At 41.0% G+C, this 72,089-nt stretch overlaps 1 long non-coding RNA gene across 1 annotated transcript; it reads left to right on the plus strand.

The window, feature by feature from the left end:
- Positions 1-28,496: 28,496 nt before the first annotated feature.
- Positions 28,497-53,293, plus strand: LOC119851499. Its single transcript, XR_005291269.1, has 3 exons — positions 28,497-28,551; positions 44,663-44,760; positions 51,261-53,293. It is a non-coding gene; the product is annotated as an uncharacterized LOC119851499 (long non-coding RNA).
- Positions 53,294-72,089: the final 18,796 nt, after the last annotated feature.

The following is a 72,089-nucleotide window of genomic DNA, read 5'->3' on the forward strand; positions in this document are numbered from 1 at the left end:
CACTAGCTCAGCCCCAGCCTCCCTTTGCCCTTTATATAAACTTGTGTAGCAGCAGCAAGACTGTGTAAAGAAACTGAGTTGGTGAAAGAATCTTGTTCTCCATCACATCAACTCCACGTCTATTTACCAATTTGATCTGAATACTTCTCCCTCTCCTTTTAACGGACCACTATTTTTTTCTCTCCCTCTGCTTTTTTTTTAAACTTCATTTTAATCTTTTAGGAGATGTAGATGCTATATCATAGTTTGGCTCTATCAGATGTAGACAACAGGGACTAGAGGTACAGCTGCCCATGTTATGAAGCAGCTGCATAGATTTGCTTTCAATTTTCATTCACTATATAATTAATTATTTGCAGTCAAGATTAGGAAAACTGTTGCTGTTTCTAATGCTCATTTGTCACTGTTCTCCTTAAGATGGCTGAAGCCTATCTGACTTTGCCAGTAAGAACTGAAAACTGAAGACTAACCTAGAGGACTGAAGTGTTTCCCAAGAGAAATGAACAAACTTCAGTAGATTGTGTATAACAAGTAGAGTTCATCCCTTTCAAAAAAATCTATTGAAATAGCTCCAGAGAGACAGTATTGCTTCATGGAAAAAGCAGGATTGTTGGAGACAGTTTTGTCCTGTGGAACTTGGGTAAGCCTGGTGAGGTCCATCTGCCTCAGTTTTCCAACTGCAAAATGGGTATTGTATATTAATACAGCTTGGTAGTGATGGGGATGTTAGAATGGGATAAGCCCTTACTCCTTCTTGCAGTTCTCTTTGGCGGGAGCAACCTCTATATTTATTTATATAGAAAGAAAGTAGGGTATGTTCCTTACAGGTTTACTTTTCTTACAGGAAAGACAGTATCATGTGAAGTCACTCACCCAAGCTACAACACGGTAATGCAGTAAGGGGCTACTTCAGTCATTCTACTGAAACATGAATCATAGAATATCAGTGTTGGAAGGGACCTCAGGAGGTCATCTAGTCCAACCCCCTGCTCAAAGCAGGACCAATTCCGATTTTTCCCCCAGATCCCTAAATAGCCCCCTCAAGGATTGAACTCACAACCCTAGGTTTAGCAGGCCAATGCTCAAACCACTGAGCTATCCCTCCCCCCCCATGACCATATGGAAAATTACTTAGGCTTTTTTCCAGTTCCTCCAATTTCCTTCCTTCATACTCTCAAACCGTTGATTTCCTTCTATTCCTCCTCCCTCATAAAAGTTCCCCACTACCACCAATTTCTCCTCACCGATCAGAGACTTCTATTATGGAATGGTCAGATAGTCTTACTTGCATTAAACTACTAATGTAAGGGTTTTTTCATCCTTTGATGAAAAGACATATTAAAGTATTATTACTATTTTTACTATTATTTAGGGCTGTCAAGCGATTAAAAAAATTAATTGCAATTAATCACACAATTAACCATGCATTAAGCAGTATTAGAATACCATTTATTTAATTTTTTTATGTTTTCTATATTTTCAAATATATTGATTTAAATTACAACACAGAATTCAAAGTGTACAGTGCTCACTTTATGCTTATTTTTATTACAAATATTTGCACTTTAAAAACAAAAGTAATAGTATTTTTCAATTCCCTCATTACAAGTACTGTAGTGCAATCTCTTTATCATAAAAGTTGAACTTACAGGAGATAATGCTGCCCGTTTCTTGTTTACAATGTCAACTGAAAGTCAGAAAAAGCATTTGCATGGCACTGTTGTAGCCAGCATAACAAGATATTTATGTGCCAGATGAGCTAAAGATTCATATGTCCCTTCATGCTTCAACCACCATTCCAGAGGACAAGCTTTCATGCTGATGATGGGTTCTGCTCAATAACAATCCAAAGCAATATGGACCGATGCATGCTGATTTTCATCATCTGAGTCAGATGCCACCAGCAAACAGTTGATTTTCTTTTTTGGTGGTTCAGGTTCTGTAGTTTCCACATCAGAATGTTGCTCTTTTCAGACTTCTGAAAGCATGCTTCACACCTCATCCCTCTCAGATTTTGGAAGGCACTTCAGATTCTTAAACCTTGGGTTGAGTGCTGTCTTTAGAAATCTCACATTGGTACCTTCTTTGCATTTTGTTAAATCTGCAGTGAATGTGTTCTTAAAAAGAACAACATGTGCTGAGTTATCATCCAAGACATATTTATCCAATATATGGCAGGATGTATGTAAAACACAGAGCAGGAGACATACAATTCCCCCCCAAGGAGTTCAGTCACAAATTTAATTAGCGCATCATTTTTTAACAAGCGTCATCAGCATGGAAGCATGTCTTCTGGAATGGTGGCTGAAGAAGCATACAATGAAGGTGCATACAAATGTTTAGCATATCTGGCACATGAATACCTTGCAATGCTGGCTACAAAAGTGCCATGTGAACACCTGTTCTCATTTTCAGGTAACATTGTAAATAAGAAGCAGGCAGCATTATCTCCCGAAAATATAAACAAACTTATTTGTCTTAGCGGTTGGCTGAACAAGAAGTCAGACTGAGTGGACTTGTATGCGCTAAAGTTTTACATTGTTTTGTTTTTGAGTGCACTTATGTAATCTACATTTGTAAGTTGCACATTCACGATAAAGAGATTGCACTATAGTACTTGTCTGAGGTAAACTGAAAAATACTATTTCTTTTATCATTTTTACAGTGCAAACCCTTGTAATAAAAATAATAATATAAAGTAAGCACTGAATACTTTGTATTCTATGTTATAATTGAAATCAATATATTTGAAAATATAGAAAAACATCCAAAAATATTTAATAAATTTCCATTGGTATTCTATTATTATTTAACAATGCAATTGTTTTTTTTAGTTAATCGCGTGTGTTAACTGAGATTAATTGGCGGCCCTACTATTATTACATTATGACATTTCTCACAAAGCAAGTTAGCCAAAAAAATGAAGAAAATAATATAATTTTTTTATATAAACTGCCTATTTGGACACTGCTGATTAAAAAATAAATTTGGGGCTAATAACTAATTATTATATTATAAGACTGCCTCTTATTGGAATAAGTTTAATCAAATGATATCTTTGTTGAAGTATAATACGTTGTGAGAGCTGGACCAAAATGACATCTCAAATAGGTCCTTGACCCCAAACAACGTCCATTATATTTTTAAAAACTTCTGCTATTTTCATTTTCTTATAGGTCTCTAGGTGAAAATCTTGACAGCAGCAAAAACAAACAAACAAACAAAAAAAAAACACCACAACATTCTGCCCTTAGATGAGGTGGCTGAAAATCATCTGGAGTTTCTTGAGGAAAGATTTTTTTTAAACAATATTCCTCTGACACACAGGTGTGTCAGCAATCTCCGTCTTATTCTCCCTCACACAACCTCTAGCCCCACAGGAGTGCACAGATTGATGGAGAAAGGCTCAACAAATTTCAATCTTGGTGAGAATTGTTCAGTTCCCTATCCAGAAATAGATAAAGCTACAAAGTAATGTTGCAACATTTGAAACTAACAGGACACATGTCTCCTCTTATTTACACCAGTTTTATACTGATCACAATGGGGTTACTCCTGATTTATACCAACATAAGTCAGAGGAGACCCATGTGCTGCTCACTGATCACTCAGTGCTTAAGGGGCTTGCAACAGCTCTGCTCTATTTTGTGTCTGGTTCCAAACGGTGAGCATAACAACAAAAATTTCACAGTGCCCCATGCTGGTTCACTGTCTGACAAGCTCAGCACTTAAAGGCACTGCCCCTAATACCACAAGCCGGGCCAAAGGGTTTAAGCTTTTGGGGTATATCCCAGATTCTCCAGTGTAGTACAGCCGCTTTGCATCGCACCACTGGAGTATTCTGGCTGTAAAGTTGCCATATCTGTACTTGGAAGGCTGATCACAATGCAAGGGTAGAAATTGATTCTGTGTTGGACCAGAAGCTTTTATGCTGTTCTGTGCCATCACCTTTCCCTGATGCCAGCATAGCTGGCATGGGTATGGCACCCCTATGGTACAGTGATCTCGAGTTGTACACTGTGGCCCCTGCTCACTTGTAGTCTACCTTTCCATCCCAGCTGTCTAATTTGCATGGTGTGCTGCCTGGACACACCTGAGGATCTGGTTCTATATATTTTGTAATATTATTTCCTTATAGAGAGCCCTTAATATTGTATCTTTTACTCTTTATGCAGCAATGACAATATGAAGAAACCACATGGGCAGAGTCAGGCTCCAAATAGCTGTGTTTACTAGCTATATACAATCAAACAAGGCCTAGGGCCACACATATCACTTCTCTGACTGGTTTCTGATGGCTTCTAAAACATACAACACAATTAGTGCCACTAGAGAGCTCACAAACTAATAAAGCATTACTACCCTATTCCTATACACTACACTTGATGAAAATGTTCTTCCCCAGCACCTCACATGATATTCTCAGTGATGTATAATCAGAGAGATTGGAAACAAAGATTATTTTAGCAGCTGGATTTCTGATGAAAGAGAAAGGGGTGAGATGGTTGTACTGGAGGCCAGAGAAGTGGAAGTTATAGCAATTAAGGTGGTAGATAATGAAAGCCTTGGGGAGCATTTTGGCTTTCTGGACAAAAAAAGAAAGATGGATCTTGGAGGGGGAGACCACAAGATGTGGACACAGCATAGATATCTGGAACAAACAAGAGGGAGGTGTCAAGAATGACTGCCAAATTACTATTTATATCATTCAGTGTCCAATCCTGCGATTTTAGTCAAGCAAAACTCTCCTGAATTCAACAGGAGATGGATTAGGTCCATAATTTCATAAGGAGAAATAACAAGGTAAGCTTTCATGCAGCTCTGCAGTGGATCTACCACATCTGAAACTATTCAAAGGGGTCATTAAAAATTAGTATTTTGGAAAAAGTGAACTAAGACATCCTCCATAGTAGGTTGGCTTGTTGATTTATATGTTCAATTGTTATTACATTTTGCCTCAAAGGAATAAGTCTATTGAGATAAATATATTTTTTAAGACATCCTGGGGCTAACAAGACACTAGGCCAGTGGTTCTCAAACTATTGTACTGGTGACCCCTTTCACATAGCAAGCCTCTGAGTGTGACCCCCCTTATAAATTAAAAACACTTGCATATATATTTAACACCATTATAAATGCTGGAGGCAAAGCGGGGTTTGGGGTGGAGGCTGATAGCTTGCGACCCCCCCATGTAATAACCTTACTATCCCCTGATGGGTCCTGGCCCCCAGTTTGAGAACCCCTGACAAGGCACACATTATTCTACCTGTGTATTCATCAGAATATTTTCTTAACAAAAGGAAAAGACATTTTTGGAAGCATTATGAACCTCCATGGCCAAGAGAAATCCTTGAAGAAGAATAACCAAAGATAAATTAGATATTATCAGATATCATGATCATTCTTCGTGCAATAAATGTAATGCCAAAACAATATTAGTTCTTCTTGATGTGTATTGTTAGACTTTTCAAAACAATCTGAAATAGATGGGGCTAGCAAATCAATGAAAGATCATTTATAAGTGACAATAGTATACATGTCTCCTAGTTTTTAATGAATCCCACCAGAATCTTTTGGAAAGTTCATAGCACTGAGTTATTCTGTCATTATTAATTACCAAGTTTGTTAAGGAAGACATGTCCTCTGATAACATTTGATTAAGAGACAAAATAGACACTACTTAACTTCAGGAGCACTCTTTAAAAGCATCATCTGTGTATGTCTCCTTTCTATATCTGTTTATACAATATTACGTTCAAATAGAAGATCAAAATTAAGAGTAAATGTTTTTAATCCAAAGGGTGCATTAGGGAGGTTCTAGGATGTGAGGGAGCGGGGAAGAGCAAATGTTGCCTTGGGCTGTATTAACTTCCATTGGTTTCCTCCAGGGGAGACTGTGGAGGAACTGAAGTGCTCTAGTTGGATGGAGTCAAAAGGAGCATTGTGGATCCCGAGTCCCCACCCTCAGCCTACCTCTACTCCCTACCTTGACACCATGAATGGAGAGAGGGACAGGCACAGGAACTGGCTCTACCACTTTCCCCTGTAGAGAGCTCTTTTGTGCTGAGGCAATTCTCCATTGGCCATTTCTAGCCAGCTTAAGTGGTGTAAATTGAACTGAATGGGCTGGAGAATCAGCCGTAATGGTTTAAGGACTAACTATCACATTCTGTTCTCAGTTACACTCTTGCAGCTTATTGTCCACAGTGCTATTCCACAGACATAAATGAGATGACAAATTGCTACAATGTACCTGAAACCCTTGTCCTACCAAAAGGACTTAAAGCCACCTTAGCACTTGCTGTAAGGATATTTTTTTTAATACAAAAAAATCACTGAGACATCCTATATGGACTGGGACCACACAATGACATTTTTAAATTGTCCCATTTCAGACCAGAATTGTAGGTCAAGGGCCAGAAGCTCAGCTGGTATAAATAGGTGTAGCCTCATTGACTTCAATGGAGCACGGCTGACTTACACTAGGGGGACATGGGTTCAGACTCTTTAAACAGATTCTCTGTAAGAAAGGATTGGTGCTATACTATTTTTAGATCTTCAAAAACAAAAGCAAAAAAAAAAAGAATCAGTAAAATAAATCACTAAAGAATCAGTAACTGGAAAAGTTAGCATTGACCTCTTGACCATGGAACTTTGTTTGGAAACAATCTTTTAAGCCAAATTTAGGTTTCAAAAATGCCTAATCTTTTTGCTCATGTATTTATCATTTTCATGAAAGAAATGAAAACAATCTTCAGACATAGGTTTTAAATGCAGTCTGGCATCTGTTCAAGCATCACTCATTCACTTATGCCTTACATTATTCTTATGTTAAGTTGTAAAATGCCTTGAATAAAATTTACATTCTAATAACAAATAACTTCAAGAAAATCACAAACATTCTGTGAAAAGAAAGAGGTAAAATGTGTTGAATAAATTATTTGCTTCACTCTTAAGTACATGCCTGGTCCAAAGCCCACTGAAGTCAATGGAAAGACTCCCATTGACTTGAGTGGATGTGGGGACAGTTGTGGATGTCCAATATGCACAACTGGAGAAAGACTGGCTGTAAGAACTCCCTCCTCAGTCCTACCAAGTAATACATGGAGAGAGAAACAGTGGAACTCACCCAAACTTGAGACCAAGAATCAAGCAGAGGATGAGACAGACAGTGGAGTCTTCTTTGGCCCTGACTCTTGAGCCAGGATTATTGCCAGAGAAGGAAAATTCAAGCAGCTTCATTTCCTAGGTTGACAATAATGATGGACATCAAAATATTAACCTTTGCCCTCCCTTGTGCCTGTTTTCTTTCTCTTTGGATTTAGCCTATCTGGGTCCTCTAATCAGTGTAAATAGAGCAGGAACAAGAGAAAAGTTTTGAAATGTGCTCCATTGTTATAATCACAGAAGAGAACTGCCTAGGAAAGAAGGAAAGTTTCAGCAGTTGGAGCGTGAGTGTCTTTGTCCTTTAAATCCAGCTGAAGACTTACTGGAATATGGGCACATTTTCCCTAAGATGCAGTGCTTAAGAGGTAGATGAGGTAAATGCTACAAAAGATATTGAGATGCAGATTCTAAACTGTTGTACATAGAGTAATGCATATATGGGGTGTAATTAAGGTGCAGCTGAGGTGCACTTCAAATATAAGCCACACACAAGGTGTGGTAGGGTAGTGCCCAGTTTGTGTGAGATGTTTTGCAAAAGCATATCAATTACTCCAAAAATTCCCAATTTTTGACAAAAAGGGTGATCTAAAAAAATCCCCAGTCACCTCTGGATGCCTCTTCCTGAGTGGCTCCACAGGGCACTGCTTCCTGACTTCTCCCCTTCTCTAATATGTGAGTCCCCACCCCTTTCTGCAGTGACTGTAGAAAGTGAATCTGCCTATCAGGCAAGCGCAGAGAATCATTCCATACTATGGAGTGCAGCCTTCTCCCTCTGCTGCCCCTGGCTCTTATTTTGAACAGAAAATGTCAACACTTTCCCTTTTAACAGTTTTCAGTTAAAAACTTGCATTTTGGGGTAAGCTTCAAAATTTCAAAACTTTAGTCCAATGATTTCATTTTTTTGTCTTCAAAATTGATAGTCTGTTTTTTGACCAGTTCTAGTCAGCAATGTAACAAAGGTGCTGGGAAAAAGAGAGCAGGGACATGGCTGGAAAAGAGAATAGCAGAAGATAATCTGGTAGACCATTGTTTTTCTAACCATGTTCTTTACACAGATAAATTATGGTGATGTTGAAAAAACAGAGGCTTTGTAAACTATATCATGCCTGGATTAGTTTAATTTTGAACTTAATTTTACTTTCTTTTCATGTACTTATCCATTTAAAATAGTCCACTTCTGATATTTAAAATTAAGGGCCTCCCATTATGGTACAGAAGCCCAGATTCTCCCCTGCATTCAGGCCATTTTACACCACACCACCAACACAAAGTGGCCCTAAAGCCAGCATTGCTGGGCACAGAAGGATCACCCCAGTGTACTAGCAACAACAAGTGTTGTACACCATGCCCCTCAAAACCAGTGTAGGGTGTGTAGTTGGGCTTCTTTGCATCCACCAGTCCCTATGGCTGTTAGCTGTTAGCTGCCAGTGTAGGGTGTGTAGTTGGGCTTCTTTGCATCCACCAGTCCCTATGGCTGTTAGCTGTTAGCTGCCAGTGTACATTAAATCAGCACTCAGGCTACTCCCTCTTATAAGGGCGTGTCACATTTTAGACCTGATTATATTCACTTGAAGAAATGTACTGGATTATTTTGCCAGATGTTAAATAATAGAATTGGGCTCTTTTGAGAATAACAACAGCTAATATAGTCTATGAAAACAATGACTTCCAGTGCCCAATCAGGAAGGTAACAGTTTAACATTAAACACACTAAAGAAAGTTGTATTTTAAACTCAAGAAGCTTTTAGAAAGTTTAAGAAATTTCAGTCAGTGTGTTTCCACTTTCAGATGAACCTGGTTTCAAGGCTTAGAACTGAAAAATTAGGGTCACAGGGTTAAATCTATCCTGAAGAAAGGAGGGATGTGAAATGGCTAATAGATTAAAAAATGAATACTTGAAGTGTGGTATGAACTACTGCATAAAGCCTACAGATAAAATAAAAGCTATGATTAAATATGAACTCATGTGCCTCTGTGTTACTGGGGAAATCAAGACTTCCATGGCTAAGTTTCTTGGGGTATTAAATGGCATGTAATTAGGGAAGAAGCAAATAGATAAGAAAATTGCATTTTAATGCCTTTCCATGTTAATAAATAATAGATATGATAGTCATAGTAGCTATAGGGCTCAGACACATGGGAAAAGGAAAAACAATGAAACTGTGTTATTCTCATTATTAGCAGTGTGATTGTGCACTTTGCCATGCCTGCACTTAAAAGAGACACACACTTTTTCTCATAAGTGCATTTTTTTAAAGTGAGTCTGATTAGTGACTTTCTTGTAAAGCCAAGAATAAAAAGCAAGACTGAAAGTTGATTTTCTATCCTGGTAGATAAAGCTTTATACATATATTTAATAAATCTCCAAAGGGTAGGGACAGAGAAGGGTGTAGGAGTTCATATACGAAGTCATCAGGCAACAGGATTTTAGGTGACAGGCTACACAATGCAGACCGGAGGCAAATATACCAAACAGTCCCCAAACACACGGAAGGGGAAGCATGCTGTCTTCTCCCCCCAGATACACAATAGCCACTCTGCTTTAACTGCGCACAGTTGGAGCTCTGCCCCTTTCAGAGTGTGATACTGGAGAAGATGCTTTCCTTGGGATCAGGTGAATTTCTAATCTAAAATCTGGTTCCTCTGGGCCTTCTTTCCTACTTGGAGAGAATAGGGCACAGGCTGGAAAGATTAGTCAATGGTCCCTCTGGGAATTGTGCTGCCAGAGAGATGGGGAGACTGGACTACTGTGCTGAACTGAGAATGCTCTGCAAGGATTTCCAGGGATCCTTTTGGGTGGCATCTGTTGTTCCTCTCATAGCATTGGGGTGTTGCCAATATTTGAAGGAGGGGGTCCCACAAAAATCTTCCCAATGGTAAGCTCCATTTCCCAGAGGTGCATCTACTGTCAGAGATAGAGGTTTCAGGGACTGGTGAATCTAATCATTTGTTTTCCCATTTCAACACAATCCGTTTCTCGTAACCAAGGAAATGCCGCTTGGCAAACAAACCTATACTAAGTACATTTGATGAAATTGTTCATTGTTTGTTCCTGAAAAATACACTATGTCAACTTGTGGGGCAGTACCATGGTCAACTTGTGTCATTTTAAGTGGAAATGAAACCATCATAGAGAGATCTGGAGATTTTCTTCCCTGGCATGTATTTGAAAATACCTGGCAATTGCTTCTGTCCCCATGACAAGAGATTTGCTCTTCACATGTATTTTTGTGAAACTCAGGGATAAACTAACTCTGGCAGAGATGATAGATCTGTGTCCAGAGAGATGGTGAAATTGAGAAATCTGTCCAACTCCTCCTTGCAATTTAGGGTCTGTCTACACACCAAAAGCTATGCACAGGCTAGTCTGCCTGAGCTAGCTTAAATCCAGCTAGCATGGGTAAAATAGCAGTGAAGGCGGTATAGCCCAGGCTTCAGAGCTGGTTAGCAAGCTGAATACATACCCAGGATCCGTGTCAGGTTTTCGCTACCCATGCTGTGCTGGCTCCACCGCTATTGTTATCCTCACTATCTAGCTCAGATAGGCTAGCCGAGGCACAGCTTTTGATGTGCAGATAACCCTTTAGTGATAAGAGTTTTAACAAGAAGCTTCTAAGAGCACCATACAGCCCAATCCTGTAGATCACTGCCTCCCAGGCTGCACCACCTGTCTCCTGACCATGGCGACTGACTACTCCCCCTGAAAGAGGACGTGGGAACAGTCTACATATCTTATACACTTACGTAATTTTTATCAAGATCAGAGGGGTAGCCATGTTAGTCTGTATCCTCAAAAACAATGAGGAATCCAGTGGCATCTTAAATACTAACAGGTTTATTTGGGCATAAGCTTTCGTGGGTAAAAAAAAAACCCCACTTCTTCAGATGCATAAAGTGAAAATTACAGAGGCAGGCATAAATATACTGATACATAAAGGGAAGGGAGTTGCCTCACAAGTGGAGAACCAGTGTTGGCAGGGCCAATTCAGTCAGGGTGGATGTGGTCCACTCCCAATAATTAAAAATAGCCATACATCAACAAAAACCCTTCAAAAACAGACTTCAAAAAGAAACTGCAGAGCTACAATTCATTTGCAAATTTAACACCATTAATTTGGGCTTGAATAGGGACTGGGAGTGGCTGGCTCACTACAAAAGCAGTTTTCCCCTCTCTTGGTATTGACACCTCCTCATCAGTTATTGGTAGTGGACCACATCCACACTGATTGAATCGGCCCTGTCAACACTGGTTCTCCACTTGTAAGGTAACTCCCTTCTCTTCATGTGTCAGTATATTTATGCCTGCACCTGTAATTTTCATTCCATGCACCTGAAGAAGTAGGGTTTTTACCCATGAAAGTTTATGCCCAAATAAATCTGTTAGTCTTTAAAGTGCCACCGGACTCCTCATTGTTTTTCTCAGGGTGTGACTATGTGCTAGGTGACTGTTTTATTTGTACGTTGCCTCTCTTTACCCTAACTTTCTGATCTTCTCTTTTTAGAATGTAAGCTCTTCATGGAAGAAATCTTGCCCTCATTTATGTTTGTACAGTACCTTGCACATTGTAGGTTCTACAAGGAAATAATAAAAACACTTTATATTATATTATATTATTTATTAATTAATATTATTATTAGCAAGTTGACATCCATGGAGAGTTGCATATACCTTATGCAGTTTTGCTATCCATCAGCACCTTATGTTAAATTTAGCTCAGCCTGATAGTCTGAACTCATGCTTCAGCTCTGTCATCACCATCAAGCTATTTTAAGACTTGTCCCTCCTTCTTTTACACATAGGAATAAATCCTGAGTGAAGTCAATGAGTTTACTTATCAGCTGCAAGTAATTTAAACAGAGGGTGTCCACAGAAATCCCACCTCCTCCCCACATCTGTTTGCAATAGCTACCGTTGCAACCCTGAGTCCAAAGGGTATATGCATGAGGGGGGAGGGAAATGGAGCTGTAGTAAAACTTAAATGATTTCTCATATCCAAGACTGTAGGAGGGGAGACAGCACTCCTGAGCAAAGAAACTGACTCCACTAGAAGCAAAATTTACAAGAAATGCTTATATATTGTTCCTGAAAGCTATGATGTATTCATAATTTAATCAATCGTTTTTATTACAGTAACACCTAGGGGCCTCAACTAAAATCAGCACCCTCTTGTGCTAGGTGCATCCAAACCATATTAAAAGACTGGCCATAGTTTAGCCCTGGTCTACACTACAGAGTTAGGTTGAATTTAGCCACATTAGTTTGATTTTAAAATGAATGCATCTACACAACCAACCCCCGTTCTGTCGACCTAAATGGCTCTTAAAAGCGACTTCTGTATTCCTCCCCGGCGAGGGGAGTAGTACTAAAATCGACCTTGCTGGGTCAAATTTGGGGTAGTGCAGATGCAATTTGACAGTATTGGCCTCTGGGAGCTATGCCAATGTGACTGCTCTGGACAGCGTTTTGAACTCCTATGCACTAGCCAGGTACACAGAAAAAGCCCCAGGAAATTTTGAATTTCATTTCCTGTTTGGTCAGCATGGCAAGTTCAGCAGCACAAATGACCATGCAGTCCCCCCAGAATCTCAAACGAGCTCCAGCATGGACCAACAGAGAGACACTGGATCTCATTGCTGTATGGGGAGAAGAATCTGTGCAGGCCAAACTCCGATCAAAAAGAAGAAATGCTAATATCTATGCCAAAATCGCACAGGGCATGGTGGAGAGAGGCTACAACAGGGTCACACAGCAGTGCCATGTGAAAGTTAAGGAGCTCAGGCAAGCCTACCAAAAGACAAAGGAGGCAAACGGTAGCTCTGGGTCGGAGCCCCAGACATGCCACTTCTATGATCAGCTGCATGGCATTCTAGGGGGGGACCCTACCACTACCCCACCACTGTCCATGGACACTTGCAAGGGGGGAGTCTCACGCAACAGGGAGGAGGATTTTGTGGATGAGGAAGAGGAGTAGAATGCGCAGCAGGCAAGTGGTGAATCCGTTCTCCCTGGCAGCTAGGACCTTTTCATCACCCTGAAGTCAATACCCTCCCAAGGCGGGATCCCTGACCCTGAAGGTGGAGAAGGCACTTCTGGTGAGTGCACATTTGTAACTACAGTACAGGGTTAAAAAGCAATAGTGTTTAATGTTTGATTTGCCCTGAAGAATTGGGATGCATTCGAGCACAGTACAGCTACTGGAAATGTCTGTTAACGTGTCTGGGGATGGAGCAGGAATCCTCCAGGGATATATCCATGAAGCTCTCCTGGAGGTACTCTGAAAGCCTTTGCAGAGTTTTCTGGGGAGGGCTGCCTTATTTCGTCCTCCACGATTGGACACTTTACCATGCCAAGTCAGTAGCAAGTATCATTGCCGCACAAAGCATGGCAGCGAATGGTCCTGGGTTTTGGTCGCATTCACGCAACATTCAGTCTTTTTCTTTCTGTGTTAGCCTCAGGAGAGTGATATCATTCATTGTCACCTGGTTGAAATAGAGGAATTTTTGTAAGGGAACAGTAAAAGGACCCCATTCATACTGGATTGTTTGCGCTTGGCTAAAAAGGATTATCCCGGAGAATAGCCACGTGGCGGGAAGAGGGGTGAAGGGATCATCCCAGAGAATAGCCATGTGATAGGATGGGGTGGAGGTGTGTGCTGCACATCCACCTGAAAACCACAGCCCCTCCTTTTAAGTGTGAAACCCAACCAGCATTGCTTGCTATGGGAAAGGAAGGTGCTGCAGTTTCAAACCATTCCCACATCTTATGAAGGTGGAAGACGCCAACCCCACGTACCAAAAGGTTTACCATGGCTGCCTGGAAACGGAATTCTGTTACCCAGCCATGTGTGATGTGTCATCATGCTGGCAGTCGCTCAATATAAAAGGCAAAATATGACCTTGTACCTAAAGCACATGTGTTGTCTGCTGTGAATTGCTTGATTCACTGTGAAAGAGTTTCCCTTTTATTCTCAGAAATGTATCATCTTAAATTTTACTCTCCCTTTTTATCTCCCCCCAGGTGTAAATGTTTCTATGCACACCCTTTCATCTCCGACCGTGAGGTTACTGCAGATTAGAAGGCAAAAAAAAAAGCACTTGCGGTGACATGTTTTCCGAGCTCATGCAGTCCTCCCCTACTGATAGGGCACAGCTTAATGCATGGAGGCATTCAGTGGCAGAGGCCAGGAAAGCATTAAGTGAGCACGAAGAGCAGAGGCAGGAGGCGATGCTGAGACTAATGGGGGAGCAAATGGACATGATGAAGTGACAATTGGAGCTGCAGGAAAGCCAACAAGAGCACAGACCCCTGCTGCATTCATTGTATAACTCCCCAAGTTCCATATCTTCCTCACCCAGACACCCAAGAATGCGGGGGGGAGCGGGAGGCAGCTTCAGGCACCCAGCCACTCCACTCCAGAGGATGGCCCAAGCCACAGAAGGCTGTCATTCAAACAGTTTTGATTTGTAGTGTGGCTACAATAAGCAATGTAGCCTTGTCCTTCCCTCCTCCCACACCCCACCCCACCCAGGCTACCTTGTCAGTTCTCACTTTTTTTTTCATTAATAAAGAAAGAATGCATGGTTTCAAAACAATAGTGACTTTATTTCCTTTGCCAGCTGTGATCGAAGGGGGGAGGGTGGCTGGCTTACAAGGAATTAAAATCAACAAAGGGGGTTGGTTTGCAGCAAGGAGAAACACACACAGCTGTCACACCATAGCCTGGCCAGTCATGAAACTGGTTTTCAAAGCCTCTCTGATGCACAGCGTGCCTAGCTGTGCTCATCTAATCGCTCTGGTGTCTGGCTTCTCAAAATTGGCCACCAGGCAAATTGCCTCAACCTCCCACCCTGCCATAAACATCTCCCCCTTACTGTCACAGATATTATGGAGGACAGAGCAAGCAGCAATAACAATGGGAATGTTGGTTGCACTTAGGACTAAACTAGTCAGAAAACAGTGCCAATGAGCTTTTAAATGTCCAAAGACTCATTCTACCACCCTTCTGCACTTGCTCACCCTATAGTTGAACTGCTCCTTACTACTGTCCAGGCTGCCTATGTATGGCTTCATGAACCACGGGAGCAAGGAGTAGGCTGGGTCCCCAAGGTTAACTACTGGCATTTCAACATCCCCAACCGTTATTTTCTGGTCTGGGAAATAAGTTCCTTCTTGCAACTGCTCGAACAGCCCTGAGTTCCTAAAGATGCGAGCGCCATGCACCTTTCCTGGCCATCCCACATTGATGTCAGTGAAATGTCCCTTGTGATCCACCAGTGCTTGCAGCACCATTGAGAAGTACCCTTTGTGGCTCATATACTGGTTGGCAAGGTGGTCCAGTGCCAAGCTACAGATATGTGTTCCATCTATCGCCGCACCACAGTTAGGGAACCCCATTGCAGCAAAGCCATCCAGTATGACCTGCACATTTCCCAGAGTCACTACCCTTGACAGCAGAATGTCAGTGATTGCATTGACTACATGGATCACTGCAGTCCCCACGGTAGACTTGCCCACTCAAAATTGATTCCCGAGTGACCAGTAGCAGTCAGGCATTGCAAACTTCTACAGGACTATCGCCACTCGTTTCTCAACTGTCAGGGCAGCTCTCATCTTGGTATTCCTGCACTTCAGGGCAGAGGAAAGCAACTCACAAAATTCAAGGAAAGTAGCGCATGCAAAAGTTTCTCAGCCACTGTGAATCATCCCATACCTGCAATACTATGTGGTCCCACCAGTCTGTGCTTGTTTGCTAGGCCCAGAATCAGTGTTCCGCTGTATCAACCAGCCCCACTGCCACAATGATGTCCCAATTGCCACAGCCTGTGCTTTCAGGAACATCTGTATCCATGTCCTCATCACAATCATCCTCGTGCTAGCGTCTCCTAGCCCGGTTCTGCATATACTCCAGGATAATGTGCAAGGTGTTTACAATACTCACAACAGCAGCAGTGAGCTGAGCGGCTCCATGCTTGCCATGGTATGGTGTCTGCACGGGTTACCCAGGAAAAAAGGTGCAAAATGATTGTCTGCCATTGCGTTCATGGAGGGAAGGAGGAAGGAGCGACTGACAACATGTACCCAAAAACACCCTTGATAATGTTTTTGCCCCATCACACATTGGGAGCTTAACCCAGAATTCCAATGGGCAGTGAAGACTGCGGGAAGTGTGGGATAGCTACCCACAGTGCACCACTCCATAAGTTGATGCTAGCCACGGTATTGAGGACACACTCCGCCGACTTAATGTGCTTAGTGGGGACATACACAATCGACTGTATAAAATCGATTTCTAAAGATCGACTTCTATAAAATTGACCTAATTTCATAGTGTAGACATACCGTTAGAGTGGGACTTAGAATCACTCAGTGTTGATCTAACTCTGCTCCCTTTGAATTACAATGGCAAATCTCCCACTGATGTCAGTGGGAGAACAGTTAGGCCACAGCTGAGCACTTTTGAAATCCCACCCAATACGTTCTATAACAAATAGACAAAGCATAGGGAGGGGAATAATGGGGAAATGAGCAAGCCAATTAAAGAACCCAGAATTAAAGGTCCCCTGACTTCCAGTCTAATGGCGTAGTCATTAGACCATGCTACTTCTTAGCATTTAACTTGTATAACTTGAGATGAGGACGATGGGGTGAATACCTGACAGGAAGTTCTCCCTGGAAACAATTTTTTTTTCTGAAAGAAAAAATCCTTTGCCATTTGATACAATCTTTTACTTTCCAAAGGCAAACACTTTGCTCTTCAGAAGCATTTTTATGAGTCCCAGTGATAATTAATCTCTGGAAAGGATAGTTTAACAATATCCAGGGGAAAGGAGGGAGGAATTATGTGAGTGTTAGAGAAATTATCCTAATCCTCTCTTCTGTGTGGTAGCTGAATTTTAACCAGGGACTTTTGGGAACCTCTGAGAGCATCACCACTTCTCATGTAAGTTAAAAACTGTTTACTTAAGGGGGGTGGTGGGGGAATGCAGCCAACTAATGTATTTGATGGCTGTAGACAGATGTACTGTCTACAACTGAACAGTAAGAAACAATATTTACAAATATAGTTAATGGCAAAACTTTAGTCAAATTCAAATGAATGTTTTCAGGATTGGGCCCTCATCTAGCAATGGCTTGAGTATGAGAATCTCCAAGTTTCCATTGCATTGGCTCACATCATTTATAAACACTAAGGTTGTGGCATCCTTGCACATATTGAGTAGTAATTTACTCTGTGAGCTGCCTTCAGGGAACAAACATCCTACAGACCAAACCTGATTACTTTTCTTTTCATACAGAGCTTTTACTGATTTCTTTGGCATCAGTCCTCAGCTGTGGCCAGTAAAGGGTGTTAACTGCAAAGAAGCTGTTTGCAACTCCCTGATCTTGAGGCCAGTCTTGTCCTTTTCAGCCATGATGTAATTTAAAGAAGTGATGAGCTGAGTATAGCCACAAGAAGCCTAGGCACCTGCCAGGGAATCTCTGGAGCTCAGTACAGTCTTGTCATCCTCTACCCTATCCCATCCCTGGCTCCTCTTCTATCCTGAGAGCCTGGAGGGGTTGCTGTAGTTGAGGGCTATGCTAGCTCTGCACCGCCAAGGGATTCCACATGCAAGGAGACTCCCCAGCTGTAATGATAACCAGGAATGGGGCAGGGATCAGGACTGAGCCTAATATTTGCAAACAGTATAACAGAAGCTTCTAACATTTTAAGGCCTCTTAATTTTAGCCAGAAGGAGAAAGGAATTAAAGGATCCTCCAGAGTCTCTCACTTCTGGCTTGTTTCCCTTTATGATTTTTTTTTAAATGAGCTGGCTTTTCCTGTCTGAAGTTTTGCTTGACATTTTAAGTGAAATTCTATTAGTAAAGGCCCAGAAAGCTTTTTTAAGGCAGGCCTATGTTTTTAAGCTTCTGTAGCCCTACATGAATTCAGATAAAACTAGGTTTCCTCTAGTCTCCAGCTGTAAACCATACCAATTAGACCTGGAAGGAAGAAGACAAGGAAGAGGCACCCTGCCCCTGCTTTTTCTTCAGAAAGCTATTTTTAAAGATCCTCAGTTCAGAGTTTAAGCAGATTTGGAGTCCATGGTGAATTAAGGTTTGCCACAAATGGGCCACAGCTAACTCCCACTCTCTTTCCCTTTCCACTATGGGTTTCATCTTTTCTTACATTAAAAAAAATTACAGAGATGAACCTATACAGCAACTTATGGCTACAAACTCCCTCAAAGTTTGAGGTGGATTAGGTTGGAGCTGTGTCTGGCACATACATGTATGTAAAATTGATATAGATATTCCTGACTTAAAGAGAAAAGGGAATCAAACTTTGATGGATGGGAGAAGTGTAGGTACTGCCTGGGGATTTCTCTCTTTCAGTTGAGGAAAATCCTATAGAATTTAATAGAAAAGTTTGATCTTTCTAAAGACTCTTTAAGCAAACTATAGAATGTTAGAGCAGGGATATAATTCTCTATGAAAGTACATGAGCTAGATTCTCAGCATAGGTTTCTTGACTTCAATAGAATTATGCCAATATACAGTCACTGAGAGCCTGGCCCTTTAAGTTGGCATAGATATTCTCTGGAAAGGACTTCATCCTCTATTATATTCTGTAGGTTTGGAGACTGGATAGAGGAGGATATCCTCATCAGAAATCCAATAACCAAACCAAATGTCTCCTCCTTCTCCCCAAACATATCTAATCACAAGTCACTGGAGCTTTCTGAAGCAAAGCTCTTCTGTGACAGCTGCAGAGTCAGTGCAATGAAAAGCAGCTGTAGAGGCACCTCTGAAATCGAGAGGCAGACATTATAGATTGGTTTACAATAAGAAAATGATTCTCAGTCATTGTGTCCAGGCTTGTGCGGATTGCTCGTAACCATACCTTTTCATTATCCATTGCATTTATCAGATAGTGGGTATCTAGTTCTTTTTACTATTCTAGGAACAAGTGGAAATGCAATGAAATGATAGACAAATGGCATACCAGAGCAGGATGGGTACTGTATACTAGAGTTTTGATCTAGTTATTCATCTCCTGTCTTTGGCAGATTACTTGAAAACAAGCCAGGTAACAGCACATTCCAGGCAGCACGGTATCATAGCAGCACCGGAGCAGAGAGTTCACTGCAGGTTGCAGATTGATGACTGGGGAAAGGGAGGAGAACAAATGTGTATCACACACATGATTGACAGAGCAGAAATACAGTCCTAAGGCAAAGCTTGCAGAAAAGACCAAGTAGGTCAGCTCAGTGTAAACTGAGCATAGCATATGCTGATGTCCTTTGGATATACACAGGTGACAGATGTCCTTTGTCCAGGTCAGGGAAATACCCCTAGTGCAAGAACAAGGGAGTCAGAGAGAAAATGAATGGAGAAATTTAATTAGGTCTAAAGCAGAGGCAATAACTTTTTTCAAGCTTTCTTTTGTGCCACAGCTACTGACCTAAAAATATGATTGGATAACTTCATATCTTCAGTATTACTTAATACTTCCCTTTGGTTACTGTAGGAATTACCTTGTATAGTGCAAATATTGTATTATTTAGCTGCACATTTTATTTTTAGCACAAAGTTACCTACTTATCCACCTTCAAATCCCTCCTTAAAACTCTCCTTTGTCATAATGCCTACAAAAAACTTGACAACAGTTAGGTTGTTGGTGTATTGAGTCTGACTGCCTGTCATGCTGACCAATACCGTCCCATTGGTTCCTTGTACTCCATTAGTCTTCTCTATCCTTCTATTGTCTCTTGTCCTATACTTACATTGTAAGCACCTCGAGGCAGGGATTGTCTTTTCGTTCTGTATTTGTACAGCTCCTAACATAACAGGAACCCCAGTCACTGACAAGGGCCCTAGGCACTATGGTAATACAAATAATAATAAATCACTGTACACAAAGATTGTTCAGAACAACAAATGTTAACTAGGAAGAGACCTGAGCCATAAATGTCAGATCCAAACTATCCAAAAGTGCAGGACTGTGTACACTGGAGGATTTGCTTCATGCCCATCCCTATTAAAAACCTAATATTTTATGAAAACAGAGGAAGTTTTCTAAAGCAGCCTCCCATCTCCTGACCCAAAGGAGAATGACCCAGACCCTCAAAGGTATTTAGGCACCTAATTCCCATTGAGGACCTGAGCCAAAGTGTTACAGCCTGATTTTCTTTATACCTGCACTAGTTTTATACCACTGATTTCACAGGAGTTACTCCATTTTTACACTGCTGTGAGAAGAAAAGCAGGCCACAGCTCTCACAAAACCCTGAGGCTTCTAGTGGCATGTAAACAAAAGGCAAAATAATGCATTAACTAAAACTGCCTAAATTCCAATATTTGTAATAAATAATAATGAAGTTTAAAGGTCTTTGGAGCTATATCATTTGTACCCTCTCTTAGAATTCCCTACACAGAATGCTCATTCATATGACACAGGGTTAAATTTTCATTTACACTAAGTCTTTTTCATGCTACTCTGTTAGTGTAAAGAAGCCTTAAAATTGATCTAAATTTAATTTTGGCCACTTGAAGACCCTCCTGCCCGGACAGAGTAATGTAAAGGTGACTTTGTATTAATGAGAATCAGGCCATACTGTGTATGATGACTACAAGAAGTACTTGTAAAGCTCATTTTTACCTCCTCAGGACAATGCTGCACATGATCACATGACATCTTCAGTCCCGCAATCAGATAATCTATGGTGTCTGATACAGCAAGTTACTATCCACAGCATATTAAACTATGACCTCTCATGAAACAGTACATTATCATGAAAGGTTCAGAAAACCTGACCTATGAGGAAAGGTTAAAAAACTGGGTATGTTTAGTCTTGAGAAAGGAAGACTGAGAGGGGACCTGATAACAGTCAAATATGTTGTTAAGGACTTCTTTCAGGGGCTGCAGCCCAGAAAACCTGGCTACATACGGGAGGAAAGGGGCTGCGGGTTGGGAGGGGAGGTTGTGAGCCAAGCAGTAGCGGGGAGAGGGACTGCAGACTGGATGCCAGAGCATCAGGGTACCGCTTCCTGTGTCCTGCTGGTGATCGCACGCAGGGGAGGAAAAGTTGAGATGTGCTGAGCCCCAACCCCAGAAAGCACTGGGATAGGTACACTCATGCAGCTCCATGGGCCCCAGTGCCCCCACTTCCCATAGAAAGAACCAGCATCTGGGCTGCAGTCCCTCCTCCCATCATCCTCCCTGCTGCTGCACTCCCTCTAGGCAGGTTTGCAGAGCTGCAGCCAGGGGAGGCACTTCCCATCCTTTCCTTCCCTGGTTGCAGCTTCACAAACCTGCCTTCATATACTAGCAACTACCCAATAATAGCAGCTTTTTGCTGGCAGCTGAAGGGATGCTAATAAGCGGAATCTACTGCATACTGATAGCTCATATACTAGTATGCTGGAGATTTGGGCTAGATTCACCAACTGACTTAAGCGCCTAACTACCACTTTAGGCACCAAAAAAATCACAGCATTAGGCCTCCCCTTGAAGCTCTCGCCTATTGAAGCTGTTCCACTGTGGCTAACTAATTTTAGTTTTAAAAGTTATTGGAACAGGGATACTGAACCCTGGGTGACCCACACGACTGCTCTAACCATGAGACTACAGAGTCCTTCTCTTGCTCAATGATTCTTTCATTATTTACCCACAACTTCAGCCAGAAAGATGAGGAAGCCCCACTTCAGAATATCTCATAGCTCAGTGATTGGGGCACTCATCTGAGAGGTAGCAGATCCCTGTTGAAACCCCTCCTCTGCCTCAAGTCAAGGGAGAACTTGAACTGGGGCATCTCTTACATCCCAGGTGAGTATTCTAACCATTGGGGTAAAAATTATGAAAGAGGTCCTCATTGTCCTCCTCACCCCACAGCCTCTTGCAATAATGCTGTAGGCACCTAACCCCAAGAGGGAGTTTGCAGCTGAGAATCCCCAGCAGAAGGAGGCATCTCCCTAGAGCCATGCCTTAGACACCAGATTCCTTGAGGAGGCTGGGCTTAGCACACAGAGTCATTTGCCATTGGCTATCTTAGGCAGGAAGCTGCCTAACATGTTGGTTTTTATGAGTCCAATTTTATAGCATCTGTCTTTCACTATTCATTGTATAGGGAGCCTGAGTGCTTAACTCTAGCTTTGTAAATCCCAGTATTTTTTTCTAGGCACCTAGAAATTAGGTGCAGTGATGCTCAGTGTCATCATGTCTAAGTTTCTTTGTGAAGTCCACATAAACATATAAGCATCTCTTCCTAAATGACCACAAAAAAGGGAAAAGTTAAAAGGCCATAAGACAGGGAACATGATCAAGCAAATGATGAAGTAAGCTGTACTCACGAAAGCTTATGCTCAAATAAATTTGTTAGTCTCTAAGGTGCCACAAGTACTCCTTTTCTTTTTCTGAATTCACAGTTCTTTTTCCTGAATAAGAACCGCAGGTCCTGGGCCAGTGTACCACACTCTGCCCTCAGATATTTACTCATCTCTTCCACTGACTTGAAAGATGGCTGTGCATGAAAAGATAAGGCCTGATTCCACACTACTTTGCAACCTGTGTCATCAAATTCAACCAATTAGAACTGTAGTGTTTTACACACATGTAGGGTGGGTTTAAATGATTGTTCAAGGCAGCATTGGAGAATCAGGTCCATGATATTTACTCTAATGGGTAAACATGGCAAATGCATTACAAGCTGTATAAGTAAGCTGGAATCCTTTTAAAAGGCGCGCAGAATTCTTTGACTGTTTTCAGTTCACTCCACTACCTCCATCATCATCATCACCACCACCTCGAATGTCATTATTTAGCTATTTAGTAGTGTTGCCGTTCTTTTTAAAGTACCCAAAAATATGCTAGAACCTATGTAAGAAAGGTAAAAAGGCATAGCCCTGTCCCTATGAGTTTATACCACTATTACAGGATGTGACACATGGGGGTAACAAAACACGATCACTGGGATGGGACAAGGGCAAGGTCAGACAAACCTGCCCAAACCATCACCTAAACCTGAGCAAACACTTTTTACAGAAATTAAGATAGGCCATGTACCCATGGCAGATTTTCCTCCTTCACCAAAGGACAGTGGTGGACCTCAGAGTGTCACAGACTTTGTTATACCAATAAAATAAAAACCAGCAGGATCTTATTAAAGGGGAAAAGGCAAAATGCCACATTAATTGTGAATATAGAAAGAATCATAGTAAGCAGTTAATTATAGCTATAACATTCCATTCAATCTCATATTTATTCACACATTTATTCATACACACACACACACACGCACACACAGGTTCTGCAAGGTTGTTATTACAGTTACCAGCCTTAGATTTGCTCATGCCAAGCCACTGGCCAGGCGGCCTGGACATGAGGAGGGAGCAGGGCCTTGTCAGATGCTCATCTGATGCTCCTGGAAGTTGGTTTGCAGAATCAGACCCCAAAGTTCTGTTTCTAGAGTTCATTTTTATAGGAATTTATTCCTATGCCAATCTATGGGAATTGCTTCATCATGCTGTTGCTGAATCAATCAGCAGATGGCACATTCCTGACAGCTCTGTGCTGCCAGATGTTATCTTGTTCTTCGGTTCTCCCATCCTTCAGACTGTTGGGTGGATTCCAGTCTGCCCTCTGGGGATCCTCTGGTTGTTTCCACTTGACGCCTTCTTTGGCTGATCGACATTGGATTCTTAGGCTGGCACCTCCCTGATCATTCATTTATTATCCACACCAAGCATCCATCCACATACATCCTCTATCTCTATTTTAATCACAATTGTTAACAAAGCGAGATAAATAAAACAAAAGGGAGGAGAGTCTCTATGTGCTGTTTCTGTTGTTACAAAATATCATTTTGAGTCTCTCTCTGTGTGAGTAGTTGTTGTTACAAAGTATCACTTTGAGAACAGACTCTGTCTTAGGATGTACTAACACAATTAGCAGCTTGCAAGTTTCACACAGAGAGGGAGAGAAACAGTAAAAATAAGAGACCAAAAACCAAGAGACCTCTTAATTAGTAATACCCTGGAATTTAAACTATGGGGAATCAAACTCATTTGTGATTTTAATACAGAACTTCTTTAATATGATCCACCATAACAACTTGGCACAGCACAGAAAACATTTTTGTTTTGCTTTCTTTAGTAGTGGAAGACAGCATCCTGTATCCAATTCTGCAGGTGACATTTTTTTTTAAACAGACTGGGCTCTGCAAAGAAAATCATTCTCTTTGTTAAAACTGAATCTCCAAATATCCTGAGTCTATTGCCTCTCTATTTATCTTATATAAGGGATGAATGAAGCACACAAGTACGCATGATTGGGTGGACTTGTTTGCAACAGCTGTATAAGGGATTGCCAAAACTGATTTTGTGTAAGATAGCCTAAGTGCCTGATGTGCATTAGAATTCATTCCCATTCTTTAATGCACATAAAAGTACACTAGTGTTTTAGGAAATATTATCAAATCCATAAACTGCAGTGTGCTTTTCTTGGTCAAGCAGTAGCAAGAGCTACAGTCACCTCTTATGTGGCTCACTTGACCTTAATGTCAGATATTTTCCATGAACTACTTCCAACATTTGTTTCCTTAATATGCTGTTAAAAATCCTTCAAAGGCACTCACTGAAAAATAGATCCTAATTTCTACAGTAGCAGAATAGCACTTTCTCTTAAAAGCAGGCTTCATGAGAAAGCCAACCCAAAATAAAAAACATACTTGATTAAAAGGAAAAGAGCTATTTAGCCATCACTTCCCTTTTTTATTTCTCTCTCCTTCCCTCCCTTGGATTACCTGTAAGGGACTAGGGATATGGGCAGTCTGGCCAGCAGTCACAGCTGGGCTGGGGTCCGTACATCAGGCCCAGTAATCACTAATCAGGAGTCATAGGAATGGCAAGACTCAGGGTCAGAGTCAGGCTGGGGTCAGAGACTGGAGGTCAAGGCAGTATCAGGCTGGAATCAGGATGCAAGAGTCAGGCTGGACTCTGAGACCAGAAGACAAGGCAATGTCTGGAGTCACAGAAGCCCAAACTCTGTGTCATTGCCAGACAACATCCTGGGCCTACCCAGGGTTCAATAGGGCACTTGATCAATCAGAGGGCTGCAGGGTATTGTCATGCTTTCTCCCTTGAGTGAGACTTCCTATGGCACCTACTCTCTGCAGTCCTTCCTGGGGGTCACTCTGCATGGCACTGTGGGAACACCAACCAGCCCAGGCTCTGTATACCTGGGTTCAAGTCTATGGACCTTTATACTGGCCCTTTTCTTATTCCAGAAAAATCTTTCCCATGCCATGAGGGTTATTACCCTCTTTGAACCTTAATGGCCAGACTACAGCACTTAGCACATTCAGGGGGAACTCTAGGAGGGATTGTCTTTCACAGGATACAAATCAACAGCTTCCCCACCTGGGCTACTCTGTGCAAAAGAGGAAAGTGCAGGCTGCATCACTCATGGTATAATATGGCCTGCTCTTTTCTTCATGCCAGTCCAGCTCCCCACCTCTGCCCCATCCTCTCCACTCCAGGGGCACACAGAGGGAGCAGTTCTATAGAAAGAAGGACATGAAGAGGTTGAAAGGTCCCTTGAGTCATCCCCTATTCTCTTCTCTTTTATATAGGTTCTTATATCACATCACAATAGTATCTTAGCACCTTTCAGTAGTGTGTAAGGGAACTGTTGCCCCCTTACTAACATTACTAACAGTGGGGGTGTTTTAGTTGCTGGCTCCCAGTACTAAAAGGGGGAAGGGTCGATGGGGAATCAGGACCCTGAGACTGACAGCCCCCAGGAACAATGGGGAGAGGCCAATGCTCCAGGTCAGCCTGAATGACGGGTGGGCAGGCTAATCAGAGAGTCAGGAGGCCAGGGAGGTCCCATCCTCTGTGTGAGCTGGAATTGCCTGGGTCAGACAGAGTGGGGCCGAGCTAAGGAGAAAGCAGGGCTCCAGAGAGAGCAGACTTGCCCTGGAAGCAGAGCTGCAGCAACCAGAGCCAGAGGGGTCAGAGAAGCAGCCCAGGGAGCTGGAGGCAGAGCAGCAGCAGCAGCAGTGCAGAGACAAAGTGGTGGAGCTGGGACTGGGGCAGTCTGGAGCTGGGTGCGGTGAGCAGCTGGGGAGACCGAGGGGGACCCTGGGCAGCAGGCCTAACACAGGGAGACGCCTCATCCAAGGGGCTCTGCAGGCCAGGCTTGGATGATAACCCTGGCAGGGCAGGAGCGATACTGGGAAGAAGGGTCCTACCACTTAGAGCCTGAGAGTGTGTGGTCACCACCAGAGCAAGTGTCCAACCCACAGCATCCCTACAGCACAGCCAGGGCCTGAGAAGAAGGCCTGGGACTTACAAGGAGCAGACTGTGAACTGCCCGGACGTTCCAGAGACACTGTTTGTGATGTTCCCTGCCACAGAGCAGGTTGATGTGTTTCCCTTAACCTTTCCCATTTTTCCTTATTTTTTTTTAAAATGAATTGTTGATTAAAGAACTTGCATTTGCTTTAACTTTTATGTAATGGTCAGTGGGTCAGAGAAGTGCCCAGTGCAGAGAGAGTACCCTGGAGTGGAGACACCCTAGCCCCTGTCCTAGGTGATCACAGCAGGGTTGGGGGTTGAGCACCCCAGGACTCCTGGGCCCAGCCTTGTTGGGGTTACGAGGACTCTGCCAGACAGGAGAGTGGAAGGGGAGGGCAGGGAGGCCACTGGGTAAAGGAAGTGGGAGCGAGGACTCTGATCCTTTCGCTAGCCCACTTCACTGGGGTAGTGCAGGACTATTCCCTCACTTACAAGTGCATTAAATGACTTGACTATGATATGTCACATGTTCGTTCTGTCATCCTCTCTCCATGGGCAGCAGTATGTGCAGGAGAGTGTTTTGTATAGACATACACACACATTGCTATATGTTTATATTAGAAAAGGCAGGTCAGAGAAATGTGCCTTGCACTTGGAGTGGAAATTGGCGAGATTAGTTCCTTTGACAGTTCATTCCATGGTCTTGGGCTGGCTCTGAGAAAGTTCTGTCTCCCACATGATGATCTTTACCCTTATTGTACAAAGTTCCATGGAGGAGTGAAGTTGTTAACTGAGGTCTTCATCTCAAAGCTTTAGGCAGTCTTTAAGATACCCCCGCCCCAGGCCATTGAACACCTTGTAGATAAGGACTGAGACCCTGAATTTGATTCCTTATGCTATGGGAAGCCGGTGTAGAGAAGGGAGACTGAGTTTGATGTGTCCATGATAGCCTGTGATGCTGAGAAGACGTGCTGCACCATTCTGGTGGCATTTTCTAAGCTCTGGTCTACATGAAAATTGGATCTCTACTGCAAAGGAGAGAATCTGTTTCTGCTGGTTATTCACCATTTGGAGTCATAATCTATTTCAAGGGGCAATTATTCTTACAGTGACTAGTCATGATGTCACAAGGAATGTGACTGCCAGTGACGAATAAGCAGAAGAGAAGCAAAACAAATAAAAACTGAAAAAGAAAAAGAATGCCATCTCTCCTTCTACCCCCCCCCAAATCATTAATAAAAAATCAGTGGAGAAATAAATACTACATAGAATTTTAAAAAAAAGTTAACAACTCTTTAAACTAAATCAATGCTTTATTCACATTTGAAAGCAATGACAAAACTAATTCACGTTTGGATGGGTAGAATCCTTCTATATAACAGATTATTTTTGGACTGATTTTCCAGTAGACACTCTCCCAAAGTGAATTTATGTTTTAATTCAAAATCTATTCAGTTTTCAAAGAGTTATTCATCATATACCCATAAAGGAATCTTACAGTCCAAATAGCATTTAAGAGTAGAAATGGAACCATTTTTTTAATGTCTGCATAGTATACTATGATTCCTTTTGGTTTATAACTATCAAGCAAAAAACCAGACAGTAAATGTAAATACTATTCATCCTTTACTTAGAAACCTATGGGCTAGCCCCTCCCCTCAATTTAATCAATAAACCTAGGAATCAGTAGTGGCAGGTTAGCAGAAAATGGAAGCAAATTCTGCTTCCCACAAACTACATTATTCATGATGTTATGGATACATCTAACAAGTTTAGCTATAGCTCTGTGTTCATATCTATATCTATCTATGATAGATTAGATAGATAGTGACAGACTCAGACCATAAGGATATAAGAAAGTAACAGAAGGCAGGTATATCAGCCTCAGAATGAGCAGGTCCCTGTTGCCTGGATAGCCAAACAAAGGCTACTCCAGGCCAATCAAGACACCTGATGCCAATTAACCAGTTAAGGCCCTTAGGCTAATGAAGACAGCTGGAACCAATCAAGGTCTCATGCATACTGCTTAAAAGCTCTCCTCCCCAGCCCCTTTGGGGGAACTTCAGGTGAAAGGAGCTGGAGGAGAGGAAGCATTGCTGTATCCTAAGGTAAGGGTGAAGCTAGGAAAAGGAGACCATGGGGAAGTGGCCCAGGGAATCCAAGCAGCTTCAGTGGTTAAGGGAAAACCACTAACAGCTGCTACAATTAGGTCCCTGGGCTGGAACCTGGAGTAGGGGGTGGACCTGGGTTCTCTTCCTCCTCCATGCTCTACAGAGATCCCCTTGAGAGGGGAAGCAGGCCTTGGTACAGTCAGGAGGCTGAACTGTGCCTACTGAGAACTATAAAGCAACAAAGACTGTGGGTATTTCCCCTTCCCATCTCCCATACTGGCCTGTGATGGAAGTATTTCAATAGGTTGTGACACTTCCTGCTACACTCTGAAAGGAAGGTCACATTGGGGCCTTAGTGAGTTTCTGAGGCCCCTGACTCTGCCCAGCAGACAGACACTTTTAAACAAAGTATCTGTTATTCCAAAACAGAGAAAACAATTTCAACATCCATGACCAGTTGCTGAGTGACAGTGATGTACTTTACCTATTATGATGTTTACAAAACACTATATGCTTAAATGAGTAGTTAAAAACTTTGTAAATCTGCATTCCTTGTGGGAATAAACAAGATACTCTTATCAAATATAAGGTATTTTTCATTTGCTTTCAGTGTAAATCTGGCAATTTTTAGGCCAAACAAATTATCCAAACCAAACTGTTTTTTTAGAATAGAAGCTTTTAGCAACCTCATGGTCAGATTCCACTCTCCTTATTCACATGAAATCATTGATTCCTCTGCATGTGTAAGGGTAGCAGAATCTGGAACTCAGGATGGAGTTGTTGCTACAGTACATAATCCATAGGGCAATGATTGCCTTAAGTAAAGGGGAAGGGTCCCCATGACACTACAAGGACATGGGTACATTTCTGGAGCAATCTGTTATTTCAGCACCCCAGATACTCCAAAGAAAGGCCATGTGTGCCAAGGACTTGGGTAACCCAAACATTTTGGGATACAAGATAGATATAGAGTTCTGCTTTAAAGTATATTGAAACCCTTTTACTGTAAGGGCAAATATTGTGCATATCTCTTTCCTCTCCAGATCACATTATGCTAGAGCTGACATTGAGATCTATTGGCTGCAGCAGCAATAGCTACACAAATGCATATTCTAATACTTTCTGCAGGTGCTCTTGTCTTGGCACATAACCTTAGTCAGTCAAGTGGGACAAGGGAAACCTGCACTTGGAGAATGCTCTAGACAGCTGCTTTACAACCAGGTTACAATACAGAGGCTGACACATTTGTGCAGCTGATGCAAGATGCCATGTATTATCATAAGCCATTTCACAGTAGGAGATATTCACTGAAAAGCTTTGTGTTCAGTGGGAACAATGCTAATAAAAATTGTTCACTGATTAATATATGCTACTACTTCCTCTCAATGTTAGCCCACATGGATAGAATAGAAGTGTAGTTGTAGCCATGTTGGCCCCTGGATATTAAAAAGACAAGGTGGGTAAGGTAATAAATCTTTTATTTGACCAATAAAAAGAGGGGGTTAGTGGGTTACAGATTGTTGTAATAAACAATAATTCCAGTGTATCTGATCAGTGCATGATTTTTAGTGTCAAGCAGAGTTATGAATTTAAGGTCCTAGGCTCATCTTTTGAATGCACTAATAACAAAGTAGGTAAAAACAGACAATCACTATGTTTTCAAATGAACTCGCACAGGAAGATGATAAAAGACAAAAACACCCTATTGCCGGTGGGTGAACACTTTTCACAGTGATCACTTTATACCTGACCTATCAGTCCTCATCCTCAAAGGAAACTTGCACAACACTTTCAAAAGATGAGCTTGGGAGCTTAAATTCATAACTCTGCTAGACATTAAAAACCATAAACTGGAGAGAGACACTGGATTTATGGCTTATTACAACAATCTGTAACCCACTAACACCCTCTTTTTGTCCTATGACTGCAGAGGTGTTAATGGACCACTCTACCTTGAATGGTCCCTTAGACTGTGTGTTAACTACTTATGCTAAACAATCTGTTCTACCTTGCATTTAGCTGCCATGCTTGAAGTACTTTTCCTAGACCTGAAGAAGAGCTCTGTGTGGCTCAAATGTTTGTCTGTCTTGCCAACAGAAGTGGTCCAATAAAAGATATTACCTCTCCCACCTTGTTTCTCTAATTGACAGGAGGAAGCACAATAAGTTATCTGCAGAAAATAATTTCTCTGTAGTTTGCCTGCACTTTGTCCTAGAACGCCAACTAGAGTGAGTACCATCTGGCTTGAATTAGATCAGCGTTTAAAGCCCCAAGGATATATGTGGAAGAGTTGAGCACACATTTGGTGAGAGTTGTGCGAGTTTCAGAGGGTAATGATTACAGTATTTCTTCAGATCTAGCAAATACATAGTTGAATGCAAAGAGAACATTGAATAACATTATTGGGACTCTGTGAATGCTGAGATGTTTCATCTAGTACCTACAGGCCTAGAAAGTGGTTCTAGAAAGTGTTTTATGCTGTGTCTGGATCATTTGCCATATAAGACTTCACTCTGACACAAGATTAACGAGCTCCAGCTTTATTGTGGCTATCTACAACAGGCTTCCTCAGCCTCATGGCTTCTCTGAGAGTTCCACAGGAGGTTTTCCTTCTGAAAAATTTCCCCCAGGAAACACTGCCTGAAAGAGTCTGCTAGGACTTTCATATTGTTATATCCCTTCTCTTAAAAACAAACAATCTTTTTAACACCCTAATACTAGTTGATGATGTAAGCTAACTTATTTCTTTCAAATGCTGACCATTCTCATAGTTGCTGTGTTCACCATCTTATGAATTTGTTCATCTATACACCTGTACAACTTGGAAATCATCACATAAAATCCCTCGGATGACCAGGTCAATTTACCAATCCACCCTACTCTAAACATTGATTGCCTCCCATCTGGTCAACTAGACTCTTTAAGCTTGGTGCCCCTGACAGTCTACTACTAATGACTTTTTAGCTCAGGAGTCTCCTGATGACATGTGGTGGTTGTACTGTCCTTAGAGATTTCTTTGGTTTTCCTGAGGTGCCTATGGTTTTGCCTCACTGTGTCCATTTCCATTTTATGTGATATTTGGTTTCTTGATTGCACCACTCTAACTTTGCATCAGAACTTATCCTCTTTTGTCAATGGTTATATACACTTTGTCACACTGCTCCAGACCTTGCAGATAAAGACCTTGTAATAAAACCCTTGTGTTTTTGTTGTGTTCTCTGTAGTTCACCAAGGGAAGCTTCTGAGAACCCAGGCTTTAACAACCTTCTACTTTTCAGCAAGAGGGTCTTCATTCTCCAGCTCATCAATCTTTGGACCAAAGTAGAATTTGGGGATTGCAAGGGAGTATTCCGGTGATAAAGTATTTCTAAGTGTGGGTCAGCATCTGCAGTTTTCACCTTTTTTCAACAGTTTCTTAGCAGTCTTTACTGCTGATTCCACTTTGCTGTTGTTTTGAGGTTATCTTTGTGAATATATGGGATCAGAATCCCAGACCTTACTGAGCTTCCAGAACTCTCCTGAAACTGTCCATTATCAGAAAGCTCAATATTTAGTATTCCATACTGTACAAAGTGTTTTATCTTCTCTCTGTCTGTATCCTGTGCCTGGAAAATAGTCTATCTCATAGAAATTGGAAAAATAGAACATGTATCCCTTGTCTCTAAAGGTAAACAAATCCAAGGCCACCTTTGCCCATGGTCTTTCTGAAACTTCATGTTGCCACAGTTTTGGTTGACAGTCTTCCCAGGACTTGCAGACATCATTCTGTTCCATGAATATCCATAATTGCTCATTCATTCTCTGGCTCACCTTAAGCAACCTTCAATTCCCAAATGTGTCAAATGGACTTTTTGTATAACTTCATTCCTAAGACCTGCTGAAATAACCATTCTTTTGCTCTAGAATATAATGTCATTCTGTACACACAACTCATGACTTGTCTGAAAGAATGGTATTATCTTTTTAGGTAGCTGGTGTTTTGTCACTGACCATCCTTGTAGGATCACGAGTTTCAATGTCTGCAACATTCTGTCTTTCTGTACCCTCTATCTTTCAGCCTTTCTTCTGAGAGAGGTAATTACTGTATCTTAACTATTTCCCCCCCCCCCCCCCCCACAGCCTCTGTGGATCCCTCTTTGCTGGATTCTGGCAGGCATGCACAGCTCAAGGTGTCCAGCAACAACAAATCTCTGCCTGAGCAATACTTGATCCTTACATTGTACCCCTTGCAATTCTGTCATCTCACACTGGAAGTGTTTTGATGCTCAGAGTAATGGTTTTCTCCAAATGCTGTTGAGAAGTTCATGGTCAGATTGTATGTCTACACTGAGATCAGTGTATTGATGAATGTTTCCATTCCAAAGAGTATTGCTAATAGTGCTTTTTCAATTTGAGTGTAGCCATTCTCAGTCACAGACTACACGCTGCTTACAAACACAACAGGTTGTCCTCTTGCATCAGAGTAGCCGCTAAACCAATTTATCCCAGTGAAGCATCAGGAATTCCTCTGGGTTGTAATATTTCAGCATGGGAGCTTTCCCAATGATCTTTTACTTTCTGGAATGCCAGCTTGTGTTGGTTTGTCCATGCCCATACGCTGTCCCAATGTGTCAGATGTCTTGGGATCTTGCAGCTCTCAGACAGATGGTTGGAAGCCTTTGTGAAATAACTGATCATTCTTAGGAATCATTAGACTCCTTTAACATCTCTGACTCTTGGCATTTCTCCAATTGCCCTCACTTTCTTGGGATCTACATTCAGAACTTTGGAGATGAACAAATATCCAATGTATGGTACCTCCACTACTCTCAGCCTGAGCTTGTCTAAATTCGATTCAATATTCTTTTCTCTGCATAGCTGTTAAATAAATAGAATAGTAATTTGTAGTCATGATCTTGTTGTGCTTGTTCTGGATTGTCATTTTCTCCCATTATCAGCACATTTTCCAGATTCCCATCAGGCCCTCCAATGCCTGGGACTACCAATCTGCTGTGGAATACCTCTGGTGCTGGATTGATTCCTATTGGCTTCCTTAAGCTTCAGTATCTCCCAAATGGATTTGTGAAGATAGCCAACTAACTGGATACATCATCCAGTTTGATGTCCCAGAATGCATTTTTCATATTGTATACTGTAAAAAGTCTCACTTTAGACAGATTTGGTAATAGGCTGAAATTGTGGAAAAGCAGCATCACTTGCCCCATAACCTCAGCCATGCAGAACACAATGCCATCCACAGCCTCAGAAACAACTCTGACATCATAATCAAAAAGGCTGACAAAGGAGGTGCTGTCGTCATCATGAATAGGTCACAATATGAACAAGAGGCTACTAGGCAGCTCTCCAACACCACTTTCTACAAGCCATTACCCTCTGATCCCACTGAGGGTTACCAAAAGAAACTATAGCATTTGCGCAAGAAACTCCCTGAAAAAGCACAAGAACAAATCCGCACAGACACACCCCTGGAGCCCTGACCTGGGGTATTCTATCTGCTACCCAAGATCCATAAACGTAGAAATCCTGGATGCCCCATCATCTCAGGCATTGGCACCCTGACAGCAGGATTGTCTGGCTATGTAGACTCCCTCCGCAGGCCCTACATTACCAGCACTCCCAGCTATCTTCGAGATACCACTGACTTCCTGAGGAAACTACAATCCATAAGTGATCTTCCTAAAAACACCATCCTAGCCACTATGGATGTAGAAGCCCTCTACACCAACATTCCACACAAAGATGGACTACAAGCCGTCAGGAACAGTATCCCCGATACTGTCACGGCTAACCTGGTGGCTGAACTTTGTGACTTTGTCCTCACCCATAACTATTTCACATTTGGTGACAAGTATACCTTCAAATCAGCGGCACTGCAATGGGTACCCACATGGCCCCACAGTATGCCAACATTTTTATGGCTGACTTAGAACAACGCTTCCTCAGCTCTCGTCCCCTAATGCCCCTACTCTACTTGCGCTACATTGATGACATCTTCATCATCTGGACCCATGGAAAAGAAGCTCTTGAGGAATTCCACTATGATTTCAACAATTTCCATCCCACCATCAATCTCAGCCTGGACCAGTCCACACGAGATCCATTTCCTGGACACTACGGTGCTAATAAGCGATGGTCACATAAACACCACCGTATATCAGAAACCTACTGACTGCAATTCTTACCTACATGCCTCTAGCTTTCATCCAGATCATACCACTCGATCCATTCTCTACAGCCAAGCGCTACGATATAACCGCATTTGCTCCAACCCCTCAGACAGAGACAAACACCTACAAGATCTCTCTCATGCATTCTTACAACTACACTACCCACCTGCTGAACTGAAGAAACAGATTGACAGAGCCAGAAGAGTACCCAGAAGTCACCTACTACAGGACAGGCCCAACAAAGAAAAGAACAGAACGCCACTAGCCATCACCTTCAGCCCCCAACTAAAACCTCTCCAATGCATCATCAAGGATCCACAACCTATCCTGAAAGACGACTCATCACTCTCACAGATCTTGGGAGACAGGCCAGTCCTTGCTTACAGACAGCCCCCCAACCTGAAGCAAATACTCACCAGTAACCACACACCACACAACAGAACCACTAACCCAGGAACCTATCCTTGCAACAAAGACCATTGCCAACTCTGTCCACATATCTATTCAGGGGATACCATCATAGGGCCTAATCACATCAGCCACACTATCAGAGGCTCGTTCACCTGCGCATCTACCAATGTGATATATGCCATCATGTGCCAGCAATGCCCCTCTGCCATGTACATTGGTCAAACTGGACAGTGTCTATGTAAAAGAATAAATGGACACAAATCAGACGTCCAGAATTATAACATTCAAAAACCAGTTGGAGAACACTTCAATCTCTCTGGTCACTCGATTAGACCTGAGGGTGGCTATACTTCAACAAAAAAGCTTCAGAAACAGACTCCATCGAGAGACTGCTGAATTGGAATTAATTTGCAAACTGGATACAATTAACTTTAGGCTTGAATAGAGACTGGGAATGGATGAGTCATTACACAAAGTAAAACTATTTCTCCCCCCCCACACTGTTCCTCAGACTTTCTTGTTAACTGCTGGAAATGGCCCACCTTGATTATCACCATGAAAGGTTTTCCTCCTTTCCCCCACCCTCACTGCTGATGATGGCTCATCTTAAGCAATCACTCTCCTTACAGTGTGTATGATAAAAACCCATTGTTTCATGTTCTCTGTTTGTGTTTATAAATCTCCCCACTGTATTTTCCACCAAATGCATCGGATGAAGTGAGCTGTAGCTCATGAAAGCTTATGCTCAAACAAATTTGTTAGTCTCTAAGGTGCCACAAGTACTATTCTTTTTGCGAATACAGACTAACATGGCTGCTACTCTGAAACAGATTATCAATTGTAGATAGAGGAATATTAGTTATGTTTCAAAGCTTTGTTTAAAGATTTGGAGTCTATGCATATTCTATGCATTTTGGCTTTCTTACCACCACATGGCTGCTTAGCCGGACTGTGGTCTTCTCGGCAGGGTATATAATTCCACGATTCTGTATGGCCTGCAGTTTCTTTCAGTGGCTGTATTAATGCAACAGGTACTTTTTTTCTTTTTGGCAATTTAACTGGCTTCATACTGGTATGAATCTCTATTTTTTTTTTATAAAAATCTTTCACCTATCTCCCTGAAACACATTGGTAGACTCCCTGTGTATCATCTCCCAGTCCCAGGTAATATCAGACAAGGTATCGTCAGTCACCCTGCTATCCCCTTTCATTATGTTTCGGGCTGTACTTTTATTACATTCATGGCTTGCATGGCCCTGCTGCCCAGAAATGGTATTACTGTCTTATCTCTCGCCACAAAGTCTGTATTTCTATTTTTTTCCTTGGATTTCTTCTTTTGATTTTACACTTCCCCACAGGCTTTAATGTGGCACAATTGTATATTTTCAACAGCTGGTTAGTCTCTTCCACTTGTATGTCTGGATTCACCATCCTAATCAGCATGATGTTACAATTTGTGTCATAATCTGATTGAAAACATACCACTTCCTTCTTAAACTTATGCCGAAATCTGTTTGTTTTTAAGGTGCCACCAGACTCCTTGTTCTTAAGAAACGTATCTCCATACAACTGGTTTTGATGCTTAGTAGGGTCTCCTTGCACTTCATTTACTAGTTTGATCACCCACATAATGTCCTCATATTCACTGTTGCTCTCTTCAGTTACTGTGTGTTCTTGTGATTTCTTTCTTCTCTCTGGACAAACACTTGGTTGCAAAATGACTAAATTTATCACAAGATGGCATTTTTCCATAACCTAAACACTTGTCTTTCAGTCGTACATGTTCCACCAGTATTTGCATATGTCTGAACCATTATCTGTTGATGTTGAATCTGATTTTGTTTTCTCTCATGTATTGCATGGATAGTTTCTGTTAACTGCCCTTCCAGAATCCTAATCTTCTTTCAGTAACTCTGCAGCCCTACATATATCTCCAAGCATTTTACAAAAGTTAAGTCAGCATTCCCCAGCAACCTGCATGCTATCCAGTCTTTTACCAATGAATCCTTAATATTTCCAAAATTGCAACTGGTTGCGAGTACTTTTAGTACTCCCATTGCTTGATCCTGAGTAAAGAAATTATCTTTCCACTATTTTATTCTTCCTGTGGATCCAGGGAGTTGCAAAAACAGCCCACTATTGCTTCTAATGTGCACTGAGCTTGGGGAATTTCCCCACAGAGTCTCATATCTCTCTCTCCTTCTTTCTCCAATTAGGTAATAACAGGCTTTTTATTATCACAACATTGTCTTTATCTGATATAGCAAGATCTACATAGAGGTTAAATTCCTCTTTCCAACTCTTCCATGCCTGCACTGAATTCTTAGCATGCAAGTTTAATGTCTGAGGCTTCAACCCCTCCATTTTCTGTTATCAGCCTTGCACTCACAGAAGTATTGTGCTCTTTCCAGTGCAGCTGTGAATGATCTCTTCTGCTATCTAGGATTTGATTACCACTGCTACTGGGTGTTATGCTCAGTGTCCAGATCATTTGCCGTATAAGATCTCATTCTGACACAAGGTTAATGAACAAACTTCAACTTTTTTTGGCTGTCCACAACATGACTTCTTCAGCCTCATGGCTGTTCCCCAGGAGGTGTTCCTTCTGAGGAGTTCCGGAGAAAACAGTTGGCTGTCTGAATGTCGGCTAGCAATTTCATATGGTTACAGAAAGTGAAATCCCATTAGTTAAAACTACTAGTCATTACTATCTACAGATACTTCTGTTTTATTAAGGGAATACTGGGCATTGTTTCCTACCCCCTCACTTTCCCTGATTTATTTCAGAGCACTAGTGGCACCTTAGAGACTAACAAATTTATTAGAGCATAAGCTTTCGTGAGCTACAGCTCACTTCATCGGATGCATTTGGTGGAAAAAACAGAGGAGAGATTTATATACACACACACAGAGAACATGAGACAATGGGTTTATCATACACACTGTAAGGAGAGTGATCACTTAAGATAAGCCATAGGAGGAAAACCTTTCATGGTGACAAGCAAGGTAGGCTAATTCCAGCAGTTAACAAGAATATCAGAGGAACAGTGGGGGGTGGGGTGAGGGGAGAAATACCATGGGGAAATAGTTTTACTATGTGTAATGACTCATCCATTCCCAGTCTCTATTCAAGCCTAAGTTAATTGTATCCAGTTTGCAAATTAATTCCAATTCAGCAGTCTCTGGTTGGAGTCTGTTTTTGAAGCTTTTTTGTTGAAGGATAGCCACTCTGAGGTCTGTGATCGAGTGACCAGAGAGATTGAAGTGTTCTCCAACTGGTTTTTGAATGTTATAATTCTTGACATCTGATTTGTGTCCATTCATTCTTTTACGTAGAGACTGTCCAGTTTGACCAATGTACATGGCAGAGGGGCATTGCTGGCACACGATGGCATATATCACATTGGTAGATGCGCAGGTGAACGAGCCTCTGATAGTGTGGCTGATGTGATTAGGCCCTATGATGGTATCCCCTGAATAGATATGAAGGATTCTGGTTGGACTCCTCCTGAAGGTCGAAACAGCAGCCTGGATTTCTACATAGAGTGCTTCCGCCGACGTGCACGAGCTGAAATTGTGGAAAAGCAGCTTCGCTTACCCCATAACCTCAGCCATGCAGAACACAGTGCCATCCACAGCCTCAGAAACAACTCTGACATCATAATCAAAAAGGCTGACAAAGGAGGTGCTGTCGTCATCATGAATAGGTCGGAGTATGAACAAGAGGCTACTAGGCAGCTCTCGAACACCACTTTCTACAAGCCATTACCCTCTGATCCCACTGAGAGTTACCAAAAGAAACTACAGCATTTGCTCAAGAAACTCCCTGAAAAAGCACAAGAACAAATCCGCACAGACACACCCCTAGAACCCCGACCTGGGGTATTCTATCTGCTACCCAAGATCCATAAACCTGGAAATCCTGGACGCCCCATCATCTCAGGCATTGGCACCCTGACAGCAGGATTGTCTGGCTATGTAGACTCCCTCCTCAGGCCCTTCGTTACCAGCACTCCCAGCTATCTTCGAGACACCACTGACTTCCTGAGGAAACTACAGTCCATTGGTGATCTTCCTAAAAACACCATCCTAGCCACTATGGATGTAGAAGCTCTCTACACCAACATTCCACACAAAGATGGATTACAAGCCGTCAGGAACAGTATCCCAGATACTGTCACGGCTAACCTGGTGGCTGAACTTTGACTTTGTCCTCATCCATAACTATTTCACATTTGGTGACAATGTATACCTTCAAATCAGTGGCACTGCAATGGGTACCCGCATGGCCCCACAGTATGCCAACATTTTTATGGCTGACTTAGAACAACGCTTCCTCAGCTCTCGTCCCCTAATGCCCCTACTCTACTTGCGCTACATTGATGACATCTTCATCATCTGGACCCATGGAAAAGAAGCTCTTGAGGAATTCCACTATGATTTCAACAATTTCCATCCCACCATCAACCTCAGCCTGGACCAGTCCACACAAGAGATCCACTTCCTGGACACTACGGTGCTAATAAGCGATGGTCACATAACCACCACCCTATATCGGAAACCTACTGACCACTATTCCTACCTACATGCCTCTAGCTTTCATCCAGATCATACCACTCGATCCATTGTCTACAGCCAAGCGCTACGATATAACCGCATTTGCTCCAACCCCTCAGACAGAGACAAACACCTACAAGATCTCTATCATGCATTCCTACAACTACAATACCCACCTGCTGAAGTGAAGAAACAGATTGACAGAGCCAGAAGGGTATCCAGAAGTCACCTACTACAGGACAGGCCCAACAAAGAAAAGAACAGAACGCCACTAGCCATCACCTTCAGCCCCCAACTAAAACCCCTCCAACGCATCAAGGATCCACAACCTATCTTGAAAGACGACCCATGACTCTCTCAGATCTTGGGAGACAGACCAGTCCTTGCTTACAGACAGCCCCCCAATCTGAAGCAAATACTCACCAGCAACCACACACCACACAACAGAACCACTAACCCAGGAACCTATCCTTGCAACAAAGCCCGTTGCCAACTCTGTCCACATATCTATTCAGGGGATACCATCATAGGGCCTAATCACATCAGCCACACTATGAGAGGCTCGTTCACCTGCGCATCTACCAATGTGATATATGCCATCATGTGCCAGCAATGCCCCTCTGCCATGTACATTGGCCAAACTGGACAGTCTCTACGTAAAAGAATGAATGGACACAAATCAGACGTCAAGAATTATAACATTCAAAAACCAGTTGGAGAACACTTCAATCTCTCTGGTCACTCGATCACAGACCTAAGAGTGGCTATCCTTCAACAAAAAAGCTTCAAAAACAGACTCCAAGGAGAGACTGCTGAATTGGAATTAATTTGCAAACTGGATACAATTAACTTAGGCTTGAATAGAGACTGGGAATGGATGAGTCATTACACATAGTAAAACTATTTCCCCATGGTATTTCTCCCTCCCACCCCACCCCCCACTGTTCCTCTGATATTCTTGTTAACTGCTGGAATTAGCCTACCTTGCTTGTCACCATGAAAGGTTTTCCTCCTCCCCCCCCCCCCCCCTGCTGCTGGTGATGGCTTATCTGAAGTGATCACTCTCCTTACAGTGTGTATGATAAACCCATTGTTTCATGTTCTGTGTGTGTGTATATATAAATCTGTTTTTTTCCACCAAATGCATCCGATGAAGTGAGCTGTAGCTCATGAAAGCTTATGCTCTAATAAATTTGTTAGTCTCTAAGGTGCCACAAGTACTCCTTTTCTTTTTGCAAATACAGACTAACACAGCTGCTACTCTGAAACCTGTTATTTCAGAGCATGTATTTGACAGGCCAGAAGAATTTTCTTGCCTCTTTTGTACATTTTGGGTTTTCAGGCTCTGGCCCAATAACAAAGGAATGTCTCAAAGATGAGTACCTTCAATTCCCACTTGGATGGGATGTTTTTAGAATAGAGGGTGTCAGAAGAAAACATTTTAGAGTAATTTGATTAGTTTCTTTGGGTTCTGGGTTTTTGTTTTGCTCACATGCTTGAGTGGCTGTATCACTCTACAGTTTGAATATGGTCTAGGGAAAAGGTCATTGGAGTAGGACTCAGGAAATATTTGTTTTAATTCCACCATTACCACTGTCCTTCTCGCTGACCCTGGGCAAGCACTTTCCTTCCCATTGCATATCTGTCTTTATTATTTAGATAGCCATAAACTCTCCAGAGCAGGGACTGTCTCTTTGTTGGTGTAGCACTTAGCACAATGGGGTACCATCTCAGTCACAGCCTCTTGACACTACTGAAATACAAAGTAGTAATAAAATAAAAACAAGTTGCAGAAACGAGCCATTTGAGAAATTAAGGGATAAGGTTATTAGAACCATGCAAATTTTTGAAAAATAAAAAACCAAGTTGTTATTGACACTCACTTGGTTTGGGGTTTCACCAAAAACTCAAATATCAGACCAGGTTCATAGAAAGAATCAGATGTTTGAACCTGAGCCAGTTTCAGGTTGGCTCCATTCTCCGTTTCATCATGGATTGAATAGTTTACTCAAAACCATCCAAATTGTCTCACTGCTCTCACTGTTTCCTCATGGATTGCATTCTGATCTCATTTGTACCGCTTTTACAGTTTTGAGGGCTGGAGTTGCTATTGTGTTGCATTCAGTGTAGTCTTTTACATCTGTGCAAAGTGAGCCAGACAGACCCTTGACCCTGTTATGACCCATTTGTCAGTCCAGTAATAGAGGCTGGGATGCAAACTTGACCAGCTATCTGGGGCTTCTCCTCCCCCTTTGTGGAGAATCCCTTGCTGGTGTATACCCACCTTCTTCCAGCTTCAGTGTGCTATACAATTTACACACTGATTTAAAGGGGACTAATTCTTCTGACCTCCACCACTTTTTTTACATAAGTGTAACTCCCTTGAATTAGATGGGGTTACTCCTGATTACATTCTTGTGAGATCAGAATCAAGGCCATGAAGTCTAACTGAGCTTAGTCTGACAAACATCAACTTCAAATCTCTAAATCTGGCCTTCTTTCTTACTCCCAAGATCCCTTACCCTGAAGAGACAGGGAGTAAGATTCCAGAGTCACCAGTAGGAAGTTATAGGGGCTGTTACCAGGAGGACAGACTAGATCACAATGGTCCCTTCTGGCCTTGGAGTCTATGAATATTAAGGATTTTTCCCCTCCTTGAAGCATTACCTGTTTAATAAAACCCCTGCCTGACATGACATACACAGCTTACATAATTATCTTGATAGGATATCATGCTAGGTACAATTGTCCTTTACATCATCATTTGTTCTGCTGTTCCTGCAACAATGCAAAGAGTACATGTAATTACTTTGAAATTTCCTGTTTAGCTAAAGAACACAGATATGAGTACACAGAACAATAACTGTTTGTTCTTTCTTAATATCTTGTAGTTTAATGAAGAAAATCAGTGGTCTTGTGTGAAAATAATTTACTTATTAATCTTAGCCACAGTAACCGAAGTACAATATTTAGATCAAATTGCAGAATGGATAAAGCAGTGGCAGCACAATATTTCAAATACTGATATCCAATCTCATTTATTTTTGAGCATCATGTTCTTCAGAGCCTCATCTGGGTTTTGGAAAAGGGAGAGTTGCAAAGCTTTCTGCCTTTGTAAGCACATATGGTAAATGTATACTCTGACTGAGACAGGGAGAGTAAGGAAATGAGTTGAAACTCCCAAGCTTATTAGAGCTAGCAAGTGAAATTCTGCTATTCTTTTAGTAAGTTCCCAGGGCAAAACTGAAACATTTATATAAGTTTTCAAAAGCATGCTGAATTTCCTCTGGCTAAAATTCAAGGCTCATAACCTTGTGAACAAAACTGAAATTGAAGTAAATGGGAATTCCACAGATGGCAGGCTTTAGGATCTAGCCACTTAAAAATTAGTGTGGGTTCAGTGTGCTTAAATTAAGCTAGGTAAGCTTCCATCAAGACAGTCCAGAATTATAGGTATGTCCTCAGTGTAATTGGCTAGACCTAAGCTAGTTTGGAAAACAATAGTAATGAAACTGGCAGTATGGACATACATATGGGCTAGCCCTTCACCCCCACCCAGGACCCTAGGTATGTACTCGAGCTGCAATCACAACTCCTGATTGGACTGTAGACACCCTGTAACTGGGATAACCTACACATTCCTTGTCGGACTCTTAATTTATTGGTCAAATCCTCAGCTGGTGTAAATCAGCATCATTTCATTGACTTATTCCACTCTCTATTTTCAATATGTACATGCACACATACACTCTCTAACACACCAGTTACATGTCATCTGAATGAAATCAATAGAACTGCATCAGCACAAAACTTTTATATAATATATTAGAAAATCAGGCCTACAGCACCTACCTCAATTAGTCTGGGTGTCTATCAATTTAAAGCCATGAAAGTAGATAGAGAATAAAATTTTAAGAATTGTCTGATCATGTACCCAGTGCCATAGAGCAAGACAATCTTTTCTGGCATATTTTTTGTTTTTCCATGTGATACATTCAAATAAAATACCCCAAAAAATCTTTCTGGTAAATACTTTTTTCCCCTTGAATGAAACATCAGATGACAGCAACATCAATGGAGCTTATTCTGTGTGTCATGTAGTTGGAGGGTTTTCACCATGGACTCGATGCGCACAAATCAACAAAAATTAAGTATTTAGAAATCACTTCTTGAATAGTTACCCTATTCCTTGAAATATTGAGTAGCTAACCAGTCAGTGTGCACAGAATGGGGCAATGGTCCCATGGAAAAGATGTGATCACATCATAAATCATATTGAACATAAGAGGACATAGGCAATCATAACTATGGTATTATCTTTGAGTGCTTGACTTTACAACCATATCATTCTTTCAACATAGTTTTGGTTTTTTAATCTGACCTCCTAGATTAAAAAGAGAGCAAACTAGAAAACAAGAATTCCATTATGTGTAATCATATTGAGACCCACATGGGTCATTGGTAGAGTTGATCAGAAAACTGATTTCCCCGCTAAGACAGAGGTTCTCCACTTTTCCAGACTACTGAAGCCCGAGCCCTGCCATCCAGGACTGAGGCATGTAACTTAGTTTCACATGGCCCCCTGTGGTGTGGGGCACCAGACGTCACCTTGCTTGCCACCCCATAATGCCAGCCCTTCATTTGCAACCACCCCCAAACCCATCCCAAAGGGAATCACAACCCCATGTTGATCAACATTGATTTAGTTGATGTACCCTCAAAAGACCTCTGCTTACCCCCAAGGGTATGCATACCCCTGGTTGAGAACCACTGTTTTAGACAAATTGTGAATGTTTTGGAAGAATGCTCTCACTTAATTATTGGAACAATTACACAGATATTAATTAAGATGACATTTAAAGTTAAATAGTCAATAAAGTAGAACATATATAGTTATGGCAGCAAAAATATAGATAGGGTAGACTTAAGTGGTGTTATAATAGACTATAAGAAGGGCCATATTCTAATTTTAGATCAGCATGCTCATTCGTCAAGATACCATCAGAGGATTATATACCCATTCTTCTCATGTGGATTCATCTTTCTTGGATGCACCATTTCATCTTTGCAGGTATGTAAATGCAATGTACAGCTATATGGCAATGCCTGTTTGCTTTAACTAATATTAAATCATTAATTTTAATCTGTTTCATTACACAATGTAGCAACTGCATGCATATAAAAATTGAAAATCTTTCCAACCTTACTCTGGAAAACTGGATTAACTACTTCATTGGCTTTTTGTTGCAACACATAATTAACATGTTTATTTCCAAATAGACATTCCTGTATTACACAATCCTAAAATAGATCTTTTTATTCCCAAAGTGTTTAATTCCTATCATTCTAGGGGACTAGAGATTATGAATGTGGTAAAGTCCTAAATTAGCCATATCTTGAACTTGTTGCTGATAAGTATTATCTTATTCACAAGGAGTACTGAAATGAATGCGGCTACTTTGGTATTCTTGCAGTAGGAAAATTCTCCCATATTCCAGCTAAGAAACTTTAAAGCCACCAGAAAATGCATAAACTGAACCTTATTAGTCAACATTCCAGAGATTGAAGTGTAGATGAATCCACTATTTGAACCTGTCCATTTGAGGACATTGATTCAGTTAATCATATTCAGCTAAAGGTAACTTGACCTTTACCCAAAATTGAATATTTATTTTGACAAGGTCTGGATGCCTAGTTTGAATATCAGTCTTATGATTAACTTCTCTCGATCTCTAATTGATTAAAAGAGCATTCCCCCTTTTACTGAATTTACACATTGCTTTTGATTCTCCCAAGTACCACAGGAAATATCATTAGTCAGAACTTTTGCCCTTTCCCCTGACACATTTTGCAACCTTTCTCCTTACAGTCCTTGAAAAGACGGACAATTCTTTTCCAGCCTGCAAAAGGCAGTTCTGTTACTTCCATTATTTTGTAATGGAAACTAAGGCTTTCACAAATTCTTCTAATTAGTTTGGAAGCATCACCCACCTTTTGATCTATGGTAGTTCACTCCCTTTACCAGTGTTCTATTTTCTCTTCTCCCCCCACAGGTTTCCAAGTCATAGACTTTAAGGTCAGAAGGGACCATTATGATTGTCTAGTCTGAACTTCTGCACAACTTAGGCCACAGAATCTCACCCACCCACTCCTGTAACAAACCCCTGACCTATGTCTGAGCTATTAAGTCCTCAAATCATGGTTTAAAGACTTCAAGGTGCAGAGAGTCCTCCAGCAAGTGACCCATGCCCTACGCTATAGAGGAAGGCAAACGAACCCTAGGAACTCTGCTAATCTGCCTGAAGGAAAATTCCTTCCCAACCCCAGATATGGCAATCAGCTAAACCCTGAGCATGTGGGCAAGACTCACCAGCCAGACACCCAGGAAAGAAATCTCTATAGTAACTCAGATTCCACCCTATCTAGCAACCCATCACAGGTCATTGGGCATATTGTAATGTGTCTGTCTTTTTCAGAAATCCATAGTGTATTGTGGATCTCTGCAGCACAAATTTGTCAAATCTATCAAATCCCAATTTTACTCTAGGAAGCATGATGTGTAACAAATTGTCCCATGACTCCAAGTTATAAAGGAAATTTTGGTTATTAAATGTCCCTTAGGTTTGGTGTATCTTATCAAGTAGTCCATCATAATATAGTCATTCTGATCTTGATGCTGTAGGAGATCATTGTGTGCTCCAAACTATGAAAATAATAGTCTATGAAGAAGCTCCTTTAACTCAAAATCTGCAAAAAGTCCAAAACCACTGTTCTGACTTGTAGAGTACATTTTTTCTGCTTCCTCCAGTTGTGGTTCATTTTCTGAAGCTGGAGACTATGAATTAATCCATACACTAAGACTATTCAGCAAGAAGAGCAGGAATGACATCTGTTGCTGCATTTTGTACTGTGGCTGGATCCTCCATGATTCTATTGACACAGACTCTGGTTTGTGTGCCTGCAAAAAAAAAAAAATACACTCAATCTCTCTGCTTGTTTCCTTTGTAGGTCTGAATCTTGTATAAAGAGAAATTCAATTCATGAATATGGTAGGGACCATTCTCTTATGACATAGGTTATGTGGTGGTTTAGCAACTGCCCATATGCCTATGTCCCACATGTTCCCTCTAACTCTTAACAAAATAGGCTTAGCCTTTTTCCTGGCTTTCCCCAGTCTGCCTGCTTCTTGCAGATGCACCTGATGTAGATGGTCCTGCAGTAATTGCAGGTAAGTGTCCATTTTTACTCCCTCAATTTATGTTGACTTCCTTGCCACATTAAGTGTTCAGACAACCTTGTTTTCCTTCCAGTCATAGCTTTAAATTGGGAACAACCAGTAGAGGCTACTTGCAAAGCTATGAGACTCATTGGCATCTATGCATCCCAGTTTTCCCCATTTGGTTCAATTAGTTTCCTTAACATTATTTTAATGGTACAGTTTTAATGGTAATGGCCCAGGTGACTGAGGATGGTATGGATGTGATGTCTGACTCTGAACAGAGCCATATAGGATTTAAAAAAAAACTATCTTCAGTGAAGAAGGATCCCAGTCTGATTCCACCTGCACCAGTAATCCCCAGCAAGAAAACACATGTTCTACCAAGACTTTAGCCATGGCTAGTGCTGTATTGGTTTACTTGCAACTCCACCTTTTTAATAGCAGGCAAAGCAATGTTAATAATGGCCAGTGTGGTTGTGATGGGTTCCCCTCGGGATTCCACTTGGAACTGGGATACCACTGAACTTGCCTATTCCACCAGCCTGAGCTCCCTTACACTGTCCTGCTGAGCCAGGCCCTTATGCCTCCTGCAGCACATTCTGCAGCCTGGTGTGTCCCTACCTCTGTAAGACCAACACTGAGATCAGCTCCACATAGGAAAAGTTCAACTAGAGAACTACCCAACACTCAAGTGCACACCCCCTCTGGACTGTAAACCCAAAATTGTATTGTCTTGTGCTGCACAGAGAACTGTACCATGTAAACTCATAAAATTCTTTCCCTCCCTCAATATGAAGGAAGATATGCACAGCTTTTTGCCCCCAAGTTATGAATTCCACAAACTGGGTTTAAAGAAAACAAAAACAAGTTTTATTAACTACAAATGATTTTAAGTGATTAGAAGGGTTAGCAAACACATCAAAGCCAGTTATCTATCAAATGAAACACAAACTAAGCTTAAGATACTAAAGAAATAGTAATTTGTCCCCCCTACCTGTTTTAGGCAGATTGCAGAGTTTCTTGAAGGCAAGCTGCTCTTGCTTTCAGCTTTAAAACTCCAGGCATTTTTCACAGGCCAGACACCTTCCCAGCCTGAGCTCAGTCCTTTTCCCCCCACCTTGGTCTTTGTTTCTTATGTTCAGAGCAGTCACCTTGGGTGGGGATTCAGTGAAGAACAACCCTGATTATGTTCCTCCCCAGCCTTAAATAGGTTTTTCATTTGGTGGGAATCCTTTGTTTTCCAGTTCGGGTCCCCCCACCCAGTGAGAAAAATACTGGTATTCTATCATGGAGTCAAGTACCAGGTCATATGATCACATGACCCTGCAGTGTCAAAGCAGCCATGAGACAACGTTTATTTGCAGTGTCCAAAGGAAGGCTTTTCAGGAAAGTGATAAACATCTTCTAAGACCTATTGCTCTCTCTAATGGCCCATCCAGACTGATCACATCCTGTCTGGGGGGCATTCCCCAGGTGCAAACACTTTTTTGTAGTACAGATGTATAGTCAATATTCCTAACTTCAGATACAAAAATGATACATGCATCCAAATAGGATAATTGTATTCAGCAAACCATAACCTTTCCAATGATATCTCACATGTCTTATCTTGCACAAAACATAAGCTATGCTATAATCAAATCATAACTATCTTTATGGAGTGTAGCATCACAATGGTCATGTTCTTATGTTCTAAATCCACATATGAGGACAACTGACTTTTTGGACATTGAAAAATGGCTTTTGAACAGTGTGGGGGAAAAAGTGAAAGTTTCAACTCTTCATCAAAATGAAATGAAAAATATTTTTTCATATAAAAATCTGAACATCTCCATGATAACCAAGTTATGTTTGGGCTAAATTGTGGCCTGGCTAGTTCAGTGGTGGAGATGAGTAAAAGGATACACTGTATCCCCTTACACTCCCACAAAAGCTACCTGCATTATAGGTAACATCTTTGAAGGAGAGGCCCAGAGGGTGACAACATTCCACCTCTTCCCTCAACCCATCAACGAGAGTAATGGAGGGTAGACCCAGCACAGTTCACTCTCCTAGGAGATTTTGAGGAACCTTATCTGAGTCTCTCCCTGCTCTTGGGGCAGGATAGGAATGCACTGCCCCTTATGATGAGCTTGTGGCAAAGCTACGATTGAGCCCTAAGTGTAGTCTAATTTTATATTTTATCCTTCTATCAAGACCGTCACCTATTTAACTTAAAGATGGCACTAGACTTTTTCTATATAGTTAGGTTTCATTACCAACATTTACTCTAGCAAACATGCAGCACTGATCAACAAGCATCATCTTTGCTCTGGAAAAATTACATCTAATGGACTTGTCTACACTGTGCTGCAGTACAGACTACAATATAGTAGACTCCAACTATTATAACCAGGACTATCTTAATGCCATTTGGTACCTTTCAGTTTGCACCAGCAGTGTCCACTTAGGGCAACTTTGGTGCATGCTGCACTTCACACAATTATAGTCTGCCCTGAGACCCAGCATAGACACATACCCTTTCTTAAATATAGGCTATCTGCTTTCATTTGGTTTTGCCTAATAGGATGATCCTGAAGCTCTATTAGCTGCTTTTTAGTACTCTAGAACAATTACCTAATAGGCCAAAGGCCTGAGATCTCTAGGCCTTGGTCTGAAAACTAAATTATAATTTTAAATATCAAATTGTCAAATGAAAGAAAAACAACATTTGTAACCTTTATTTAGAAATTGTTTGACTATCTCTAGGTAACTAGGGAGTTAAGCACCTTAGCCATATTTTAGCATGCCTTTAAATATTCTAAGATGGTTTTAAAACGGGTCTCTAAATTTAGGCTTTTAGATGCTTAGGCCTAAAAATCACTGATTTTAATAAAATACCTAGCTCTTATATCATGCTTATCAGTATCTCAACGTGCTTCACATAGGTCAGTATCATTAACCCCAAAAGGTGACAAAGCTGCCACTCAGAGGATTTAAGGACCACATCTTCAAAGTTATTTACTCTACTGAAATCAATAGAAGTTGGGCAGCTAAATTCCTTTAAGGACCTGGACCTAAGAGCCTGACTTTAGGTTCTAGGCATCTACAGTGGGATTTTCAGAAGTGCTCTGGGTTGGTTTATCTTCCATTCCGCTGAAGTCAGTTTTACCATCAACTTCAATAGAAGCAGTTAGGTCAAAATTGTTCTTTAAAAGTTTGATCTAAGTTACAAAACAAACCATAAAATGGCTAAAAAAAAAAAATTTGGGACACTTTGGATTCTAGCACACAGGGCAAACTATTAATTATCCTGACCCAGCCCTGAATATTTACACTACTTTGTGGGGTATTTTACCCTTAGTAGCCAAATACATACCTGCTATAACTCCAGAAAAACCAGTAGAGTTTGAAAGGAAATATATACCTTTTTTTGAGGGGGGGGGGGGAAGGAGTCACTGACCTTTTTGATAAAATTTGTACTCCTGAAACATTCTTGTTTTCAACAAGATTTGGTTGGAGCCATAAAGTCAGAATCGTAAAGATTTTTCCTATTCCCACACTTATCTCCTTTCCATATCTGTTTGGAACTTGTGTTTCTGTTGCTTCAGCAGAAGCTGTGTTTGACTTTGGGGAGCACTTTCCAATACTAGATTTTATCAGTGTCAATTCAGACCCTGAGGCCTAATCCTGATGCTCTTACTCAGGCAAAACACGCATTGACCTCAATAGAAGTTGGAGGTGCTCATTATGTTGAATTTGGCAGTAACTGTTTCCCAAACAACAAACAAGGAAAATTGCAACCCCTGATCTAAATAATATGACAAATGAAATTCCCTCCCCCAAATTCAGTTGGTAACAAATTTGCTTTCAGGCTTGATTCCCTAGCCTGCCCAGGTACAATGGAGAAGGGCAGATGTCAGTCAGTTGCATAGGGAAGTTCAACAAGACAATCTGCACGCATTATAAATTCACTTTGTTCTGTGTGGCACAAAGCAAAGTTGGTGATGTGGAGAATCCACAACTGTCTTAAATTTAAGCCATGAGTGGCTGTGTGGAGAGAACTTTAAAATGCCTTTTGGGGGAAGTTTTTTTTCAGTCTGAGAATCTTGAATGACCTAGGCAATTAGTGGGCTGCTTTTCAAAAGATTTGATTGCCCACAAATCCCTTTGAAGGGAATGGAAGCTGCAGATACTCTGCACCTTGGAAATGCATGCCATTAAAAGGGCACCTTACTTTTTGTTGTGTGCACTGTGTTCTTGCTTCATGAATGACTACAAAAACTGATGTTCAGAATGAGATTATAGTTGGTTTAGTGTCATTTGGGATTTATAATTCTCAACTGTTCTTTCAAATTATTTTTGGTTTTTAGGCTTGCCATTCCTCCTCATGAAAAGAGGAACCCCTGGAGAAGCTCACAATGGAGTGTGGAGCTCTGATCTCTAGTGTTCAGCTCCAGTGAACCGATATTTGCTGATATTGAAAACTTGTCATTTTGTAATATTTAAGCAATTAGAAACTCAGGTCTCTTCTGGTAAACCCACACCCAAAATGCATGCACTCAATAGCATTGACTTATGTTCTCACTAAAGCATATGCAATTTCAAAAGACATAGATAAAAAGAGAACATCTCAGTTCACAAACCTAAATCTTTATCTCTGTAGCTTAAACTCAAATGGCAGTAGGTTTCAGCATACAAAACTATTTTGAACACAATATCATTGGAAAAAGGACCATAGCTTCAAAAGATATGAAGCATCCAAAAACAGCTAAACTTTCTACTAAGGGTAAAAAGAGAATGGGAACATAAGTGGTTAAACTTCTGTGAAAAAACTGAAGGGGACATTTTAGGATTAATTGAAAATGCTTACTATGGTTTCATGTAGAATCGGGATGTAGCCCACTTAAGTCAATGGAATTACACTGTTGTAAAACTGAGAAGATTTAGGCCTAGAGTTGTCAAGTCAAATCAAATTAAGGCTTGAGGGGTTTTGTTTTTACATCTAAAACTTTTAAAAGTCTCTAATGGACTTGACAGATGCAGATGTATTTTTAGATGCAGAGACTTTCACTTCTTTATTGGCTCAGCTATTGTCTGAGACTGCTTGGTGAGCTATGTGGAATAAGTCAATGATCTCATTGTGGGTTCCAGTAGATCAGTGTTCATGATCATAATTTATGAACAGTCTCACTGCTGGTAGTCTTGGCAGAGAGACCAGGTGGTAAATATGAGGGTGAACTACACTGTCAGACCTAGAGTTGGTCCTTACAGATCAGGGTTGAGGCATCGAGGCTGAACAACATGGGGAAATGCTGTCTGCATTATCAATTCCATAGCAGATGTCCGCCCCAGGACTGACAACTTGTCACTTTCTTGAGCACTAAATTCAAATAAAATAAATGGGTACATAGAGTATTGCTGCAATGATACAACTTGACAGTATACTAACTTTTACCACCTTCTGAAAAATATAAGTATGTATGATTGCAAATGACTGACTATGGGAATCTTATTTCCATAAATATTAGGACAGTACATAGACACTTGGGCTGTGCATTAATATTTTAACACACCATGTGTCTTGGGTATAAATTCAAGCATAGCACTCCACCTCACAATCATGGAGGGAAATCTTTCCCTTAAGTAACCAGTGGACCCACCTCAAGCTGCATCTTCTCTAACCTTCTCAGAAGTACCTTTATCACCAGAAAGTGCTAGCTAGAACATTATACCGGAATCAGAGTGACTAGTGTTATGATAACTGTTCAACCTCTAAAGTGGTGGTTCTAGAAAAGGCATCATAAATACCAAGTTGTATTGATAGGTAATAACGGAAGCTTTCAGATATTATTCAATATTACATTTCATGACCATTTATTTCAGAGCAACAGAGATCTGGGGGAAAAATGTTGTTTATAAACAGTAAAGTCAGGGCTTTTTCCCCCCTCTGCTTGATTGCTGCTTGGAAAAACTAAGTTGCCAAGTCTGCCAGTGCATAGTCTATTTACTTCAAGGCACATTAGCATCCTATACCAAATGTCAACAGATTCATACAGATGTGGACCTTAACTGCAAAGTTAAGATTTGGATCTGGTGTTTTAGTTTAGGACCACTGCCATAAATGTGCTGAAGACCTTAAAACGCTATTGATTTGATGGTTTTCTGGATCTCTTAGGAGGTACTCGGCACCTTGCAAAATCAGGTTTCATTCTGAGGCACTTAAAGGTTTTAATCTTTTAGATAAACACTTCAGACTGTACCGCTGTATAGCATTCCTTAACTACCAGGCACAGTGTCAGCCGTGTGGTAATGCTGTGTCACAACATCCTGTGTTCTAGAAAATTCATCCCAATGTCACGGGTTTGACTTGATATTTCCATTAAATTAAGTTACCTTGACAATACAATTTTTTACAAGAGTTAATACCTTACAAACCTTCCTAACCTGATTTATTTTTTTTTAAACAATGGAATAAATGCTGTCTGATTCAGGGCTATGTTATTTGCCACGATGGCATTTTCACTTTTCAATCATCCTTTATCACAGTAATTTGCTTGCCTTGACTCATTTACATTTTTATAGATTTTAAATATGTTGAATCCTTGCTCAGATATTTGATACTGAGATTACCTCCAGTGATAAGGTTGCAATTTAAACTCAGTCAGGTGGGAGGTGATGTGCGTCTCCAAGAATCTTGCTGGACCTTTTTCCTCCATATTTTTCAAGAATGCAGTCAATGTCCCTGACATTCTGCTAAATCTACCATGATGCATATTCCGATCACACAACCAAAACAGTTAAGCCAAATTATACAAACATTGCACTATTCCTGGAACTTTCCTTCTAACTCCAATGCCTCCTATGACAACTGCAGTGTGTCTAAAAGTCTGTTTGGGATTGAAGGAACTAACTAGATTGAACAGCACATGGCATAATGTAACAGTGTTCACTTTTATTCTCCCTGTTTTTTAATCTCACTTGCTGAGCTTCAAATGTTTGGCAACAGTGAGCCTGTTTTAAACAGCTGTTGTAAATGACTAATGCACAATTTTCTCTCCCATTTTCTGGTGCCAAATCTGCTTTGCAGCTTTGGACTAGTTCTGAGGATACAGATTTTTTTTTTCCAAGATGTTTTTTGCTCTGCACAGCTTTGTAAATCATTCATAATGTAGTATTAGATACTAGCTCGTGTGTGTAAGGCTGACTCTCTCTACGCTCTACATTGGTTGCAGCATCTGGAAATACCAGACAGCTATAGCATGTTTATCTACAGCTAAATTCCTTTCTATTCTAATGACATTCCAGCAATGTGTAAAGTTCAGTTCTACACCACCACAATCAATGGAAGTTCAGTCATTGACTTCAGTGGAAGCAGGATCAGGCCCATGGTATGATTTGATGCATATTCACTATGTAGCAAATGAGCCACTAACTTTCAAAATTGTTGGGAGTTAATGCTGTGGTGAATCAGGCCCATTTAATGTGAATATCATTTAATTGAAATCATTAGAGTTACAAATGGCTAAAATAACCTGTAGTAATGGAGGAATGAATCAGGCCTATTGTTCATGTAATAGTGGCTCTATTGTTCATGTAATAGTGGCTTTCTGTAACTACCAGTGATCATTGAATGGGAACAAGTAGAGGAACTATATATCAGTTGTGTTCTTCTAGCTAATATCCCAGCTGCCCAACTTAATAAAAAATAACACCTCTTATCAATAGATCTTAAAGAACCTTACAAAGGTCAGCTAGGAAAACTGTGACTTGTTTAAGCTCTCCCAGCAGGCCAGAGGCTGAGGAATAGAGCCTAGGTCTTCTGAGTCCCAATTTAGTGCTGTAACCACTAGGAAACACTGCCTCCTCAATTAGCAGCTAAGGGATAACTTTTAGCCTGTAACTTTACCATATTATGTATATGTACACATCTAAGAGCAAAGCATTTACATTAATTAAAAACTCAGTAAGAGATGATGATGACTTGCAAGTCAATTTCCAAGAAATAATCTTCTGTATTATAAATGCAAATAATAAGCCATTATTATTACATCAATACTCAAAGAATAATACACTCCGCCATGCACATTTGTACTTAGCAATGTGAATGCTAACCATTATTGCAATACCAGTATTTAAAATTGGTACTGGGCTCTTTGCTAAAATTTGAAACTCAAGGGCAGTATCCAAGGGGCAAGTTTTTGTATGGTACATAGGAGCTTAGTCATGAAACAATTTGAAAATTAATAAGAACAGAATCTACCATCAATCCTCAGGTGTTGAACTGAAAATTTACTCCATGCTGTCAGAAATAATAAACAAAATATACAACAAATGTTTATGGATAGATTTTTTTTTTCAAGCTCCGGGAGTGGGAGAGGGGGAATCCATAATTAAACATAGTTCATCACAATGCCTCCAAAAGTTTCTGGGCATGCAACCTATGCACGCTTCCTGCTATATCCCTTTATGTGGTGCAGTTTACTACCCCATAGTTGCCAGCCAGAATACCATACCCTTAGGGTGATGTTCAGATCTAGGCCGCGATTCAGCAATGTATTTAAGCTTAAAGCATGTGCATAGTCTAATTCTACTCATGTGCTTAAAGGTAGGCATGAGTTTAGGAATCTTGCTGAACTGAGAATTCAGGGACTAGGGAAGGAACGGTCCCTCCCCCGCCCTCAGGAAAGTAAGGGCTGGAAATTTGCCATTCCTGCACCTTCCTTAGGATGTGAAAGGTGGGAAGGGAGGCTCCAGATGACCTCCTACTGTGCACCTGAGTAAAAGCCAGGCAGATCATGACGCAAAGTTAGAGAGAGAGACTGCAATGAAACTTATGGCACAAGGGTAGGATGGCCAGCCTAATGTTAATGACAAAAGCTGGAAGCATCCATTCTAGTATGTATGTATGTATATTATGGCAGGAAGCCCAGCTCTAGATGACAGATTGATTGACTATTTGTGTTGTTGCAGCCATGTTGGTCCCAGGATATGACAGAGGTAAGTGGGTGAGGTAATATCTCTTAATAGACCAACTTCTGCTGCTGAAAGAGAAGCTTTTGAGCTCCACAGAGGTCACCTGAAGAGCTCTGTGGAGCTCAAAAGCTTGCCTCTTTCCCCAATAGAAGATCTATTACTTCACCCACCTTGTGGGTCTCAGATTGATTGGCTACCAGAGTGATCTGAAAAGGGATTATATTGTCTTTTTAAAAATAATACCCTATCCTGTCTGTTGCTAATATTTTATATTTCTTTGGCACTTTTGATCTGAAAATTAAAAAGACTCCTTGTAAGAGATGAGAAACTCAGACACAAATAAGTAACCTGATTTGCCCAGGCAAATGCATAGAAGGTGTCTGGAAGAGCCAGATACAGAACTCCAATCTCCTAACTCCCAGTTCTGTCATTTAAACACACTGGATCAGATCTTCTACTTGGGCAAGTCCATTAAATTCAGTGGAGCTTTGTTGCTTTATGCCAAGACAGGATCTGGCCTAAGATGTTATCTTTGACTAATCCTTCTCTATAGGTTATTTCTCTGTTAAAGAAACTAATGCCTATTTTGCAGATTTTATACATGGTTCTAAAAATATTTTCAGAGATGATGAATGCCAATTAATTCATAAGAAAACAACCATGCTTTTTAAAAATTCTTATTTTTGGGATATCTGGAAACTAAATTTTTCTACTAGTGTTCTGCTTTCATTAGGAAATACATTGGGTCGTTTTTCAGAGTGCAGCTCATAGAAAATTGCTAGATGGTACATAACAAGGAGTTAACTAACATTTAACATTTTTATTACTCTCTAATGGTTCGAGTAAGGTAACATGAGGGTGAGATAAATTTAAAATAATGAAATAGCTAAATTAAGATAAAATCCAATGCAGATATTTTACTACATGAATATTTCTTTTTATTGATCCCTCCTGTTCAAATCTAAGACCTTTTCAGCAGCACATTATGAGAGTGGTGTTTTCACAGGAACATAGGAGAATCATGCAAGGTAGACTGACGCATCAAATTTATACAGTCATTCCAGAAGTATAATCAACAGCTCAAGGAGATATATTTTATGTATTTAGCACTGGTGTGACAAGGCCATTCCTCTTGAGCTGAAACACCTGTGTTGCTGTTGGCCTGCTGGGCCCCTTGTAACCTTTCAGCTAGTAGAAGTTGAGTTTCAATGGAGTCCTGCTGCTGGGCTAGAAGTTTTTATCAAGGGGCCAGACCAAAGAGAACCCATCTCTGGTACCAAATGTTGCTGCTGCTTATAGGGGCCTGGAGTTGGGAGCTAAAGTAGTCAGTGGCCCAGGGTTCCCCGACCAGCCCCTAACACAGTGGCCCAAGTCCTGAGAACGGATCAAAACTCCCTTGGAAGCTGGAGGGAAGAGTGGAATTTAAAGGGCCCAGAGATGTGGCTGAAGAGGTGAGTGCCCCCCGTCTTCAGTGACATCGAGCTTCTTTGTCCAGAGCTCCCCTCCACACCCCTCTAGCTCCAGCCTGGAACTGACCTGCTCAGATTCTGTAGCTCCTTTTATCTGAGCCTGACTGGCTGCATCTGTGCAGGCTTTCTAGGAAGGCCTGGAGGATCCATCTTCACTTCTTCCTTCCTGGGGTATGATGTAATCAGACTGTAGGGCCTCCAGCAAGGGAGCTGGTACACCCCATAACAATTGATTGACTGTATTTTTATATAGCTCTGATGCTATTTACTATAGACAGCCACACAATTTCCCATTTTCCTTCCTCCATTTTTACTATACCCTCTCATCACTCCCACAGTACTGGGAATCCAGGAAGATAAACAGTGTTGGATTTAACCTCATAGTCTTATTAAACATTTCATTTTATTACATTTACTGTAGGTTCCTTATTTCACGCAAACAAGATTACAATCTATGACTTTTACATGTAAACTTTATTTTCCCAACATGAAAGTCAGTAGATACAGAATGTGGCCTAGGTCCCCCAGTCATACTGAGTTGCATTTGTTGAAACATCAAAGGTTACAAAAAGCATCCAGGAGGGTCATGGAGGCTGTTTGGATCTGACGCGATTTCACTACTTTAAATATGGTAGGCCTGAGTCTTTTCCTCACTGACACTGGTTTCACAGTTACATCTGTTTGACCTCAGTGGAGTTACTCAGATTTATACCAGGGTAACCTACATAAAGTCAGGGCTAGCATATTTAAACACCACATAGGTTTAGGAAAAATGGCCAGGGAATCTGAGCTGCTATTTTACCCTTAAATATAATTTTCTCATTAGATTGTGTAGGTTACTTTAAAAATTCTGTAGACAGGATTTAATTCTCTACTAAATTCCAGGGACACAGAAATTGCAATAGTGGACCACATAAGTGTTCCATTTAGTTCCATATCCCGTCAATGACAATTACCAGTACCAAATACTTTAAAGCATTTTTAAAATGATTCCTCAAAATAGGTATTCATGTGTGACTTTTACTTTGAGTCAGTTTACAATTCCAAATGATGTGCCAAAATCTGGTAATTCCACTAACATTAATGGAGTTATTTACACTATAGATTAATTTGATCCAAAGGGCCAAATTCAAGCTTGGTCTAATTCCATTAACAATAGAGTTGCATCAGGGATGAAGTTGGCCTATTGTCTCCATCCATATGCCACTATAAAATCAATCTGTTCTATAGAAATCACTTTTTTGTGTGTCAAATATTGATGTTTACCTAGTTACTATTAAACAGTTTTTTTTTTTTAATCAAAATCAAAACCTTGCAGTATATGCAGCTAGCAATGCCTGATTCCAAAGGTTGTGGAAAGATTTATAATGGAGACCACACCAAAGCATCTGAGATATGCAGTCCATTTATTCAGAAAATGTTTGCTTTTTTTTTTTTAATGTCAGAGTACAGGAACGGCATGTACTAATATTACATTAACTACAGAAATAGTGAGGATAAATTGTAAAGAGTTCAATGAAAAACAACTTGCTGTAAGAAAGCAAACAGGGTCCAATTCTCCTTCGGTACAAGTAGCTACAATTTCATCTATTTTAATAGAAACACAGCTGTTTATTGTAGGGTTGAGATTTGGTCTTAAATTTAAGTGAGAGGCTAAAGGATTACCTGTTTTGAGTTGGAATATGCACACACATGATATGCCAGTGATAAAGGTAGTCAATATTTGCAATTATAATTTTTTTTTTCAACTAAGGGACACTCTGGGCATCTTAGAGAAATGTGAAATAGCTGAATCAGTCTTAATGCAAAATGTCAGTGGATTTATTACTTGAGTAGTCATCTTATTTTTTAGAATTATGCAGCCACTATCCCCTTCTATTTCACTTCTGTGATTGTTTATTTCTTTCTTACTCTTGTTTCCTTTTCACATTTTCCCTTCTACTTCACATCTTCCTCGGTCTTTCCTCACTCCTTCACTTCACCTTTTTATTTCTGTCTACAGTCTTTTTCAAACTCTACTCTGTGCTCCTCTGTTTTATACTTGTTGGGCTAGATTAGCCCAATTATCCATAACCCATAGAAATGGGCAGTACAAAGCCACACTGCCTTTGGGGGTTGGAGTGGGGGAGGGGAGACATGAAAGGCATTCTCCCTTAGGGAGATTCAGTTCAGTAAAGTGTAAAGAAATCTCATATGCACAATTTTTTCTTGTGAGCCTTGCAGTATTTCCAAGAGAGAAATATCACAAGTTCTTTTTCTCATAGCACTTTAATATTTATTATTCCATTTCAGTGTTTGGAATTATAAACAGATCCATGATACTCGAGTTGCACTGAAACAAATAATTTCAGCCCCACCTTATTAACATCAGACTTTATTAGTGCTGGTAACTTTCACTAGTAACAACTCATCTCCCTTTGCTATCACCCTTAAAGTCCTATAGAATTTAACAGGGAACCTTCCTATAGAATTTTTAACCAACCTATAGAATTCTACAGCGGGGATATCATTATCTATGATATTCTGTAGGTTTCTAAAATAAATTCTACAAATCCTATAGGCTTCATTCCTATTAAATTTTGTAGAACTTTGCCATAAAGCTATTTATGGTATATAGTACCTAAAGAGTGCTAGGCATTTTATGGAATGTTTAAATGGTATGAATTCCACCCTAGGAGCTTATATGGGGCTAGAGAGTATCTTGCTATGGCAAGATCATGTCATGGCTTTGGTGGCCATACATGCATTGTAATAGATCAGGTGGTGGTTTATTTTTTTTTATTGTACATTTTTAGGTGGTTTTTTTTAATGCCAATCATGGGGGATTGAAATGAGGGGAGGGGATAGATTGTAGGAGATGGGAAGAAAGAAGGGGAATGTGAAATTGAGGTAAGGGAAGGAAGGGCATGGCAGAAAGAGGGAGACCCATAGTAGGTGAGGAGAATGAGGGTGGGTAGCTGAGGAGCTCTGAAAGTAAGAGAGAGGCAAGTAAGGGAGGTATTAACCAGCAATGTTAAAATAGTATATATAAAACTCTAAAGTTATGGTACAAATCTTGAGAGAAAATGATCAGGTCCGGAGGTGGTTGTGTTGTGCTGGTCCAGCTGTTAAAGGGGCTGGCTAGAAAGGCAAGAAGCTCCAGGGACCAGAGCTTACGTCATTTTGATGTGCCCCCTTCCTGCTGCTCCATTTGGGGCAAGGGGAAGACTGCTGGTCCTAGCACCTTGAATAACTCCTGCAGGGACTGATGAGGGGCAAGGGAGCCTGCCAGAGCCTGCCTTTACTCCTCTCCCCATCTTTGCTTTATGTAGCTGGTGGTGGTCAGAGATATTCATATTGGGCTAGATTTCAGTGGTGCTGGGCACCCAGAACCCTAAAAGAGCTCAATGTGAGCTACATGTGCGGTTAAGCTAATTGTTATATAGAACAATCATCTCCTTTATGAAAGTACGCTAGAAACCACTGACGCCTGAAACAACACAATGCTAATAATGGAGACCACACCAAAGCATCTGAGATATGCAGTCCATTTATTCAGAAAATGTTTCCTTTTTTTTTTTTTTTAAATGTCAGAGTACAGGAACGGCATGTACTAATATTACATTAACTACAGAAATAGTGAGGATAAATTGTAAAGAGTTCAATGAAAAACAACTTGCTGTAAGAAAGCAAACAGGGTCCAATTCTCCTTCGGTACAAGTGGCTACAATTTCATCTATTTTAATAGAAACACAGCTGTTTATTGTAGGGTTGAGATTTGGTCTTAAATTTAAGTGAGAGACTAAAGGATTACCTGTTTTGAGTTGGAATATGCACACTAAACTCATGGCACAATAAGCCATTAGTTTGTATGCTTAGAGTGCAACACAGGCATAGGAACATATTGTTTTTAATACTTCACTGTCAAAAGGCCACAGCAATTTAGAAATACTAAACCACAGCTAAATTTTGTGTCAGAGGTTTATTATAGCCAGTCCCTGGTTTACAGTGGCACCGTGGAACCGGGCCCATGCTGAGAAGGGGCCCTGGCCTGCTCCACTTGCACTGTGACCACAGACCTGCCAGTCCTCTAGCTCCCCGCCCACCACTTGTTCCTTTTGGCCTGCCAGCCGGCCGAGGACTCCTCTCTGGCCCTGCCAGGGCACCTCTGGCTCTGGGCAGTCTCTGCTTCCCACCACCTGTGGGGCCCCACCTGTTTCCCTGGAGCTGAGCCACCTGGGGCTGGTGCAGAAGCCTGGCCAGTCTTAGTCAGTTTGGGGGAGGGGGGGAGAGGGGCTTGGCTGGGCCCCTCCAGGCCAGTGGGGGTCCTGAGGGAGCCCAGCCAGGGCAGGCCCTGGGCTGGCTGATCATGGCACTCCAGAGGGGCTGGAGCGATTCCCCACCCCTGACTGTGCTGGCAGCTCAGCGCAGCAGACAGTCACCTCCCCCTAGGCCTGGTGAGTGCAGCCGGGAGGCAGGGTGTGGGGGAGTGGATCTCTGGGGGAGTCTGGCGGGGGGGAGGAGGTGCTGGGCTGTGAGGGGGCAGGGAAGATGTGTGTGTTGGGGCACTAGGGAGTGGGGGTTCTGTGTGGGGTGCAGGATGGTTGTGGTGGGGCTGTGGGCAGGGTGGTTGGGGGGGCACTGGGCATAGTGGGTCCGGAGGGGCTCTGGCCATAGGGAGTAGGGTGTGTGTGGGGCGGGGGGGGGTCTATGTGGTGCAGCGTGGGCCTGCCCCTGAGGGGAAGGGGCACTCTGGCAGCATAGGGCCAGGTGGCCCACTGTGCGTCTGTCAACTGCTGGTTTGTAAATATTGCCCTTGCACTGGGTAGAGCGGGGCCACACCTGCCATGCCATGCCCCTGGCTGGCCCCTTGCTCTGGGGACTGACCTTCCCGCACCATGCTCCATTGACTCCATAGGGGCCCACAAATATGTTTGGAGCTGGGCTCACAAAAGGTTAATCCAGCCCTGGGTTATAGCCATAGTTCTCTCAGTTGCAGGATACTGGAAGATTATAGCATCTGACAACCTTATACTCCCTCAGTTTCAGATGCATAACTAAAACTGAGAACAGGAGCAAATAGACATTATAAACCATAGATATTATGCACCGGCACCAGGAAACTGTGCCACGGATTGAAGGATAGGTTCAACAATGAACAGTCCCCATAGAGTCTGTGCCCATTCAGCCATACCAGTTCAAGCTGCAATGGTGCAGCTCTCTAGGAGAGGTGCAGCCAGACTGTCATAAGGAGTGATCCACATCTTACTGAAAACAGTGACAAACTCTGGAAATGTCTGCCAGCAATTAATGCACAGATTGCTTTTAAAAATGCATTTCTGATTCATTTAGTGTTAAAGTATTTAAAAGACAAGTTACAGAGATTGCTTTTTTGCCCCCCCCCTTTTTGTTTTAAAGTGGCTTTATATTTTATACTGCTTGGCCTTCATTTCTAGGTGAAGAAAAAACTTAGAGCCAGACTTTTCAAGGTATTTAGGTGGCTAAAGATACAGATACATGCCTAGTGGGATTACTAAAAGTGCCTAGGCACTAACTTCCATGGCCCTTTTGAGAAGGGTACCCATCTTCAACTTAAGGTGCCTAAATACCTTGAAAATTCTGGCCATTAGTCCTGTTGCATGCGGTGTAATTTCCTACGTCATCTTACTTATTGCAGACAGACAGGACTTGACAGTTTATGTGTTCACATCAGGAAGATTTTGAAAGAACTCACTTCTTCCCAATTAAAACAATGTTAGCGGAGCTCTTGTCTGAAAAGACAGTGACACAGTCATTCTTGGGAAGTTTTATCTTGAAATTTTATGTATTATATCTTCTTCAATAGCTGCCCTAAGGTCTTTTTCAGTTCAAATAGCTATAATCAGTCATGGGAGACAGACATACTCAGACACATAATTGCACTCAATGATTTACTAAATGTAACTTCTGAAACTGATTAACATTACAGATTAACTTCTAAATTATTTAGTAATTACCATTCAAAATATTTAACTGCATCTAGCTTAGTTTTAGGAACAGCAAAACATTTTTTTTAAGGAATAATTGATCAGAGTACATAAGGATTTTGATTTTAGAAATTAATTCATTTGCAGCTGGCTAATTTTTACTATGAGAATTTTTCCTAATTTAAACCTTGAACCTGCAAACACATATACACATGTTTATCTCTAAGTACATGTGTAGTCGCATTGACTTGATGCAAATGTGCAACTGGATTTCCACAGAGCTTAATGTTTTTTTTTTTTATTATATAGTATCTGGTCTGTGTCCTTTCGGCATCCTCCTATTTCGTAGTTGTGAAAAGTTATGTGCATAATGGAGATAAAAATCGGAACTATAACAGGCAGAAGAATGAGGGGGATTTTCAGTGTGACATCAATTTGTAGGGTCTTACCACAGAATGTCCACTGATTACCACTCTAGTGATTGGCACCTGATGAAGGTGGGATAATTAGTAGATAATTGTAGGTGTCACTATCCAGAAGTGTTTACACTTTAAACTAATTAATTCTTCTTTGTTCTTATACTGGTGGAGCAGGGGAGACAATTGCTTCAGCAATGCCATTTGGAATAATTTGTCCAAGCATGGATGTTACGGATGTATATGACCAGATCCCTGGTTTGAGCATTAGCTTGCTAAACCCAGGGTTGTGAGTTCAATCCCTGAGGGGGCCATTTGGGGCAAAAATTGGGGATTGGTCCTGCTTTGAGCAGGGGGTTGGACTAGATGATCTCCTGAGGTCCCTTCCAACCCTGATATTCTATGATTCTATGATTCTATGATCATGGCCCCATTGTCTAGAAAATAAGAGCTGTCCTTCATTTTCAGGCTGTAAGTAAGCCCAAGTCTCTTCTAGAATGCTCAGGAGAATCAATGCTTAGGTAACCTGCACTAGGTGGAAGGAAGACCAGGGAGGTCCACGAAAAATGAGAAATTACCAATGCGTTCCACAGAGAGCAAAAATAGTTTCCAATACTTTAGTAAAGATAACATTTTGTATATGATAAAAAGCCAGGACTCCTTTGGGGTTTTATTTCTTTTTCTCGTCTATGATATCCTAGATATCATAGAAACTACAGACAGCTCCAGGAGCCTAATCATCTCAAATTTCCAAAACACTGCCTTTGACTGCCTGGGAAATGTTTAAATTCCCAAAGTTCTAGTACACTTCTCTCTGAACAGTTGGCACACCAGTCAATAGATATTATAATGTCCAAAATGAATCCAAACAGGGCTTAGGAGCACATCCCCTAATTCTAGGGAATCTGAGCATAGTCCATAGGCCTTAGACCATTACAGTCTTTCGCCTGGAGGCAGGCTAAAATCGCAGGTATGTTTCATTTCAATGCTGTCTCTACACGTTTTTAGGTCCACCCAATGGGCTCTTCAGATCATGCCCACTAACGTGTTTCAGCAAATAGAAAAGTCAGAGTGAACTGCAGTGTCCACTGAAAAGGTAATGTCCACTGGAAAATCAGGGAAGTGTTAAACTTAACAACTTTGATTCATTTCTAAATTACTGCTTAAGTTCTACTCATTTCATATAATTTAAGCTATGCCTATAGGAGACAGTGTAGACTAGTGAATAGAACCTTGGACTGGAAATCAGGAGACCTGGGCTTTAAGCTTGGCTCTGCCCCTGGCCTGCTGGGTGACTTTGGGCAAGTCATTTCACCTCTCTGTCCCTCAGTTTCCCCATCTGTAAAATGGGCATAATGATATTGACCTACTTTGTAAAGTGTTTCTGGTCTATGGATGAAAAACACTATAGAAGAGCTGGGTACTATTATTGTGTTACAGCAAACTACAAAAATCAAAAACAAATTTTTCCCTTTGCATTATATGACTGTTTCAAACTTGCTCAGTAGAACTAGGCATTCTTTATCTTCAGATTTAATGAAGTAAGTAGCTGTATACAAAGCAGAGTTAATGTACCCAATTAATACAATAACTAACAATAAAATAATTTATTGAAAGCCCTAAGGTCTTACTTTAATTTGTCTGAGCCTTCCATTTTTTCGGTTGTACTGCATCTTCCTTTCACTGGGACTGCATACCAAGATTCAAAAGGGAATAATCTTTAAAAAAGGAATGAGGGAAATTTCAGTTTTACAGGTGATTGGTTCATTTAGTAGTGAACATACACCAACCAATTCTATCAGCAATGTGAATTCAGATAATACAAGGTCTATTGCCAAATGGCAAAAATGTTAGTCTTTGGTAGTTGAACTAAGAAAACTTGATGTGGAAGTGTTACCCCAAGAACAGACCCAGGGGTCCCAGAGTAGCCCTTCTGTTGCTTGTTTCCCATTCCCCAAATGTTAACCTATTAATCCGAATTTGAAAGAAGGGGGCCCACTCTAGAGAAATTGACATGGTTTACCAAGGATCTCCCCTTGCCCTTCAGGAAACTCCCCAGAACAGACTAGCTCTGTTCACCTCTTGGAGGACATGGATACAGCCCTCTGCTCAAAGGATTGACACCCAGGCAGTACTTCTCCAAAACAAAATATTCTCTTTATTTAGTGTAACCGACCTTTCCAAATACAATTAATCAAAATCTAAATTAAAACATAAAATAAATCCTTTAGTACAGGTAAATAAGCTAAAGTACCCAATACTGTTGGAATGGCTTAGGTGATTATGTTCTGTACATGGTGATCAATCAGATGGAGGACTGCAATTTTAATAAACCCTAAACTTTATTTATAGTAATAAACATACATACCACAGACACTCATCTTTATTAGCTCAAGCATACGCATTCATTAATCCTACTTCTATTCTATATCCTATACTATAGCTAGCATACTTACTCTCCGTAGTCGTCTTTCCTTCTGCTCTGTCCCAGTAGCCCGCTGCTGCTGCTTCTGCTTCCTTCTAACTTCAACTTCTCCTGCTCCTAACTTGACTAACGTTTTGCCTGCTTGCTCTCTGCCTTAAATACAGTTTTCAGGATGTTCTAATTGGCCTGTTTCCCAATCTTATCATTAGCATACCTATCCTCCAATCATCTTTAAACCCCCTGATTGGTCCATATTTACAAGCCAATTACAACTGATAAATCTAAGTGTCAGAGCTCTTATACAACAAGTTTTAGTATTATGGGCTGTTTACAATTATGGTATGGTACCCTCCCTAGTTTTGGCCTGAGTGTGCCTGATTGACCCCTTCCTGCAGTGCTGGAGTGATCTTTACCTGACCTCAGTTGGCACTTGTCCACCTGCCAATATACTAGCTATAGATTGAGCTTAAACTGTCATCTCATTCTACTTGTCTGTGTACCAATACTTTACGCATACCAAATTAACAAACTTTCAAACTGTAAACATTTATCTCATCCTTTAAATATGGTCTCCAATAGTTAACTCATGCATCTTAATATTAAGCTCTACTGTTGCCACCCTATTTCTTGCCAATTTAGTTAATTTTATTTTAGTTGTCCCCCTATTTTCAGTCAGTGGTGGCAATGTTTTCAGCACTTGGCTTAGGAAACAGAATAGAGCAGCTCAGTCTCACATCACAAGCATTTTCCAAGATCCATTCAGGCTTGTTTGTTTAAAAAACAAACAGTTCTTTTATTAAAGTTTCTTACCAGCCATCGGCCACAGCACACAATGATACGAGGAGGATCCACTGATATTAGGGGTTTTGCAAGTCAAACTTTGCAATCTTCAATATCACAGTTTATCAAATGTGGACTTTCTGGACATGCCTATTGTAAATATTGGACCTTTATGCATGTGTTTAATTGATGCAGTAGGTACACATCCAGAGATTCTTGCCATTGGAGGAGGTTATCATTTTGATCTCAGTAGAATCTTGCCAGGTGCCTAAATTTAAAACAGGTTTGAATGTAAAGATACTCTATTTCCATGAATGAATTGTCTACAAGGGAGGTAATTTACTACTGAAAGGAGTTTACAAAGAGGAGACTCCACCAATCTATGTTAAAAGGCAGATGCAACTGGATTAGATGTGGGGAATGAGCAGTAGCAATATCCAAGTAATCGCATCCATGAATACTGAACAGTAAATTCAGTGATATTGGGTCAGCTCTGATCTTAGCTTTTTCACTTATTTTTACAAAATGATCACTGGTTAGACACAATTGATTGCATGTCTTATTTCCAAGCTTTGTGACTCAGAGTATTCAGCAAGTCCCACAAAAACTTTCCTGAGTTCTTCCTTACTTTTTTACATCTGCTGGACATTTCCTTAATATCTTTAAATCTTTCCTCTATTGCCTTGTCCTGTTTGTTCATTTTAATTTAGAGGTATCCTATTTACTCCTCAATATTTGTTTCCTCTGATGATGGGGATTTGAAATGCAGCAGAGGGAAGTATACAAATACACAAGCTATATTAGCATAATGCTAGGATGGTGTCCCTCACACTAACAGGAATTCCCTGACTGATCTTGTGGGATTGAATAGAACTATTCGCAGAATGGTTGTTTATACATTTCCTAACTGTAACAATTCAGCAGTAATCTTTTCTTTTATTTGAATCATACACCAGGAACATCATTCCTTATACTGCATCTTATATTTCCACTTAACCTTTTGTAACTTTAGGGTTTACTGACACAAAGACTTACATGGATATTAATTTAGTCTGTCATTAGGTATCCAGGCATTTCCTTCAAAATTAACCCTGATGTAGGTTCTGCAGCTGCAAGGTCTAGGTTGGTTTTGAATCATCGTCAAGTGGCTTCAGTGCAAATACTGCTCCCAAAACCAGAGGTTTCTAAAAATAATACATCAAATTAATATCCAAATCACTTAACTCTTCTGGTTACAGCTGTTGTACCAATTCTCAAAAAATCTTAATCTTGCTGTGATTCTTTTCTAGGATAATTACCTCAATTCTTTATTCATTGGGTCACTCTCCAATTTCCTACTCCATATCAGGATCATAATAGGTGGAACCTTTCCATTTATTTGCATGCATTCACTTGAGGAGAACAGGATTTGCAGATTTTAATCCAGTACACCACCAATTACATTTTTTCCTATGATTTCTCTAATTTCATAGGGATATTCCCAATGACATCAGAACTTTCATGAGCCTGTTCTCTTTGTTATAATTAAAGTAAAAACATAAACTCTATCATTTTCCTTACATGAGAGTTTCTGGTCATAATAACCTTTGTATTCTTTTGCTGGCCTTTCCATGATTTTGGTGACCAAAGGAAAAACACTGCTTGCAAATGTTATTTTTGAATTAGACATACTTTCTGTATGTATCTGATACATTATGTGATGGGGGAGATCATTCTAACTTCCTGAAATGACCTTGAAAGTCCTGTTAGGTATAAAGCAAATGGTCCAAAGGACTATAGGGAAATCTTGCATCTCATTTTCTTTGATGGTTGTGCAGATTTCCTAAAATTGGTAATAATCTGTTCATTTGCCTTTTCTATTAGCCAAGTGACTGTCAATTATATGCAATGTGTAGATTGGGAATTTTTAAAAACAATGTATTGCACACATCTGGCATGACCTCAGAAGTGAAGGCTGAGTTTCCATCTGACTTTGTTCTCAAAGATAAACACCTGTGATTGAAAATATGATTCGCCAACATAAATGTGATGTTTTAAGATGTGTCATTTGGTGAGGGAATATATTCCAACCTTCTGGGAAATAAACTGGTGACAGTCAGCATGTATTTATACTATTTCTTTGTGTCTACTTGCCTTATCCTCAAAGTTGCAGAACCCATTGTACCTCCAGGTGAGTAGACATACTACAAAGCTGTTCTGTGTGTAATTCTAATCTGTACACAAAACAAAAGTCATGTTAGTTTTTTTACAACCATGTCATCTATAACCAAGTATCTATTCTTTCTGCATATTGGCTTCTAACACTATTAGTTGGTATATTTGCAATATTTCAGGATGGGTTTCCCAAAACATCTATTGCTACATATTTCATTCCTTCCTAGTGAAAGGAACAACCTTCTGAATGCAGTGCAGATAAACCTTCATATGCAATATCATCATAGTATGCTAATGATGACATTCCTGCAGCAAAGGTGGACTCTCCATCTTCTCTACAATTGCCTCCTTCAACTTTCTAGCACAGGGATGGCCAAATTTACTAATCCACATATAATACTCTTCAGAAGTTCAAGAACCAGGTGCACCTGTTTGGGGCTTCTGCCCTGCGGCAGGGTACTGGGGCCCAGGGCTTCATCCCTGTGGCTGGGAGGCACCTGCTGGTGCTTGGGGCTTCAGCAAGAGCGGGGAAGAAGTCCTGATCTCTGACAGGCACCTCCTGTGGGCTGAAGCCCCTAGCCCCCTCCCCACTGGACAGAGGCCCCTAGCCCCCTCCCCACTGGACAGAGGCCCCTAGCCCCACAGCCTACCCCAGGGCAGAAGCTCCGAGCCCCCCACACTTCCCCATTCTCCACCTATAAGACACATTTTAACTGTAAAAGATCTGCACATGGCTCACGAGCTGCAATTTGACCACTTTTTCTCTAGCAGTTTCCTGATACTGATGAAGTTCTGTCATTTCTTGAGACCTCCCTTGTTTGGTACATAATTTATGTCCTCATTCATACCATCCAAATATAACATCCATGCAGGAAGTCTCAGCTTTACCCTCTGTTACTTGCTTAGTCTTCAGGTATGCAATGGAATAATGGTTAATCTGTCGTGTATTGTCCAGTAACAATGTAATTCAAATACTCTAAAACCTACATAGCGGCTAGCAGCACTCTCTCAGGGTTGGAGTATTTCTTTTCCACAGATTCAGTCTTGTGCTTACTCAAAACTGACAGTCTGTGTCACTGTTACCTCTTATTCCCTGTGGGAACTTGGAACCCTAGAGCTTGGAATATTAACCTCAAAGAGGGAAAGATTCTACTTCTTGCACACTCTCTCTCTCTCTCTCTCTCTCTCTCTCTCTCTGACACTTTCAGCTGAGATTTTACAGCAAAGTTTAAGAAAGTGTTTCTTTGAATCTTGTTTTCAGAGCTAAAGTTCCCCTCCACCCCCCAAAAAAATCCCACCAGGGAATAAGCATTTGGATCTGCTGTTCATTCCAAATGAAGGATTTCAGTATTATCTAGGACTTTGGGCATATCTTTTTTTTTTTTAAGTTTCCACTTTGCATCTTGTTAAAGTCACAAAGTAACTCTGAGCAGCTGTTCTATTTAGTTTAGTACTGTATACAATTTACCAAAGGGCAAGGATGAAAACAAAGCTCCAAAGAGGAAGTTAAGTAAAATTCAAAACAATTTCACAAAGCAAACCAAACCAAGGACAAGCCAAGTTTCATTGGAGATGTTAAAACCACACCTATTAAAAAGGCAAATGTTTTAACCATTTCAGCTCCTTGTTCACACAAATTTTTGTGGCTAAAGAATTATATACGTATTATTTACAGCCTTCAGCAATAGTGTTGTCATAAAGTTCCTTTAATTGGTCTCAGACTAATTTCTCAATGATCACAGGATGTATACTTTCTACTTTTATTAAACTAAGCACTTCAAGGAAAATTTAACCCACAAAAACAGCTTTGTCTCCTACACACATATCATAGTAATAGGTTCATGATTATTATATTTAAGGTTCCAACAAAATGCTCTCAGTTCATATATAAAACTCTGATTTTGTGAAGTCAGTTTCTTTAGCCAAACACCAATAAAAGACTGGGTGGGGGAAGAAATCTGAAAAGAGAAAAGATTTTTGTTACACTCAGATGAGACTGTAGAGTTGTTACATCAGGCCGAATGTGGCACTCTCTCTTAGTTAGCACTCTTGTCCATGGATATGCAGGTCAGGTTAAAGACCAGGAAGCTGGAGGCAAAGTCACTTTGCTAGGTGAAGTTTTCCTTTTTTCCCAGCAAAGGATCAGCAGAGACCGCATCAAACAAGCAGGCTGTGGCCACAGGATGGCTAGAATATGCTCTTAAAACCCATGGAACCCAGAGTCCAAGTTTGAAAAAGGCTAAGAACCTCTGAGACTCACAAAGTAGTGTGGAAAATAAGAAAAGGGAAGGGACAGGCACCAACAAACAAGATGACAAAAGCCACCCCTACACACTTGCCTAGGAGTCCTCTTGTGTTTTCTCACTTCATTGTCCATGACAATGAACAGTCATGACAACCATGCAAGATTCCAAGACTTTCAACCAAAGTCCTCAATACGCTGAGACTTTGTCTGGAAAACGTCTATGATTTCAGAGTCCTGGTATTTGTAACTTTAAACAGTTTATGCACCTGCCAATAGAAGCGGTAGGACCCCCAAATAATTCTAAACAGGGCTCCCTACTTTGTCAGATTTTCTCAGTACAATACTGGTCAAAAGAGTAAAGAATACCCCAAATTCCACGCAAATTGTCTAGTGTCTATGAGCCTTAAACCATTACAATCTCTTTCCTGGAGGCAGGGTATGTTTGCAGGTGGGTTCCATTGTCACAGTAACCCCATCCTGTTAGCAGATATTGATCAGGCTGGGAAGACATTAGGGTCTAATTGTAAATCCTTCATTCACAATTCAAGAGCAGTTACTCAGAAGAGTAGTTCAATTGACTTCACTGGGATCATCCCTGTGAGTAAGCATTTCACATGGCTGGAATGGGGTTTTTCTGACTCACTGGTGCACATGCCTTGATATCCCACAAGGATAAGGGAGATTTGAAAGTGTCTATCTAGAACAGGTTTCTGAGTAGCAGCCATGTTAGTCTGTATTCACAAAAAGAAAAAGGAGTATTTGTGGCACATTAGAGGCTAACAAATTTATTTG

The sequence above is a fragment of the Dermochelys coriacea genome, chromosome 2, assembly GCF_009764565.3.
Source record: "Dermochelys coriacea isolate rDerCor1 chromosome 2, rDerCor1.pri.v4, whole genome shotgun sequence".
In the NCBI taxonomy this organism is placed as follows: Eukaryota; Metazoa; Chordata; order Testudines; family Dermochelyidae; genus Dermochelys; species Dermochelys coriacea.